The sequence below is a fragment of the Festucalex cinctus genome, chromosome 5, assembly GCF_051991245.1.
Source record: "Festucalex cinctus isolate MCC-2025b chromosome 5, RoL_Fcin_1.0, whole genome shotgun sequence".
In the NCBI taxonomy this organism is placed as follows: Eukaryota; Metazoa; Chordata; class Actinopteri; order Syngnathiformes; family Syngnathidae; genus Festucalex; species Festucalex cinctus.
Genome location: NC_135415.1, coordinates 2,335,386 through 2,407,474, shown reverse-complemented (window position 1 = coordinate 2,407,474; position 72,089 = coordinate 2,335,386). Strand labels below are relative to the sequence as shown.

The 72,089-nt window shown below is 42.1% G+C and overlaps 2 long non-coding RNA genes across 2 annotated transcripts; both read left to right on the top strand.

Annotated features, from left to right (window-relative positions):
* Positions 1–53,767: 53,767 nt before the first annotated feature.
* Positions 53,768–54,126, top strand: LOC144019539 (uncharacterized). The gene is made up of 2 exons (XR_013283700.1): positions 53,768–53,925; positions 54,001–54,126. It is a non-coding gene; the product is annotated as an uncharacterized LOC144019539 (long non-coding RNA).
* Positions 54,127–58,427: 4,301 nt separating this feature from the next.
* Positions 58,428–58,892, top strand: LOC144019743 (uncharacterized). The gene is made up of 2 exons (XR_013283760.1): positions 58,428–58,691; positions 58,767–58,892. It is a non-coding gene; the product is annotated as an uncharacterized LOC144019743 (long non-coding RNA).
* Positions 58,893–72,089: the final 13,197 nt, after the last annotated feature.

Below are 72,089 nucleotides of genomic sequence, written 5' to 3'. Positions count from 1 at the left end.
TTAAGACTTGACCTGGACCATGTCAAGACCTGAGCCAACGACAGGGGGAAAAATCTTGACCTTTCGAAATACTATATGATGAAGGCGGGGCATCAGAATTTGTGTTTCGCACTGAAAAAGGATATGCTTAATAACTCCCCGGTACATGCTCCAAAAAATCCCAAACTTGACATGTATGTTTATCGACAAGGCCTGAAGCTATCTCTATGACAACATTCAGTTATATATGCAGCGCCACCTAGCCCTTGAGGCATAAAAAAAAAATACCCCACATACGGTATTTTGTACAAAAAATGTAAACTCATTCTAAGTGTGATAACTAAGTCATTTATGAATATTCTTTTAGTTTCCACCACTCAAAATGTTCACTGGCATCAGACTTATCCAAACATATATATATTTTTATTTATTTTTGATAGCCTCTGTGGACATTAAAAGCAATATCGTGAATGAAGGATATGCTTAATAACTCCACGGTACATGCTCCAAAAAAAATCCCACACTTGACATGTATGCTTATAATCAAGGCCTGAAGGTATCTCGATGACAACATTCAGTTATAAATACAGCGCCACCTAGCCCTTGAGGCTTATATAAAAAAAAAACCCCACATACGGTATTTTGTACAAAAAAATGTAAACTCATTCTAAGTGTGATGACTAAGTCATTTCTGAATATTCTTTTAGTTTCCACCACTCAAATTGTTCACTGGCTTCACACCGATCCAAACGTATGTACGTTTCCATTTTGTTTTATTCATTTTTGATTGCCCCTTTGGACAATAAAAGTAACATTGTGCAATGAGTACAACGAGCGATGATGTATATATACACTTTTACAAAAAATACCAATCAGGGCAACTCATTGCCTAAAAATAAAAAAGGACGCTGATTTTTGCAGGTCTTAACAATCACCAAAACCCGTTGAGCTTGACACACACTGGCAAAAAAAATATTCTACATGTAAACGTTTATTATGCCATTTTCAAAGAAATTTTGCTTCCAATATGCCAGTACCCCAACGTGCCAGTACCCTACCGTGCAAGTACCCCAACGTGCAAGGACTCCAACGTGGCCCGGGCTGCGAGGGCCCTTTATAGCTGCTCGCAGCTCTAGTTAGGGCCCGAGCAGCGACCGCTGCGAGGTCCCTCTTGTTTTTGTAAGAATTATTAGGGCCCGAGCAGCGACCGCTGCGAGGTCCCTATTGTTTTTGTAAAAATTCTTCTTCTTCTTCTTCTTCTTCTTCTTCTTCTTCTTCTTCTTCTTCTTCTTCTTTATTCTCCGCAAACGATCGCGATTTTGGGTACCTAAACATTCACGAAAACTCACCAAACTTTGCACACTCCTCAGGCCCGGCGAAAAATTTGATATTATTAAGTCGTCATAACAATGCGACTCGATAGCGCCCCCTAACGTAGAAAAATAAAAACCAAGCCCGGCACGTTTGAGCTAGAGCAACAAAAATAGGCAGGCACGTGTAGCACCCCGAGACGCACAAAAAAGTCTATTAGGACCATGTAGCTAAAATGTACAGGAAGTGAGCTATGAATTTTTTAATGTCCAATTTTGGCCTATTTTGGCACATTCACTGTGGTCATGCTTTTTCCCCCTTTGCAAACATTTTTCATCCAATTGACTTCAAACTTGGCATTTATCATCTCAAGACCTGAGAGAACAACTGGGCAAAACATCTTGCCTTTTTGAAATACTATATGACGAGGGCGGGGCATCAAATATTGCCTTTAAAATTTCATTTGTCCAGAAAGAGCAAATGCTTAATAACTCCCATGTTCAAGCTCCAAAAAATCTCAAACTTCTCAGGCAACGTAATAGTCACGGCCTGAAAACATCTATATGATAAAATTCAGTTATACATATAGCGCCACCTAGTGGTTACAATAAATGTCATACTTTACGTTTTTAGCTACTGTGCTGAGCTTGTTGAAGGGATCCATTTGAAAATTGGTCAGAAAAGCCTTAAGATGTTGATCATGCCCCACACCGAATATTGTAACTTTTCGCCAAAGGGCGTGGCCGCTACGGTGACGCAAAGTCTGAAGATTTTTCGTGAAAATAAAAGCTGCATTAACTTGACCGAGATGATCCTATCTTCTCAAAATTTCACACATTTGATGAGAGTCCAGCCCTAAAGACATCTACTGACTTATATTTCATATAACTGATAGCGCCACCTAGTGGCAATTTTTTTTCTTACGAATTTTCTTCTACGTTTTTCTCCAAACACGTCAACTGGACCTACCTCATATTTGCTCAGATGAGGGTTTCGGCCTTCATGATGTCACAACACGAAGTTTGTGAGTTTTCGCGAATTGCTGTGGGCGTGGCTAAGCACTGTTCGCCAAGAAAACAACGCCAGTTTTGAGTGTCTAAACATGCGCAGAAACTCATGAAACTTGGCACACACATCTGGCCTGGTAAAATGAACAATATTTTATTGTTGATTGTGCTATTTTTACAAAAATGACTCAATAGCGCCCCCTAGGAATTTTTAATGAAGCAGCCCCGGTTGTACGTTTAAGCAAGATCTACGAAAATTTTTAGGTGTATGAGGGAGCCCAAGACCTACAAAAAAGTCTATTGGACCCATATGCTAAAATGAACAGGAAGTGAGCTACGAATTTTTGAATGTCCAATTTTTGACGATTTTTGCACATTCACAGGGGGCAGACTTTTGCCCACTTCTCCCCCACGTTTCATCTGACTGAGTTAAGACTTGAACTGGACCATGTCAAGACCTGAGCCAACGACAGGGGGAAAAATCTTGACTTTTCGAAATACTATATGATGAAGGCGGGGCATCAAATTTTGTGTTTCGCACTGAAAAAGGATATGCTTAATAACTCCCCGGTACATGCTCCAAAAAATCCCAAACTTGACATGTATGTTTATCGTCAAGGCCTGAAGCTATCTCTATGACAACATTCAGTTATATATGCAGCGTCACCTAGCCCTTGAGGCATAAAAAAAAAAATACCCCACATACGGTATTTTGTACAAAAAATGTAAACTCATTCTAAGTGTGATAACTAAGTCATTTATGAATATTCTTTTAGTTTCCACCACTCAAAATGTTCACTGGCATCAGACTTATCCAAACATATATATATTTTTATTTATTTTTGATAGCCTCTGTGGACATTAAAAGCAATATCGTGAATGAAGGATATGCTTAATAACTCCACGGTACATGCTCCAAAAAAAATCCCACACTTGACATGTATGCTTATAATCAAGGCCTGAAGGTATCTCGATGACAACATTCAGTTATAAATACAGCGCCACCTAGCCCTTGAGGCTTATATAAAAAAAAAAAAACACATACGGTATTTTGTACAAAAAATGTAAACTCATTCTAAGTGTGATAACTAAGTCATTTCTGAATATTCTTTTAGTTTCCACCACTCAAATTGTTAACTGGCTTCACAACGATCCAAACGTATGTACGTTTCCATTTTGTTTTATTCATTTTTGATTGCCCCTTTGGACAATAAAAGTAACATTGTGCAATGAGTACAACGAGCGATGATGTATATATACACTTTTACAAAAAATACCAATCAGGGCAACTTGTTGCCTAAAAATAAATAAGGACGCTGATTTTTGCAGGTCTTAACAATCACCAAAACCCGTTGAGCTTGACATACACTGGAAAAAAAAATATTCTACATGTAAACGTTTATTATGCCATTTTCAAAGGAATTTTGCTTCCAATATGCCAGTACCCCAACGTGCCAGTACCCTAACGTGCAAGTACCCCAACGTGCAAGGACCCCAACGTGGCCCGGGCTGCGAGGGCCCTTTATAGCTGCTCGCAGCTCTAGTTATTATTCTTCTTCTTCTTTATTCTCCGCAAACAATCGCGATTTTGGGTACCTAAATATTCACGAAAACTCACCGAACTTTGCACACTCCTCAGGTCCGGCGAAAAATTTGATATTATGAAGTCGTTATAACAACGCGACTCTATAGCGCCCCCTAGCGTAGAAAAATAAAAACCAAGCCCGGCACGTTTGAGCTAGAGCAACGAAAATTGGCAGGCACGTGTAGCACCCCGAGACGCACAAAAAAGTCTATTGGGACCATGTAGCTAAAATGTACAGGAAGTGAGCTATGAATTTTTTAATGTCCAATTTTGGCCTATTTTGGCATATTCACTGTGGTCATGCTTTTTCCCCCTATGCAAACATTTTTCATCCCATTGACTTTAAACTTGGCATTTATCATCTCAAGACCTCAGAGAACAACTAGGCAAAAAATCTTGCCTTTTCTAAATACTATATGACGGGGGCGGGGCATCAAATATTGCCTTTAAAATTTCATTTGTCCAGAAAGAGCAAATGCTGAATAACTCCCATGTACAAGCTCCAAAAAATCTCAAACTTCTCAGGCAATGTAATAGTCACGGCCTGAAAACATCTATATGATAAAATTCAGTTATACATATAGCGCCACCTAGTGGTGACAATAAATGTCATACTTTACGTTTTTAGCTACTGTGCTGAGCTCGTTGAAGGGATCCAGTTGAAAATTGGTCAGAAAAGCCTTAAGATATTGATGATGCCCCACACCCAATATTGTAACTTTTCGCCAAAGGGCGTGGCCGCTACGGTGACGCAAAGTCTGAAGATTTTTCGTGACAATAAAAGCTGCATTAACTTGACCGAGATGATCCTATCTTCTCAAAATTTCACACATTTGATGAGAGTCCAGCTCTAAAGACATGTACTAACTTACATTTCATCTAACTGATAGCGCCACCTAGTGGCAATTTTTTTTCTTACGAATTTTCTTCTACGTTTTTCTCCAAACACGTTAACTGGACCTACCTCATATTTGCTCAGATGAGGGTTTCGGCCTTCATGATGTCACAACACGAAGTTTGTGAGTTTTCGCAAATTGCTGTGGGCGTGGCTAAGCGCTGTTCGCCAAGAAAACAACGCCCGTTTTGAGGGTCTAAACATGCACAGAAACTCATGAAACTTGGCACACACATCTGGCCAGGTAAAATGAGCAATATTTTATTATTGATTGTGCTATTTTTACAAAAATGACTCAATAGCGCCCCCTAGACATTTTTAACGAAGCAGCCCCGGTTGTACGTTTAAGCAAGAACGACGAATATTTTTAGGTGTATGAGGGAGCCCAAGACCTACAAAAAAGTCTCTTGGACCCATATGCTAAAATGAACAGGAAGTGAGCTACGAATTTTTGAATGTCCGATTTTTGAAGATTTTTGCACATTCACAGGGGGCAGACTTTTGCCCACTTCTCCTACACGTTTCATCCGACTGAGTTAAGACTTGGCCTGGACCATGTCAAGACCTGAGCCAACGACAGGGGGAAAAATTTTGACTTTTCGAAATACTATATGATGAGGGTGGGGCATCAAAATTTGTGTTTCGCAATGAAAAAGGATATGCTTGATAACTCCCCGGTACATACTCCAAAAAATCCCAAACTTGACATGTATGTTTATCGTCAAGGCCTGAAGTTATCTCTATGACAACATTCAGTTATATATGCAGCGCCACCTAGTCCTTGAGGCATAAAAAAAAAATACCCCACATACGGTATTTTGTACAAAAAATGTAAACTCATTCTAAGTGTGATAACTAAGTCATTTATGAATATTCTTTTAGTTTCCACCACTCAAAATGTTCACTGGCATCAGACTTATCCAAACATATATATATTTTTATTTATTTTTGATAGCCTCTAAGGACATTAAAAGCAATATCGTGAATGAAGGATATGCTTAATAACTCCACGGTACATGCTCCAAAAAAAATCCCACACTTGACATGTATGCTTATAATCAAGGCCTGAAGGTATCTCTATGACAACATTCAGTTATAAATACAGCGCCACCTAGCCCTTGAGGCATATTATATATATAAAAAAAAATACCCCACATACGGTATTTTGTACAAAAAATGTACACTCATTCTAAGTGTGATAACTAAGTCATTTATGAATATTCTTTTAGTTTCCACCACTCAAATTGCTCACTGGCTTCACACCGATCCAACGTATGTACGTTTCCATTTTGTTTTATTCATTTTTGATTGCCCCTTTGGACAATAAAAGTAACATTGTGCAATGAGTACAACGAGCGATGATGTGTATGTACACTTTTACAAAAAATACCAATCAGGGCAACTCATTGCCTAAAAATAAAAAAGGACGCTGATTTTTGCAGGTCTTAACAATCCCCAAAACCCGTTGAGCTTGACACACACTGGCAAAAAAAATATTCTACATGTAAACGTTTATTATGCCATTTTCAAAGAAATTTTGCTTCCAATATGCCAGTACCCCAACGTGCCAGTACCCTATCGTGCAAGTACCCCAACGTGCAAGGACTCCAACGTGGCCCGGGCTGCGAGGGCCCTTTATAGCTGCTCGCAGCTCTAGTTATTAGGGCCCGAGCAGCGACCGCTGCGAGGTCCCTATTGTTTTTCGTTCGAATTATTATTAGGGCCCGAGCAGCGACCGCTGCGAGGTCCCTATTGTTTTTGTAAAAATTATTATTATTATTATTATTATTATTATTATTATTATTATTATTATTATTATTAGGGCCCGAGCAGCGACCGCTGCGAGGTCCCTATTGTTTTTGTAAAAATTCTTCTTCTTCTTCTTCTTCTTCTTCTTCTTCTTTATTCTCCGCAAACGATCGCGATTTTGGGTACCTAAACATTCACGAAAACTCACCGAACTTTGCACACTCCTCAGGCCCGGCGAAAAATTTGATATTATTAAGTCGTCATAACAATGCGACTCGATAGCGCCCCCTAGCGTAGAAAAATAAAAACCAAGCCCGGCACGTTTGAGCTAGAGCAACAAAAATTGGCAGGCACGTGTAGCACCCCGAGACGCACAAAAAAGTCTATTGGCACCATGTAGCTAAAATGTACAGGAAGTGAGCTATGAATTTTTTAATGTCCAATTTTGGCCTATTTTGGCACATTCACTGTGGTCATGCTTTTTCCCCCTTTGCAAACATTTTTCATCCAATTGACTTCAAACTTGGCATTTATCATCTCAAGACCTGAGAGAACAACTGGGCAAAACATCTTGCCTTTTTGAAATACTATATGACGGGGGCGGGGCATCAAATATTGCCTTTAAAATTTCATTTGTCCAGAAAGAGCAAATGCTTAATAACTCCCATGTTCAAGCTCCAAAAAATCTCAAACTTCTCAGGCAACGTAATAGTCACGGCCTGAAAACATCTATATGATAAAATTCAGTTATACATATAGCGCCACCTAGTGGTGACAATAAATGTCATACTTTACGTTTTTAGCTACTGTGCTGAGCTCGTTGAAGGGATCCAGTTGAAAATTGGTCAGAAAAGCCTTAAGATATTGATGATGCCCCACACCCAATATTGTAACTTTTCGCCAAAGGGCGTGGCCGCTACGGTGACGCAAAGTCTGAAGATTTTTCGTGACAATAAAAGCTGCATTAACTTGACCGAGATGATCCTATCTTCTCAAAATTTCACACATTTGATGAGAGTCCAGCTCTAAAGACATGTACTAACTTACATTTCATCTAACTGATAGCGCCACCTAGTGGCAATTTTTTTTCTTACGAATTTTCTTCTACGTTTTTCTCCAAACACGTTAACTGGACCTACCTCATATTTGCTCAGATGAGGGTTTCGGCCTTCATGATGTCACAACACGAAGTTTGTGAGTTTTCGCAAATTGCTGTGGGCGTGGCTAAGCGCTGTTCGCCAAGAAAACAACGCCCGTTTTGAGGGTCTAAACATGCACAGAAACTCATGAAACTTGGCACACACATCTGGCCAGGTAAAATGAGCAATATTTTATTATTGATTGTGCTATTTTTACAAAAATGACTCAATAGCGCCCCCTAGACATTTTTAACGAAGCAGCCCCGGTTGTACGTTTAAGCAAGAACGACGAATATTTTTAGGTGTATGAGGGAGCCCAAGACCTACAAAAAAGTCTCTTGGACCCATATGCTAAAATGAACAGGAAGTGAGCTACGAATTTTTGAATGTCCGATTTTTGACGATTTTTGCACATTCACAGGGGGCAGACTTTTGCCCACTTCTCCTACACGTTTCATCCGACTGAGTTAAGACTTGGCCTGGACCATGTCAAGACCTGAGCCAACGACAGGGGGAAAAATTTTGACTTTTCGAAATACTATATGATGAGGGTGGGGCATCAAAATTTGTGTTTCGCAATGAAAAAGGATATGCTTGATAACTCCCCGGTACATACTCCAAAAAATCCCAAACTTGACATGTATGTTTATCGTCAAGGCCTGAAGTTATCTCTATGACAACATTCAGTTATATATGCAGCGCCACCTAGTCCTTGAGGCATAAAAAAAAAATACCCCACATACGGTATTTTGTACAAAAAATGTAAACTCATTCTAAGTGTGATAACTAAGTCATTTATGAATATTCTTTTAGTTTCCACCACTCAAAATGTTCACTGGCATCAGACTTATCCAAACATATATATATTTTTATTTATTTTTGATAGCCTCTAAGGACATTAAAAGCAATATCGTGAATGAAGGATATGCTTAATAACTCCACGGTACATGCTCCAAAAAAAATCCCACACTTGACATGTATGCTTATAATCAAGGCCTGAAGGTATCTCTATGACAACATTCAGTTATAAATACAGCGCCACCTAGCCCTTGAGGCATATTATATATATAAAAAAAAATACCCCACATACGGTATTTTGTACAAAAAATGTACACTCATTCTAAGTGTGATAACTAAGTCATTTATGAATATTCTTTTAGTTTCCACCACTCAAATTGTTCACTGGCTTCACACCGATCCAACGTATGTACGTTTCCATTTTGTTTTATTCATTTTTGATTGCCCCTTTGGACAATAAAAGTAACATTGTGCAATGAGTACAACGAGCGATGATGTGTATGTACACTTTTACAAAAAATACCAATCAGGGCAACTCATTGCCTAAAAATAAAAAAGGACGCTGATTTTTGCAGGTCTTAACAATCCCCAAAACCCGTTGAGCTTGACACACACTGGCAAAAAAAACTATTCTACATGTAAACGTTTATTATGCCATTTTCAAAGAAATTTTGCTTCCAATATGCCAGTACCCCAACGTGCCAGTACCCTATCGTGCAAGTACCCCAACGTGCAAGGACTCCAACGTGGCCCGGGCTGCGAGGGCCCTTTATAGCTGCTCGCAGCTCTAGTTATTAGGGCCCGAGCAGCGACCGCTGCGAGGTCCCTATTGTTTTTCGTTCGAATTATTATTAGGGCCCGAGCAGCGACCGCTGCGAGGTCCCTATTGTTTTTGTAAAAATTATTATTATTATTATTATTATTATTATTATTATTATTATTAGGGCCCGAGCAGCGACCGCTGCGAGGTCCCTATTGTTTTTGTAAAAATTATTATTCTTCTTCTTCTTCTTCTTCTTCTTCTTCTTCTTCTTTATTCTCCGCAAACGATCGCGATTTTGGGTACCTAAACATTCACGAAAACTCACCGAACTTTGCACACTCCTCAGGCCCGGCGAAAAATTTGATATTATTAAGTCGTCATAACAATGCGACTCGATAGCGCCCCCTCGCGTAGAAAAATAAAAACCAAGCCCGGCACGTTTGAGCTAGAGCAACAAAAATTGGCAGGCACGTGTAGCACCCCGAGACGCACAAAAAAGTCTATTGGGACCATGTAGCTAAAATGTACAGGAAGTGAGCTATGAATTTTTTAATGTCCAATTTTGGCCTATTTTGGCACATTCACTGTGGTCATGCTTTTTCCCCCTTTGCAAACATTTTTCATCCAATTGACTTCAAACTTGGCATTTATCATCTCAAGACCTGAGAGAACAACTGGGCAAAACATCTTGCCTTTTTGAAATACTATATGACGGGGGCGGGGCATCAAATATTGCCTTTAAAATTTCATTTGTCCAGAAAGAGCAAATGCTTAATAACTCCCATGTTCAAGCTCCAAAAAATCTCAAACTTCTCAGGCAACGTAATAGTCACGGCCTGAAAACATCTATATGATAAAATTCAGTTATACATATAGCGCCACCTAGTGGTTACAATAAATGTCATACTTTACGTTTTTAGCTACTGTTCTGAGCTTGTTGAAGGGATCCATTTGAAAATTGGTCAGAAAAGCCTTAAGATGTTGATCATGCCCCACACCGAATATTGTAACTTTTCGCCAAAGGGCGTGGCCGCTACGGTGACGCAAAGTCTGAAGATTTTTCGTGAAAATAAAAGCTGCATTAACTTGACCGAGATGATCCTATCTTCTCAAAATTTCACACATTTGATGAGAGTCCAGCCCTAAAGACATCTACTGACTTATATTTCATCTAACTGATAGCGCCACCTAGTGGCAATTTTTTTTCTTACGAATTTTCTTCTACGTTTTTCTCCAAACACGTTAACTGGACCTACCTCATAATTGCTCAGATGAGGGTTTCGGCCTTCATGATGTCACAACACGAAGTTTGTGAGTTTTCGCGAATTGCTGTAGGCGTGGCTAAGCGCTGTTCGCCAAGAAAACAACGCCAGTTTTGAGGGTCTAAACATGCACAGAAACTCCTGAAACTTGGCACACACATCTGGCCTGGTAAAATGAGCAATATTTTATTGTTGATTGTGCTATTTTTACAAAAATGACTCAATAGCGCCCCCTCGAAATTTTTAACGAAGCAGCCCCGGTTGTACGTTTAAGCAAGAATGACGAATAGTTTTAGGTGTATGAGGGAGCCCAAGACCTACAAAAAAGTCTCTTGTACCCATATGCTAAAATGAACAGGAAGTGAGCTACGAATTTTTGAATGTCCCATTTTTGACGATTTTTGCATATTCACAGGGGGCAGACTTTTGCCCACTTCTCCTACACGTTTCATCCGACTGAGTTAAGACTTGGCCTGGACCATGTCAAGACCTGAGCCAACGACAGGGGGAAAAAATCTTGACTTTTCGAAATACTATATGATGAGGGCGGGGCATCAAAATTTGTGTTTCGCAATGTAAAAGGATATGCTTGATAACTCCCCGGGACATGCTCCAAAAAATCCCAAACTTGACATGTATGTTTATCGTCAAGGCCTGAAGTTATCTCTATGACAACATTCAGTTATATATGCAGCGCCACCTAGCCCTTGAGGCATGAAAAAAAAATACCCCACATACGGTATTTTGTACAAAAAATGTACACTCATTCTAAGTGTGATAACTAAGTCATTTATGAATATTCTTTTAGTTTCCACCACTCAAATTGTTCACTGGCTTCACACCGATCCAAACGTATGTACGTTTCCATTTTGTTTTATTCATTTTTGTTTGCCCCTTTAGACAATAAAAGTAACATTGTGCAATGAGTACAACGAGCGATGATGTGTATATACACTTTTACAAAAAAATACCAATCAGGGCAACTCATTGCCTAAAAATAAAAAAGGACGCTGATTTTTGCAGGTCTTAACAATCACCAAAACCCGTTGAGCTTGACACACACACTGGCAAAAAAATATTCTACATGTAAACGTTTATTATGCCATTTTCAAAGAAATTTTGCTTCCAATATGCCAGTACCCCAATGTGCCAGTACCCCAACGTGCAAGTACCCCAACGTGCAAGGACCCCAACGTGGCCCGGGCTGCGAGGGCCCTTTATAGCTGCTCGCAGCTCTAGTTAGGGCCCGAGCAGCTACCGCTGCGAGGTCCCTATTGTTTTTCGATCGGATTATTATTATTATTATTATTATTATTCTTCTTTTTCTCCGTAAACGATCACGATTTTGGGTACCTAAACATTTACGAAAACTCACCAAACTTTGCACACTCCTCAGGCCCGGCGAAAAATTTGATATTATGAAGTCGTCATAACAACGCGACTCTATAGCGCCCCCTAGCATAGAAAAATAAAAACCAAGCCCGGCATGTTTGAGCTAGAGCAATGAAAATTGGCAGGCACGTGTAGCACCCCGAGACGCACAAAAAAGTCTATTGGGACCATGTAGCTAAAATGTACAGGAAGTGAGCTATGAATTTTTTTATGTCCAATTTTGGCCTATTTTGGCACATTCACTGTGGTCATGCTTTTTCCCCCTTTGCAAACATTTTTCATCCAATTGACTTCAAACTTGGCATTTATCATCTCAAGACCTGAGAGAACAACTGGGGAAAAAATCTTGCCTTTTCGAAATACTATATGACGGGGGCGGGGCATCAAATATTGCCTTTAAAATTTCATTTGTCCAGAAAGAGCAAATGCTTAATAACTCCCATGTTCAAGCTCCAAAAAATCTCAAACTTATCAGGCAACTTAATAGTCACGGCCTGAAAACATCTATATGATAAAATTCAGTTATCCATGTAGCGCCACCTAGTGGTAACAATAATTGTCAGACGTTACGTTTTTAGCTACTGTGCTGAGCTCGTTGAAGGGATCCAGTTGAAAATTGGTCAGAAAAGCCTTAAGATGTTGATCATGCCCCACACCGAATATTGTAACTTTTCGCCAAAGGGCGTGGCCGCTACGGTGACGCAAAGTCTGAAGATTTTTCGTGACAATAAAAGCTGCATGAACTTGACCGAGATGATCCTATCTTCTCAAAATTTCACACATTTGATGAGAGTCCAGCCCTAAAGACATCTACGAACTTATATTTCATCTAACTGATAGCGCCACCTAGTGGCAATTTTTTTTCTTACGAATTTTCTTGTACATTTTTCTCCAAACACGTTAACTGGACCAACCTCATATTTGCTCAGATGGGGGTTTCGGCCTTCATGATGTCACAACACGAAGTTTGTGAGTTTTCGCGAATCGCTGTGGGCGTGGCTAAGCACTGTTCGCCAAGAAAACAACGCTAGTTTTGATGGTCTAAACATGCGCAGAAACTCATGAAACTTGGCACACACATCTGGCCTGGCAAAATGAGCAATATTTTATCATGTATTGTCCTATTTTTACAAAAATGACTCAATAGCGCCCCCTAGAAATTTTTAACGAAGCAGCCCCGATTGTACGTTTAAGCAAGATCTACGAAAATTTTTAGGTGTATGAGGGAGTCCAAGACCTACAAAAAAGTCTCTTGGACCCATGTGCTAAAATGAACAGGAAGTGAGCTATGAATTTTTGAATGTCCCATTTTTGACGATTTTTGCACATTTTCAGGGGGCATACTTTTGCCCACTTCTCCTACACATTTCATCCGACTGACTTTAGACTAGACCTGGACCATGTCAAGACCTGAGCCAACTACAGGCAGAAAAATCTTGACTTTTGGAAATACTATATGATGAGGGCGGGGCATCAAATTTTGTGTTTCGCACTGAAAAAGGATATGCTTAATAACTCCCCGGTACATGCTCCAAAAAATCCCAAACTTGACATGTATGTTTATAGTCAAAGCCTGAAGGTATCTCTATGACAAAATTCAGTTATATATGCAGCGCCACCTAGCCCTTCAGGCGTGAAAAAAAAATACCCCACATACGGTATTTTGTACAAAAAATGTCAACTCATTCTAAGTGTGATAACTCCCATGTTCAAGCTCCAAAAAATCTCAAACTTCTCAGGCAACGTAATAGTCACGGCCTGAAAGCATCTATATGATAAAATTCAGTTATACATATAGCGCCACCTAGTGGTAACAATAAATGTCATACTTTACGTTTTTAGCTACTGTGCCAAGCTCGTTGAAGGGATCCAGTTGAAAATTGGTCAGAAAAGCCTTAAGATGTTGATCATGCCCCACACCGAATATTGTAACTTTTCGCCAAAGGGCGTGGCCGCTACGGTGACGCAAAGTCTGAAAATTTTTCGTGACAATAAAAGCTGCATGAACTTGACCGAGATGATCCTATCTTCTCAAAATTTCACACATTTGATGAGAGTCCAGCCCTTAAGACATCTACGAACTTATATTTCATCTTACTGATAGCGCCACCTAGTGGCAATTTTTTTTCTTACGAATTTTCTTGTACATTTTTCTCCAAACACGTTAACTGGACCAACCTCATATTTGCTCAGATGAGGGTTTCGGCCTTCATGATGTCACAACACGAAGTTTGTGAGTTTTCGCGAATCGCTGTGGGCGTGGCTAAGCACTGTTCGCCAAGAAAACAACGCCAGTTTTGAGGGTCTAAACATGCGCAGAAACTCATGAAACTTGGCACACACATCTGGCCTGGTAAAATGAACAATATTTTATTGTTGATTGTACTATTTTTACAAAAATGACTCAATAGCGCCCCCTAGAAATTTTTAACGAAGCAGCCCCGATTCTACGTTTAAGCAAGATCTACGAAAATTTTTACGTGTATGAGGGAGCCAAAGACCTACAAAAAAGTCTCTTGGACCCATATGCTAAAATGAACAGGAAGTGAGGTACGAATTTTTGAATGTCCCATTTTTGACGATTTTTGCACATTTTCAGGGGGCATACTTTTGCCCACTTCTCCTACATGTTTTATCCGACTGACTTATGACTTGACCTGGACCATGCCAAGACCTGAGCCAACAACAGACGGAAAAATCTTGACTTTTGGAAATACTATATGATGAGCGCGGGGCATCAAAATTTGTGTTTCGCACTGAAAAAGGATATGCTTAATAACTCCCCGATACATGCTCCAAAAAATCCCAAACTTGACATGTATGTTTATCGTCAAGGCCTGAAGGTATCTCTATGACAACATTCAGTTATATATGCAGCGCCACCTCGCCCTTGAGGCAAAACAAAAAAATACCCCACATACGGTATTTTGTACAAAAAATGTAAACTCATTCTAAGTGTGATAACTAAGTCATTTATGAATATTCTTTTACTTTCCACCACTCAAAATGTTCACTGGCATTAGACTTATCCAAACATGTACTTTTTTTTTATTTATTTTTGATAGCCTCTAATGGACATTAAAAGCAATATCGTGAATGAAGGATATGCTTAATAACTCCACGGTACATGCTCCAAAAAAATCCCACACTTGACATGTATGTTTAGAGTCAAGGCTTGAAGGTATCCCTATGACAACATTCCATTATATATACAGCGCCACCTAGCCCTAGAGGCATAAAAAAAAATACACCAACTTAACGGTATTTTTACAAAAAAAAAAAAAAAATCCACATGTCAAGGTTTATCATGCCATTTTCAAAGAAATTCTGCTTCCAATGTGCCGTACCTAAACTTGCCAGTACCCCAACGTGCAAGTACCCCAACGTGGCCCGGGCTGCGAGGGCCCTTTATAGCTGCTCGCAGCTCTAGTTATTAGGGCCCGAGCAGCGACCGCTGCGAGGTCCCTATTGTTTTTGTAAAAATTATTATTATTATTATTATTATTATTATTATTATTAGGGCCCGAGCAGCTACCGCTGCGAGGTCCCTATTGTTTTTCGATCGGATTATTATTATTATTATTATTATTATTATTCTTTTTCTCCGTAAACGATCACGATTTTGGGTACCTAAACATTTACGAAAACTCACCAAACTTTGCACACTCCTCAGGCCCGGCGAAAAATTTGATATTATGAAGTCGTCATAACAACGCGACTCTATAGCGCCCCCTAGCATAGAAAAATAAAAACCAAGCCCGGCATGTTTGAGCTAGAGCAACGAAAATTGGCAGGCACGTGTAGCACCCCGAGACGCACAAAAAAGTCTATTGGGACCATGTAGCTAAAATGTACAGGAAGTGAGCTATGAATTTTTTAATGTCCAATTTTGGCCTATTTTGGCACATTCACTGTGGTCATGCTTTTTCCCCCTTTGCAAACATTTTTCATCCAATTGACTTCAAACTTGGCATTTATCATCTCAAGACCTGAGAGAACAACTGGGGAAAAAATCTTGCCTTTTCAAAATACTATATGACGGGGGCGGGGCATCAAATATTGCCTTTAAAATTTCATTTGTCCAGAAAGAGCAAATGCTTAATAACTCCCATGTTCAAGCTCCAAAAAATCTCAAACTTATCAGGCAACTTAATAGTCACGGCCTGAAAACATCTATATGATAAAATTCAGTTATCCATGTAGCGCCACCTAGTGGTAACAATAATTGTCAGACTTTACGTTTTTAGCTACTGTGCTGAGCTCGTTGAAAGGATCCAGTTGAAAATTGGTCAGAAAAGCCTTAAGATGTTGATCATGCCCCACACCGAATATTGTAACTTTTCGCCAAAGAGCGTGGCCGCTACGGTGCCGCAAAGTCTGAAGATTTCTCGTGACAACAAAAGCTGCATTAACTTGACCGAGATGATGCTATCTTCTCAAAATTGTACACAATTGATGAGAGTCCAGCTCTAAAGACATCTACTAACTTACATTTCATCTAACTGATAGCGCCACCTAGTGGCAATTTTTTTTCTTACGAATTTTCTTCTACGTTTTTCTCCAAACACGTTAACTGGACCTACCTCATATTTGCTCAGATGAGGGTTTCGGCCTTCATGATGTCACAACACGAAGTTTGTGAGTTTTCGCGAGTCGCTGTGGGCGTGGCTAAGCGCTGTTCGCCAAGAAAACAACGCCAATTTTGAGGGCCTAAACTGGCACAGAAACACACGAAACTTGGCACACACAGCTGGCCTGGCAAAATGAGCAATTTTTTATCGCCGATTGTGCTATTTTTACAAAAATGACTCAATAGCGCCCCCTAGAAATCTTTAACGAAACAGCCCCAGTTGTACGTTTAAGCAAGAACGACGAATATTTTTAGGTGTATGAGGGAGCCCAAGACCTACAAAAAAGTCTCTTGTACCCATATGCTAAAATGAACAGGAAGTGAGCTACGAATTTTTGAATGTCCCATTTTTGACGATTTTTGCACATTCACAGGGGGCAGACTTTTGCCCACTTCTCCTACACGTTTCATCCGACTGAGTTAAGACTTGGCCTGGACCATGTCAAGACCTGAGCCAACGACAGGGGGAAAAATTTTGACTTTTCAAAATACTATATGATGAGGGCGGGGCATCAAAATTTGTGTTTCGCAATGAAAAAGGATATGCTTGATAACTCCCCGGTACATGCTCCAAAAAATCCCAAACTTGACATGTATGTTTATCGTCAAGGCCTGAAGTTATCTCTATGACAACATTCAGTTATATATGCAGCGCCACCTAGCCCTTGAGGCATAAAAAAAAAATACCCCACATACGGTATTTTGTACAAAAAATGTAAACTCATTCTAAGTGTGATAACTAAGTCATTTATGAATATTCTTTTAGTTTCCACCACTCAAAATGTTCACTGGCATCAGACTTATCCAAACATATATATATTTTTATTTATTTTTGATAGCCTTTATGGACATTAAAAGCAACATCGTGAATGAAGGATATGCTTAATAACTCCACGGTACATGCTCCAAAAAAAATCCCACACTTGACATGTATGCTTATAATCAAGGCCTGAATGTATCTCGATGACAACATTCAGTTATAAATACAGCGCCACCTATCCGTTGAGGCTTATATAAAAAAAATAAAAAAAATACCCCACATACGGTATTTTGTACAAAAAATGTACACTCATTCTAATTGTGATAACTAAGTCATTTATGAATATTCTTTTAGTTTCCACCACTCAAATTGTTCACTGGCTTCACACCGATCCAAACGTATGTACGTTTCCATTTTGTTTTATTCATTTTTGATTGCCCCTTTGGACAATAAAAGTAAACATTGTGCAATGAGTACAACGAGCGATGATGAGTATATACACTTTAAAAAAAAAATACCAATCAGGGCAACTCATTGCCTAAAAATAAATAAGGACGCTGATTTTTGCAGGTCTTAACAATCACCAAAATCCGTTGAGCTTGATACACACACTGGCAAAAAAATATTCTACATGTAAACGTTTATTATGCCATTTTCAAAGAAATTTTGCTTCCAATATGCCAGTACCCCAACGTGCCAGTACCCCAACGTGCAAGTACCCCAACGTGCAAGGACCCCAACGTGGCCCGGGCTGCGAGGGCCCTTTATAGCTGCTCGCAGCTCTAGTTATTATTAGGGCCCGAGCAGCGACCGCTGCGAGGTCCCTATTGTTTTTGTAAAAATTATTATTATTATTATTATTATTATTATTATTATTATTATTATTATTATTATTATTATTATTATTATTATTATTCTTTATTCTCCGCAAACGATCGCGATTTTGGGTACCTAAACATTCACGAAAACTCACCGAACTTTGCGCACTCTTCGGGCCCGGCGAAAAATTTGATATTATGAAGGCGTCATAACAACGCGACTCTATAGCGCCCCCTAGCGTAGAAAAATAATAACCAAGCCCGGCACGTTTGAGCTAGAGCAACGAAAATTGGCAGGCACGTGTAGCACCCCGAGACGCACAAAAAAGTCTATTGGGACCATGTAGCTAAAATGTACAGGAAATGAGCTATGAATTTTTTAATGTCCAATTTTGGCCTATTTTGGCACATTCACTGTGGTCATGCTTTTTCCCCCTTTGCAAACATTTTTCATCCAGTTGACTTCAAAATTGGCATTTATCATCTCAAGACCTGAGACAACAACTGGGCAAAAAACCTTGACTTTTTGAAATACTATATGACGGGGGCGGGGCATCAAATATTGCCTTGAAAATTTCATTTGTCCAGAAAGAGCAAATGCTTAATAACTCCCATGTTCAAGCTCCGAAAAATCTCAAACTTCTCAGAAAACGTAATAGTCATGGCCTGAAAACATCTATATGATAAAATTCAGTTATACATATAGCGCCACCTAGTGGTAACAATAAATGTCATACTTTACGTTTTTAGCTACTGTGCTGAGCTTGTTGAAGGGATCCAGTTGAAAATTGGTCAGAAAAGCCTTAAGATGTTGATCATGCCCCACACCGAATATTGTAACTTTTCGCCAAAGGGCGTGGCCGCTACGGTGACGCAAAGTCTGAAGATTTTTCGTGAAAATAAAAGCTGCATTAACTTGACCGAGATGATCCTATCTTCTCAAAATTTCACACATTTGATGAGAGTCCAGCCCTAAAGACATCTACTGACTTATATTTCATCTAACTGATAGCGCCACCTAGTGGCAATTTTTTTTCTTACGAATTTTCTTCTACGTTTTTCTCCAAACACGTTAACTGGACCTACCTCATATTTGCTCAGATGAGGGTTTCGGCCTTCATGATGTCACAACACGAAGTTTGTGAGTTTTCGCGAATTGCTGTGGGTGTGGCTAAGCGCTGTTCGCCAAGAAAACAACGCAAGTTTTGAGGGTCTAAACATGCACAGAAACTCATGAAACTTGGCACACACATCTGGCCTGGTAAAATGAGCAATATTTTATTGTTGATTGCGCTATTTTTACAAAAATGACTCAATAGCGCCCCCGAGAAGTTTTTAACGAAGCAGCCCCGGTTGTACGTTTAAGCAAGAACGACGAATATTTTTAGGTGTATGAGGGAGCCCAAGACCTACAAAAAAGTCTCTTGGACCCATATGCTAAAATGAACAGGAAGTTAGCTACGAATTTTTGAATGTCCCATTTTTGACTATTTTTGCACATTCACAGGGGGCAGACTTTTGCCCACTTCTCCTACACGTTTCATCTGACTGAGTTAAGACTTGACCTGGACCATGTCAAGACCTGAGCCAACGACAGGGGGAAAAATCTTGACCTTTCGAAATACTATATGATGAAGGCGGGGCATCAAAATTTGTGTTTCGCACTGAAAAAGGATATGCTTAATAACTCCCCGGTACATGCTCCAAAAAATCCCAAACTTGACATGTATGTTTATCGTCAAGGCCTGAAGCTATCTCTATGACAACATTCAGTTATATATGCAGCGCCACCTAGCCCTTGAGGCATAAAAAAAAAATACCCCACATACGGTATTTTGTACAAAAAATGTAAACTCATTCTAAGTGTGATAACTAAGTCATTTATGAATATTCTTTTAGTTTCCACCACTCAAAATGTTCACTGGCATCAGACTTATCCAAACATATATATATTTTTATTTATTTTTGATAGCCTCTGTGGACATTAAAAGCAATATCGTGAATGAAGGATATGCTTAATAACTCCACGGTACATGCTCCAAAAAAAATCCCACACTTGACATGTATGCTTATAATCAAGGCCTGAAGGTATCTCGATGACAACATTCAGTTATAAATACAGCGCCACCTAGCCCTTGAGGCTTATATAAAAAAAAAAAAACACATACGGTATTTTGTACAAAAAATGTAAACTCATTCTAAGTGTGATGACTAAGTCATTTATGAATATTCTTTTAGTTTCCACCACTCAAATTGTTCACTGGCTTCACACCGATCCAAACGTATGTACGTTTCCATTTTGTTTTATTCATTTTTGATTGCCCCTTTGGACAATAAAAGTAACATTGTGCAATGAGTACAACGAGCGATGATGTATATATACACTTTTACAAAAAATACCAATCAGGGCAACTCATTGCCTAAAAATAAAAAAGGACGCAGATTTTTGCAGGTCTTAACAATCCCCAAAACCCGTTGAGCTTGATACACACTGGCAAAAAAAATATTCTACATGTAAACGTTTATTATGCCATTTTCAAAGAAATTTTGCTTCCAATATGCCAGTACCCCAACGTGCCAGTACCCTAACGTGCAAGTACCCCAACGTGCAAGGACTCCAACCTGGCCCGGGCTGCGAGGGCCCTTTATAGCTGCTCGCAGCTCTAGTTAGGGCCCGAGCAGCGACCGCTGCGAGGTCCCTATTGTTTTTGTAAAAATTATTATTATTATTATTATTATTATTATTATTATTATTATTATTATTCCTCTTCTTCTTCTTTATTCTCCGCAAACGATCGCGATTTTGGGTACCTAAACATTCACGAAAACTCACCGAACTTTGCGCACTCTTCGGGCCCGGCGAAAAATTTGATATTATGAAGGCGTCATAACAACGCGACTCTATAGCGCCCCCTAGCGTAGAAAAATAATAACCAAGCCCGGCACGTTTGAGCTAGAGCAACGAAAATTGGCAGGCACGTGTAGCACCCCGAGACGCACAAAAAAGTCTATTGGGACCATGTAGCTAAAATGTACAGGAAATGAGCTATGAATTTTTTAATGTCCAATTTTGGCCTATTTTGGCACATTCACTGTGGTCATGCTTTTTCCCCCTTTGCAAACATTTTTCATCCAGTTGACTTCAAAATTGGCATTTATCATCTCAAGACCTGAGACAACAACTGGGCAAAAAACCTTGACTTTTTGAAATACTATATGACGGGGGCGGGGCATCAAATATTGCCTTGAAAATTTCATTTGTCCAGAAAGAGCAAATGCTTAATAACTCCCATGTTCAAGCTCCGAAAAATCTCAAACTTCTCAGAAAACGTAATAGTCACGGCCTGAAAACATCTATATGATAAAATTCAGTTATACATATAGCGCCACCTAGTGGTAACAATAAATGTCATACTTTACTTTTTTAGCTACAGTGCTGAGCTCGTTGAAGGGATCCAGTGGAAAATTGGTCAGAAAAGCCTTAAGATGTTGATCATGCCCCACACCGAATATTGTAACTTTTCGCCAAAGGGCGTGGCCGCTACGGTGACGAAAAGTCTGAAGATTTTTCGTGACAATAAAAGCTGCATTAACTTGACCGAGATGATCCTATCTTCTCAAAATTTCACACATTTGATGAGAGTCCAGCCCTAAAGACATCTACGAACTTATATTTCATCTTACTGATAGCGCCACCTAGTGGCATTTTTTTTTCTTACGAATTTTCTTCTACGTTTTTGTCCAAACACGTTAACTGGACCTACCTCAGATTTGCTCAGATGAGGGTTTCGGCCTTCATGATGTCACAACACGAAGTTTGTGAGTTTTCGTGAATTGCTGTGGGCGTGGCTAAGCGCTGTTCGCCAAGAAAACAACGCCGGTTTTGAGGGTGTAAACATGCACAGAAACTCATGAAACTTGGCACACACATCTGGCCTGGTAAAATGAGCAATATTTTAATGTTGATTGTGCTATTTTTACAAAAATGACTCAATAGCGACCCCTAGAAAATTTTAACGAAGCAGCCCCGGTTGTACGTTTAAGCAAGATCTACGAAAAATTTTAGGTGTATGAGGGAGCCCAAGACCTACATAAAAGTCTCTTGGACCCATATGCTAAAATGAACAGGAAGTGAGCTACGCATTTTTGAATGTCCCATTTTTGATGATTTTTGCACATTTACAGGGGGCATACTTTTGCCCACTTCTTCTCCACGTTTCATCCGACTGAGTTAAGACTTGACCTGGACAATGTCAAGACCTGAGCCAACGACAGGGGGGAAAATCTTGACTTTTCGAAATACTATATGATGAGGGCGTGGCATCAAAATTTGTGTTTCGCAATGAAAAAGGATATGCTTGATAACTCCCCGGTACATGCTCCAAAAAATCCCAAACTTGACATGTATGTTTATCGTCAAGGCCTGAAGTTATCTCTATGACAACATTCAGTTATATATGCAGCGCCACCTAGCCCTTGAGGCATGAAAAAAAAATACCCCACATACGGTATTTTGTACAAAAAATGTAAACTCATTCTAAGTGTGATAACTCAGTCATTTATGAATATTCTTTTAGTTTCCACCACTCAAAATGTTCACTGGCATCAGACTTATCCAAACATATATATATTTTTATTTATTTTTGATAGCCTCTATGGACATTAAAAGCAATATCGTGAATGAAGGATATGCTTAATAACGCCACGGTACATGCTCCAAAAAAAATCCCACACTTGACATGTATGCTTATAATCAAGGCCTGAAGGTATCTCTATGACAACATTCAGTTATAAATACAGCGCCACTTAGCCCTTGAGGCTTATATAAAAAAAAAACCCCACATACGGTATTTTGTACAAAAAAATGTAAACTCATTCTAAGTGTGATGACTAAGTCATTTCTGAATATTCTTTTAGTTTCCACCACTCAAATTGTTCACTGGCTTCACACCGATCCAAACGTATGTACGTTTCCATTTTGTTTTATTCATTTTTGATTGCCCCTTTGGACAATAAAAGTAACATTGTGCAATGAGTACAACGAGCGATGATGTATATATACACTTTTACAAAAAATACCAATCAGGGCAACTCATTGCCTAAAAATAAAAAAGGACGCTGATTTTTAGGTCTTAACAATCACCAAAACCCGTTGAGCTTGACACACACTGGCAAAAAAAATATTCTACATGTAAACGTTTATTATGCCATTTTCAAAGAAATTTTGCTTCCAATATGCCAGTACCCCAACGTGCCAGTACCCTAACCTGCAAGTACCCCAACGTGCAAGGACTCCAACGTGGCCCGGGCTGCGAGGGCCCTTTATAGCTGCTCGCAGCTCTAGTTAGGGCCCGAGCAGCGACCGCTGCGAGGTTCCTATTGTTTTTGTAAAAATTATTATTATTAGGGCCCGAGCAGCGGCGGCGGCGGTGCCGCTGCGAGGCCCTATTGTTTTTGTAGGAATTCTTCTTATTATTATTCTTCTTATTATTCTTCTCCGCAAACAATCGCATTTTTGAGACACTAAACGTGACCGAAAACTCACCAAACTTTACACGCACATCAGGCCTGGCGAAAAATTTGATATTTTAAAGTCGCCATACATGATAACAGAAAAATGGCTCCTTAGCGCCCCCTACATAGGTTAAACGGATCCCTGTCCCGCTACGATTGTCCGACGGCTATGAAAATTGTGTGGCACCTGTAGCACATACCAATGAACAAAAACCTCTTTGAAGTGTGTACCCTAAAATAGACAGAAAGTGAGGTATGAGTATTTAAATGTCCAATTTTTGCCAATTTTTGCACATTTACAGGGGTCATACTTTTGCCCGCTTCTCCTACACGGTTAACCCGATTGACTTCAAACTTGGGATGTACCATCTCAACACCTGGGACAACATCATTGTGAAAAATGAAAAGTTTTTGATATACTATATGACGGCGGCGGCGCATCAAATTTAGAGTTTAAAAATTCTTACTTCACGAAGCATTGCCGGTTGTACGTTTAATCTAGAGCTACGAAAATTGGTACACTTATGTAACAGACTATGACCTACAAAAAACTCTTTTTGAACCATATGCTAAACCTAACAGGAAGTCCACCATTTTGATTTATTTTGGAACGTGTTGCCATTTTTTTGGCCATTTCATTGGGGCCTTATTTTAACGAACTCCTCCTACAGTGTTTATCCGATCATCTTCAAACTTGGTGTGATTCATCTTAAGATATTGAAGATGAAAAGTTATTGAAAGCTTTGTATTTCGTCGCACGCTGTTGTCATGGCATGCACTGTTTGCAAAGGAAAAAAAGTATCCTTAAAGAAGCATTGCCAGTTGTACGAAGCAGCTAGAGCTACGAAAATTTGTAGACATATGTAACAGCCCAAGATGTACAAAAAAGTCTCTTGGTGCCCTGTGCTAAACCCAACAGGAAGTCCCCCAGGGGCCGGGCATCACATTTTGAGCTAAAAAAAACTCCTCTTTAACAAAGCATACCCGGCTGTACGTTTCACCTAGAGTTACCAAAATTTGTAGAGGTATATAACAGCCCTCGAGGTACAAAAAACTCTTTTTGAACCATATGCTAAACCTAACAGGACGTCCGCCATTTTGATTTACTTTGGAATGTGTTGCCATTTTTTTTTGGCCATTTCATAGGAGTCATATTTTAACAAACTGCTCCTACAGAGTTTATCCGATCATCTTCAAACTTGGTGTGATTCATCTTAAGATGTTGAAAATGAAAAGTTATTGAAAGTTTTTTATTTCGTCACACGCTGTTATCGTGGCATGCACTTTTTGCAAAGGAAAAAAATCCTTCTTAATGAAGCATTCCCAGTTGTACGAAGCAGCTAGAGCGACGAAAAATTGTAGACATATGTAACAGCCCAGGATGTACAAAAATGTCTCTTGGTGCCATGTGCTAAACGCAACAGGAAGTCCCCCAGGGGCCGGGCATCACATTTTGAGCTAAAAAATTCCTCTTTAACGAAGCATTCCCGGTTGTACGTTTCACCTAGCGCTATGATAATTTGCAGGCATACATAAGAGCCCACGATGTACAAAAAAGTCTCTTGGAACCATGTGCTAAACCAAACAGGAAGTCCGCCATTTTGATTTATGATGGGATTTGTTGCCATTTTTTGTGGCCTTTTTCAGGGGTCATATTTTAACGAACCCCTCCTACAAAATTTATCCGACTGTCTTCAAACTTGGTATGTTTCATCTTAAGATGTTTAAGATGCAAAGTAATCGAAAGTTTTTTATTTTGTCACACGCTGTTGCCATAGCAATGCATGGGAATTGCACACCATATTTTGCGTTTTGATTAAACAGACAAAGCATTCCTGGTTGTACGTTTCACCTAAAGCTATGATAATTTGCAGGCAAACATAAGAGCTCAGGATGTACAAAAAAGTCTCTTGGAGCCATATGCTAAACCAATCAGGAAGTCCACCATTTTGATTTACGTTGGGATTTGTAGCCATTTTTTGTGGCCTTTTTTAGGGGTCATATTTTAACGAACTCCTCCTACAAAATTTATCCGACTGTCTTTAAACTTGGTGTGCTTCATCTTAAGATGTTTAAGATGCAAAGTTATCGAAAGTTATTGATTTTGTCGCACGCCGTTGTCATGGCGATGCATTGTTTGCCAAGTAAAATGCTGCTTTTTTTTTTTGGGTCTAAACGTGCAAAAACTCATGAAACTTTACACACACATCAGGCTTGTCATCAGCATGAATATTTTAGAGATTTCTTATTCAATTTGCAATAAATGGTTCAATAGCGCCCTCTAGACATTCTTATGAAGCTTTTGCAAATGTTTTGTGTTTTATGATTCAGCTAGATTTGTAAAAATTGGGATACCTATCAGCCTAAGACTTACAAAAAGGTTCCTAAAGCCATATGCTGAATCAAAAAGGAAGTCTGCAATTTTGATTTACTTTGGTATTTGTAGCCATTTTTTGGGGCCTTTTATAGGGGTCATATTTTCAACAGAACTTATCAGATCGTCTTCATTCTTTGGCGTGTTTCATCTTAAGATATTTAAGATGAAAAGTTATTGAATTTTTTTATTTTGTCACACGCCTTTGCTGTAGCCATGCATTGTTTGTGAAGAAAAATGCTTTTTTGAGAGTCTAAATATGGGTGAAAACTCACAAAACTTTGCACACACACCAGACCTGTCTGGAACATGAATATTTTATTTAGAGATTTGTTGTGCAATTTGTAATAAATGGCTCAATAGCGCCCTCTAGACATTTTTATGAAGTCTTTCCGATTATATGATTCAGCTAGATGTGTGAATTTTGGCAGGCATGCCGAATATATTCAAAAAGTATTCTATATAGCCATGTGCCAATCCATTTTGATTTTATTTTGTTAATTGTGCATCGTTTTTGGCCTTTCCATGAAACTTTAAAAACACAAAGCATGGCAAAAACGTTTACAATTTAGATGGTTTCCTATTTGACAGTACCCCAACATGCCAGTACCCCGACGTGCAAATACCCCAACGTGGCCCGGGTTGCGAGGGATCTTTATAGCTGCTCGCAGCTCTAGTTATTATTATTATTCTTATTATTATTCTTCTCCGCAAACGATCACATTTTTGAGACACTAAACGTGACCGAAAACTCACCAAACTTTACACGCACATCAGGCCTGGCGAAAAATTTTATATTTTAAAGTCGCCATACATGATAACAGAAAAATGGCTCCTTAGCGCCCCCTACATAGGTTAAACGGATCCCTGTCCCGCTACGATTGTCCGACGGCTATGAAAATTGTGTGGCACCTGTAGCACATCCCAATGAACAAAAACCTCTTTGAAGTGTGTACCCTAAAATAGACAGAAAGTGAGGTATGAGTATTTAAATGTCCAATTTTTGCCAATTTTTGCACATTTACAGGGGTCATACTTTTGCCCGCTTCTCCTACACGGTTAACCCGATTGACTTCAAACTTGGGATGTACCATCTCAACACCTGGGACAACATCATTGTGAAAAATGAAAACTATTTGATATACTATATGACGGCGGCGGCGCATCAAATTTAGAGTTTAAAAATTCTTACTTCACGAGGCATTGCCGGTTGTACGTTTAATCTAGAGCTATGAAAATTGGTACACATATGTAACAGACTATGACCTACAAAAAACTCTTTTTGAACCATATGCTAAACCTAACAGGAAGTCCACCATTTTGATTTATTTTGGAACGTGTTGCCATTTTTTTGGCCATTTCATTGGGGCCTTATTTTAACGAACTCCTCCTACAGTGTTTATCCGATCATCTTCAAACTTGGTGTGATTCATCTTAAGATGTTGAAGATGAAAAGTTATTGAAAGCTTTGTATTTCGTCGCACGCTGTTGTCATGGCATGCACTGTTTGCAAAGGAAAAAAAAATATCCTTAAAGAAGCATTGCCAGTTGTACGAAGCAGCTAGAGCTACGAAAATTTGTAGACATATGTAACAGCCCAAGATGTACAAAAAAGTCTCTTGGTGCCCTGTGCTAAACCCAACAGGAAGTCCCCCAGGGGCCGGGCATCACATTTTGAGCTAAAAAAAACTCCTCTTTAACAAAGCATACCCGGCTGTACGTTTCACCTAGAGTTACCAAAATTTGTAGAGGTATATAACAGCCCTCGAGGTACAAAAAACTCTTTTTGAACCATATGCTAAACCTAACAGGACGTCCGCCATTTTGATTTACTTTGGAATGTGTTGCCATTTTTTTTGGCCATTTCATAGGGGTCATATTTTAACAAACTCCTCCTACAGAGTTTATCAGATCATCTTCAAACTTGGTGTGATTCATCTTAAGATGTTGAAAATGAAAAGTTATTGAAAGTTTTTTATTTCGTCACACGCTGTTATCGTGGCATGCACTTTTTGCAAAGGAAAAAAATCCTTCTTAATGAAGCATTCCCAGTTGTACGAAGCAGCTAGAGCGACGAAAAATTGTAGACATATGTAACAGCCCAGGATGTACAAAAATGTCTCTTGGTGCCATGTGCTAAACGCAACAGGAAGTCCCCCAGGGGCCGGGCAACACATTTTGAGCTAAAAAACTCCTCTTTAACGAAGCATTCCCGGTTGTACATTTCATCTAGCGCTATGATAATTTGCAGGCATACATAAGAGCCCACGATGTACAAAAAAGTCTCTTGGAACCATGTGCTAAACCAAACAGGAAGTCCGCCATTTTGATTTATGATGGAATTTGTTGCCATTTTTTGTGGCCTTTTTCAGGGGTCATATTTTAACGAACCCCTCCTACAGAATTTATCCGACTGTCTTCAAACTTGGTATGTTTCATCTTAAGATGTTTGAGATGCAAAGTAATCGAAAGTTTTTTATTTTGTCACACGCTGTTGCCATAGCAATGCATTGGAATTGCACACCATATTTTGCGTTTTGATTAAACAGACAAAGCATTCCCGGTTGTACGTTTCACCTAAAGCTATGATAATTTGCAGGCAAACATAAGAGCTCAGGATGTACAAAAAAAGTCTCTTGGAGCCATATGCTAAACCAATCAGGAAGTCCACCATTTTGATTTACGTTGGGATTTGTAGCCATTTTTTGTGGCCTTTTTTAGGGGTCATATTTTAACGGACTCCTCCTTCAAAATTTATCCGACTGTTTTTAAACTTGGTGTGCTTCATCTTAAGATGTTTAAGATGCAAAGTTATCGAAAGTTATTTATTTTGTCGCACGCCGTTGTCATGGCGATGCATTGTTTGCCAAGTAAAATGCTGCTTTTTTTTTTTGGTCTAAACATGTGCAAAAACTCATGAAACTTTACACACACATCAGGCTTGTCATCAGCATGAATATTTTAGAGATTTCTTATTCAATTTGCAATAAATGGTTCAATAGCGCCCTCTAGACATTTTTATGAAGCTTTTGCAAATGTTTTGTGTTTTATGATTCAGCTAGATTTGTAAAAATTGGGATACCTATCAGCCTAAGACTTACAAAAAGGTTTCTAAAGCCATATGCTGAATCAAAAAGGAAGTCTGCCATTTTGATTTACTTTGGTATTTGTAGCCATTTTTTGGGGCCTTTTATAGGGGTCATATTTTCAACAGAACTTATCAGATCGTCTTATCGTTTTATTTTGTCACACGCCTTTGCTGTAGCCATGCATTGTTTGTGAAGAAAAATGCTTTTTTGAGAGTCTAAATATGGGTGAAAACTCACAAAACTTTGCACACACACACCAGACCTGTCTGGAACATGAATATTTTATTTAGAGATTTGTTGTGCAATTTGTAATAAATGGCTCAATAGCGCCCTCTAGACATTTTTATGAAGTCTTTCCGATTATATGATTCAGCTAGATGTGTGAATATTGGCAGGCATGCCTAATATATTCAAAAAGCATTCTATATAGACATATGCCAATCCATTTTGATTTTATTTTGTTAATTGTGCATCGTTTTTGGCCTTTCCATGAAACTTTAAAAACACAAAGCATGGCAAAAACGTTTACAATTTAGATCGTTTCCTATTTGACAGTACCCCAACATGCCAGTACCCCGACGTGCAAATACCCCAACGTGGCCCGGGTTGCGAGGGCCCTTTATAGCTGCTCGCAGCTCTAGTTATTATTATTATTCTTCTTCTTCTTCTTCTTCTTTATTCTCCGCAAACTATCGCGATTTTGGGTACCTAAACATTCACGAAAACTCACCGAACTTTGCGCACTCTTCGGGCCCGGCGAAAAATTTGATATTATGAAGGCGTCATAACAACGCGACTCTATAGCGCCCCCTAGCGTAGAAAAACAATAACCAAGCCCGGCACGTTTGAGCTAGAGCAACGAAAATTGGCAGGCACGTGTAGCACCCCGTGACGCACAAAAAAGTCTATTGGGACCATGTAGCTAAAATGTACAGGAAATGAGCTATGAATTTTTTAATGTCCAATTTTGGCCTATTTTGGCACATTCACTGTGGTCATGCTTTTTCCCCCTTTGCAAACATTTTTCATCCAGTTGACTTCAAAATTTGCATTTATCATCTCAAGACCTGAGACAACAACTGGGCAAAAAACCTTGACTTTTTGAAATACTATATGACGGGGGCGGGGCATCAAATATTGCCTTGAAAATTTCATTTGTCCAGAAAGAGCAAATGCTTAATAACTCCCATGTTCAAGCTCCGAAAAATCTCAAACTTCTCAGAAAACGTAATAGTCACGGCCTGAAAACATCTATATGATAAAATTCAGTTATACATATAGCGCCACCTAGTGGTAACAATAAATGTCATACTATACGTTTTTAGCTACTGTGCTGAGCTCGTTGAAGGGATCCAGTTGAAAATTGGTCAGAAAAGCCTTAAGATGTTGATCATGCCCCACACCGAATATTGTAACTTTTCGCCAAAGGGCGTGGCCGCTACGGTGACGCAAAGTCTGAAGATTTTTCGTGACAATAAAAGCTGCATTAACTTGACCGAGATGATCCTATCTTCTCAAAATTTCACACATTTGATGAGAGTCCAGCCCTAAAGACATCTACGAACTTATATTTCATCTTACTGATAGCGCCACCTAGTGGCATTTTTTTTTTCTTACAAATTTTCTTCTACGTTTTTGTCCAAACACGTTAACTGGACCTACCTCAGATTTGCTCAGATGAGGGTTTCGGCCTTCCTGATGTCACAACACGAAGTTTGTGAGTTTTCGTGAATTGCTGTGGGCGTGGCTAAGCGCTGTTCGCCAAGAAAACAACGCCGGTTTTGAGGGTCTAAACATGCACAGAAACTCATGAAACTTGGCACACACATCTGGCCTGGTAAAATGAGCAATATTTTAATGTTGATTGTGCTATTTTTACAAAAATGACTCAATAGCGCCCCCTAGAAAATTTTAACGAAGCAGCCCCGGTTGTACGTTTAACCAAGATCTACGAAAAATTTTAGGTGTATGAGGGAGCCCAAGACCTACATAAAAGTCTCTTGGACCCATATGCTAAAATGAACAGGAAGTGAGCTACGAATTTTTGAATGTCCCATTTTTGATGATTTTTGCACATTTACAGGGGGCATACTTTTGCCCACTTCTTCTCCACGTTTCATCCGACTGAGTTAAGACTTGACCTGGACAATGTCAAGACCTGAGCCAACGACAGGGGGGAAAATCTTGACTTTTCGAAATACTATATGATGAGGGCGTGGCATCAAGATTTGTGTTTCGCAATGAAAAAGGATATGCTTGATAACTCCCCGGTACATGCTCCAAAAAATCCCAAACTTGACATGTATGCTTATAATCAAGGCCTGAAAATTATCTCTATGACAACATTCAGTTATATTTGCAGCGCCACCTACCCCTTGAGGCATAAAAAAAAAAATACCCCACATACGGTATTTTGTACAAAAAATGTAAACTCATTCTAAGTGTGATAACTAAGTCATTTATGAATATTCTTTTAGTTTCCACCACTCAAAATGTTCACTGGCATCAGACTTATCCAAACATATATATATTTTTATTTATTTTTGATAGCCTCTGTGGACATTAAAAGCAATATCGTGAATGAAGGATATGCTTAATAACTCCACGATACATGCTCCAAAAAAAATCCCACACTTGACATGTATGCTTATAATCAAGGCCTGAAGGTATCTCTATGACAACATTCAGTTATAAATACAGCGCCATCTAGCCCTTGAGGCATATTATATAAATAAAATAAAAAAACACATACGGTATTTTGTACAAAAAATGTAAACTCATTCTAAGTGTGATAACTAAGTCATTTATGAATATTCTTTTAGTTTCCACCACTCAAATTGTTCACTGGCTTCACACCGATCCAAACGTATGTACGTTTCCATTTTGTTTTATTCATTTTTGATTGCCCCTTTGGACAATAAAAGTAACATTGTGCAATGAGTACAACGAGCGATGATGTCTATATACACTTTTACAAAAAATACCAATCAGGGCAACTCATTGCCTAAAAATAAAAAAGGACGCTGATTTTTGCAGGTCTTAACAATCACCAAAACCCGTTGAGCTTGACACAGACTGGCAAAAAAAAAAATCTACATGTAAACGTTTATTATGCCATTTTCAAAGAAATTTTGCTTCCAATATGCCAGTACCCCAACGTGCCAGTACCCTAACGTGCAAGTACCCCAACGTGCAAGGACCCCAACGTGGCCCGGGCTGCGAGGGCCCTTTATAGCTGCTCGCAGCTCTAGTTATTATTATTCTTCTTCTTCTTTATTCTCCGCAAACGATCGCGATTTTGGGTACCTAAGCATTCACGAAAACTCACCGAACTTTGCACACTCCTCAGGCCCGGCGAAAAATTTGATATTATTAAGTCGTCATAACAATGCGACTCGATAGCGCCCCCTAGCGTAGAAAAATAAAAACCAAGCCCGGCACGTTTGAGCTAGAGCAACAAAAATTGGCAGGCACGTGTAGTACCCCGAGACGCACAAAAAAGTCTCTTGGGACCATGTAGCTAAAATGTACAGGAAGTGAGCTATGAATTTTTTTATGTCCAATTTTGGCCTATTTTGGCACATTCACTGTGGTCATGCTTTTTCCCCCTTTGCAAACATTTTTCATCCAATTGACTTCAAACTTGGCATTTATCATCTCAAGACCTGAGAGAACAACTGGGCAAAACATCTTGCCTTTTTGAAATACTATATGACGGGGGCGGGGCATCAAATATTGCCTTTAAAATTTCATTTGTCGAGAAAGAGCAAATGCTTAATAACTCCCATGTTCAAGCTCCAAAAAATCTCAAACTTCTCAGGCAACGTAATAGTCACGGTCTGAAAACATCTATATGATAAAATTCAGTTATACATATAGCGCCACCTAGTGGTTACAATAAATGTCATACTTTACGTTTTTAGCTACTGTGCTGAGCTTGTTGAAGGGATCCATTTGAAAATTGGTCAGAAAAGCCTTAAGATGTTGATCATGCCCCACACCGAATATTGTAACTTTTCGCCAAAGGGCGTGGCCGCTACGGTGACGCAAAGTCTGAAGATTTTTCGTGAAAATAAAAGCTGCATTAACTTGACCGAGATGATCCTATCTTCTCAAAATTTCACACATTTGATGAGAGTCCAGCCCTAAAGACATCTATTAAGTTATATTTCATCCTACTGATAGCGCCACCTAGTGGCAATTTTTTTTCTTACGAATTTTCTTCTACGTTTTTCTCCAAACACGTTAACTGGACCTACCTCATATTTGCTCAGATGAGGGTTTCGGCCTTCATGATGTCACAACACGAAGTTTGTGAGTTTTCGCGAATTGCTGTGGGTGTGGCTAAGCGCTGTTCGCCAAGAAAACAACGCCAGTTTTGAGGGTCTAAACATGCACAGAAACTCATGAAACTTGGCACACACATCTGGCCTGGTAAAATGAGCCATATTTTATTGTTGATTGTGCTATTTTTTACAAAAATGACTCAATAGCGCCCCCTAGAAGTTTTTAACAAAGCAGCCCCGGTTGTACGTTTAAGCAAGAACGACGAATATTTTTAGGTGTATGAGGGAGCCCAAGTCCTACAAAAAAGTCTCTTGGACCCATATGCTAAAATGAACAGGAAGTGAGCTATGAATTTTTGAATGTCCCATTTTTTACGATTTTTGCACATTCACAGGGGGCAGACTTTTGCCCACTTCTCCTACACGTTTCATCCGACTGAGTTAAGACTTGGCCTGGACCATGTCAAGACCTGAGCCAACGACAGGGGGAAAAATTTTGACTTTTCGAAATACTATATGATGAGGGCGGGGCATCAAATTTTGTGTTTCGCAATGAAAAAGGATATGCTTGATAACTCCCCGGTACATGCTCCAAAAAATCCCAAACTTGACATGTATGTTTATCGTCAAGGCCTGAAGTTATCTCTGTGACAACATTCAGTTATATATGCAGCGCCACCTAGCCCTTGAGGAATAAAAAAAAAATACCCCACATACGGTATTTTGTACAAAAAATGTACACTCATTCTAAGTGTGATAACGAAGTCATTTCTGAATATTCTTTTAGTTTCCACCACTCAAAATGTTCACTGGCATCAGACTTATCCAAACATATATATATTTTTATTTATTTTTGATAGCCTCTATGGACATTAAAAGCAATATCGTGAATGAAGGATATGCTTAATAACTCCACGGTACATGCTCCAAAAAAAATCCCACACTTGACATGTATGCTTATAATCAAGGCCTGAAGGTATCTCTATGACAACATTCAGTTATAAATACAGCGCCACCTAGCCCTTGAGGCTTATATAAAAAAAAATAAAAATACCCCACATACGGTATTTTGTACAAAAAATGTACACTCATTCTAAGTGTGATAACTAAGTCATTTATGAATATTCTTTTAGTTTCCACCACTCAAATTGTTCACTGGCTTGACACCGATCCAAACGTATGTACGTTTCCATTTTGTTTTATTCATTTTTGATTGCCCCTTTGGACAATAAAAGTAACATTGTGCAATGAGTACAACGAGCGATGATGTGTATATACACTTTTACAAAAAAATACCAATCAGGGCAACTCATTGCCTAAAAATAAAAAAGGACGCTGATTTTTGCAGGTCTTAACAATCACCAAAACCCGTTGAGCTTGACACACACACTGGCAAAAAAATATTCTACATGTAAACGTTTATTATGCCATTTTCAAAGAAATTTTGCTTCCAATATGCCAGTACCCCAACGTGCCAGTACCCCAACGTGCAAGTACCCCAACGTGGCCCGGGCTGCGAGGGCCCTTTATAGCTGCTCGCAGCTCTAGTTAGGGCCCGAGCAGCGACCGCTGCGAGGTCCCTCTTGTTTTTGTAAGAATTATTAGGGCCCGAGCAGCGACCGCTGCGAGGTCCCTATTGTTTTTGTAAAAATTATTAGGGCCCGAGCAGCGACCGCTGCGAGGTCCCTATTGTTTTTGTAAAAATTATTATTATTATTATTATTATTATTATTATTATTATTATTCTTTATTCTCCGCAAACAATCGCGATTTTGGGTACCTAAATATTCACGAAAACTCACCAAACTTTGCACACTCCTCAGGTCCGGCGAAAAATTTGATATTATGAAGTCGTTATAACAACGCGGCTCTATAGCGCCCCCTAGCGTAGAAAAATAAAAACCAAGCCCGACACGTTTGAGCTAGAGCAACGAAAATTGGCAGGCACGTGTAGCACCCCAAGACGCACAAAAAAGTCTATTGGGACCATGTAGCTAAAATGTACAGGAAGTGAGCTATGAATTTTTTAATGTCCAATTTTGGCCTATTTTGGCACATTCACTGTGGTCATGCTTTTTCCCCCTTTGCAAACATTTTTCATCCAATTGACTTCAAACTTGGCATTTATCATCTCAAGACCTAAGAGAACAGCTGGGCAAAACATCTTGCCTTTTCAAAATACTATACGACGGGGGCGGAGCATCAAATATTGCCTTTAAAATTTCATTTGTCCAGAAAGAGCAAATGCTTAATAACTTCCATGTTGAAGCTCCAAAAAATCTCAAACTTCTCAGCCAACGTAATAGTCACAGCCTGAAAACATCTATATGACAAAATTCAGTTATACATATAGCGCCACCTAGTGGTTACAATAAATGTCATACTTTACGTTTTTAGCTACTGTGCTGAGCTTGTTGAAGGGATCCATTTGAAAATTGGTCAGAAAAGCCTTAAGATGTTGATCATGCCCCACACCGAATATTGTAACTTTTCATCAAAGGGCGTGGCCGCTACGGTGACGCAAAATCTGAAGATTTTTCGTGAAAATAAAAGCTGCATTAACTTGACCGAGATGATCCTATCTTCTCAAAATTTCACACATTTGATGAGAGTCCAGCTCTAAAGACATCTACTAACTTACATTTCATCTAACTGATAGCGCCACCTAGTGGCAATTTTTTTTCTTACGAATTTTCTTCTACGTTTTTCTCCAAACACGTTAACTGGGCCTACCTCATATTTGCTCAGAGGAGGGTTTCGGCCTTCATGATGTCACAACACGAAGTTTGTGAGTTTTCGCGAATTGCTGTAGGCGTGGCTAAGCGCTGTTCGCCAAGAAAACAACGCCAGTTTTGAGGGTCTAAACATGCACAGAAACTCCTGAAACTTGGCACACACATCTGGCCTGGTAAAATGAGCAATATTTTATTGTTGATTGTGCTATTTTTACAAAAATGACTCAATAGCGCCCCCTCGAAATTTTTAACGAAGCAGCCCCGGTTGTACGTTTAAGCAAAAACGCCGAATATTTTTAGGTGTATGAGGGAGCCCAAGACCTACAAAAACGTCTCTTGTACCCATATGCTAAAATGAACAGGAAGTGAGCTACGAATTTTTGAATGTCCCATTTTTGACGATTTTTGCACATTCACAGGGGGCAGACTTTTGCCCACTTCTCCTACACGTTTCATCCGACTGAGTTAAGACTTGGCCTGGACCATGTCAAGACCTGAGCCAACGACAGGGGGGAAAATTTTGACTTTTCGAAATACTATATGATGAGGGCGGGGCATCAAAATTTGTGTTTCACAATGAAAAAGGATATGCTTGATAACTCCCCGGTACATGCTCCAAAAAATCCCAAACTTGACATGTATGTTTATCGTCAAGGCCTGAAGTTATCTCTATGACAACATTCAGTTATATATGCAGCGCCACCTAGCCCTTGAGGCATGAAAAAAAAATACCCCACATACGGTATTTTGTACAAAAAATGTACACTCATTCTAAGTGTGATAACTAAGTCATTTATGAATATTTTTTTAGTTTCCACCACTCAAAATGTTCACTGGCATCAGACTTATCCAAACATATATATATTTTTATTTATTTTTGATAGCCTCTATGGACATTAAAAGCAATATCGTGAATGAAGGATATGCTTAATAACTCCACGGTACATGCTCCAAAAAAAAATCCCACACTTGACATGTATGCTTATAATCAAGGCCTGAAGGTATCTCTATGACAACATTCAGTTATAAATACAGCGCCACCTAGCTCTTGAGGCTTATATAAAAAAAAAAAATAAATACCCCACATACGGTATTTTGTACAAAAAATGTACACTCATTCTAAGTGTGATAACTAAGTCATTTATGAATATTCTTTTAGTTTCCACCACTCAAATTGTTCACTGGCTTCACACCGATCCAAACGTATGTACGTTTCCATTTTGTTTTATTCATTTTTGATTGCCCCTTTGGACAATAAAAGTAACATTGTGCAATGAGTACAACGAGCGATGATGTGTATATACACTTTTACAAAAAAATACCAATCAGGGCAACTAATTGCCTAAAAATAAAAAAGGACGCTGATTTTTGCAGGTCTTAACAATCACCAAAACCCGTTGAGCTTGACACACACACTGGCAAAAGAATATTCTACATGTAAACGTTTATTATGCCATTTTCAAAGAAATTTTGCTTCCAATATGCCAGTACCCCAACGTGCCAGTACCCCAACGTGCAAGTACCCCAACGTGGCCCGGGCTGCGAGGGCCCTTTATAGCTGCTCGCAGCTCTAGTTATTATTATTAGGGCCCGAGCAGCTACCGCTGCGAGGTCCCTATTGTTTTTCGATCGGATTATTATTATTATTATTATTATTATTATTATTATTCTTTTTCTCCGTAAACGATCACGATTTTGGGTACCTAAACATTTACGAAAACTCACCAAACTTTGCACACTCCTCAGGCCCGGCGAAAAATTTGATATTATGAAGTCATCATAACAACGCGACTCTATAGCGCCCCCTAGCATAGAAAAATAAAAACCAAGCCCGGCATGTTTGAGCTAGAGCAACGAAAATTGGCAGGCACGTGTAGCACCCCGAGACGCACAAAAAAGTCTATTGGGACCATGTAGCTAAAATGTACAGGAAGTGAGCTATGAATTTTTTAATGTCCAATTTTGGCCTATTTTGGCACATTCACTGTGGTCATGCTTTTTCCCCCTTTGCAAACATTTTTCATCCAATTGACTTCAAACTTGGCATTTATCATCTCAAGACCTGAGAGAACAACTGGGGAAAAAATCTTGCCTTTTCGAAATACTATATGACGGGGGCGGGGCATCAAATATTGCCTTTAAAATTTCATTTGTCCAGAAAGAGCAAATGCTTAATAACTCCCATGTTCAAGCTCCAAAAAATCTCAAACTTATCAGGCAACTTAATAGTCACGGCCTGAAAACATCTATATGATAAAATTCAGTTATCCATGTAGCGCCACCTAGTGGTAACAATAATTGTCATACTTTACGTTTTTAGCTACTGTGCTGAGCTCGTTGAAGGGATCCAGTTGAAAATTGGTCAGAAAAGCCTTAAGATGTTGATCATGCCCCACACCGAATATTGTAACTTTTCGCGAAAGGGCGTGGCCGCTACGGTGCCGCAAAGTCTGAAGATTTCTCGTGACAACAAAAGCTGCATTAACTTGACCGAGATGATGCTATCTTCTCAAAATTGTACACAATTGATGAGAGTCCAGCCCTAAAGACATCTACAAACTTATATTTCATCTTACTGATAGCGCCACCTACTGGCAATTTTTTTTCTTACGATTTTTCTTCAATGTTTTTCTCCAACCATGTTAACTGGACCTACCTCATATTTGCTCAGATGAGGGTGTCGGCCTTCATGCTGTCACAACACGAAGTTTGTGAGTTTTCGCGAGTCGCTGTGGGCGTGGCCAAGCGCTGTTCGCCAAGAAAACAACGCCAATTTTGAGGGCCTAAACTGGCACAGAAACACACGAAACTTGGCACACACAGCTGGCCTGGCAAAATGAGCAATTTTTTATCGGCGATTGTGCTATTTTTACAAAAATGACTCAATAGCGCCCCCTAGAAATCTTTAACGAAACAGCCCCGGTTGTACGTTTAAGCAAGAACGACGAATATTTTTAGGTGTATGAGGGAGCCCAAGACCTACAAAAAAGTCTCTTGGACCCATATGCTAAAAATTTGATATTATGAAGTCGTCATAACAACGCGACTCCATAGCGCCCCCTAGCGTAGAAAAATAAAAACCAAGCCCGGCACGTTTGAGCTAGAGCAACGAAAATTGGCAGGCACGTGTAGCACCCCGAGATGCACAAAAAAGTCTATTGGGACCATGTAGCTAAAATGTACAGGAAATGAGCTATGAATTTTTTAATGTCCAATTTTGGCCTATTTTGGCACATTCACTGTTGTCATGCTTTTTCCCCCTCTGCAAACATTTTTCATCCAATTAACTTCAAACTTGGCATTTATCATCTCAAGACGTGAGAGAACAACTGGGCAAAAAGTCTTGCCTTTTCGAAATACTATATGATGGGGGCGGGGCATCAAATATTGCCTTTAAAATTTCATTTGTCCAGAAAGAGCAAATGCTTAATAACTCCCATGTTCAAGCTCCAAAAAATCTCAAACTTCTCAGGCAATGTAATAGTCACGGCCTGAAAACATCTATATGATAAAATTCAGTTATACATATAGCGCCACCCAGTGGTAACAATAAATGTCATACTTTACGTTTTTAGCTACTGCGCTGAGCTCGTTGAAGGGATCCAGTTGAAAATTGGTCAGAAAAGCCTTAAGATGTTGATCATGCCCAACACCGAATATTGTAACTTTTCGCCAAAGGGCGTGGCCGCTACGGTGACGCAAAGTCTGAAGATTTTTCGTGAAAATAAAAGCTGCATTAACTTGACCGAGATGATCCTATCTTCTCAAAATTTCACACATTTGATGAGAGTCCAGCCCTAAAGACATCTACAGACTTATATTTCATCTAACTGATAGCGCCACCTAGTGGCAATTTTTTTTCTTACGAATTTTCTTCTACGTTTTTCTCCAAACACGTTAACTGGACCTACCTCATATTTGCTCAGATGAGGGTTTCGGCCTTCATGATGTCACAACACGAAGTTTGTGAGTTTTCGTGAATTGCTGTGGGTGTGGCTAAGCGCTGTTCGCCAAGAAAACAAAGCCAGTTTTGAGGGTCTAAACATGCACAGAAACTCATGAAACTTGGCACACACATCTGGCCTGGTAAAATGAGCAATATTTTATTGTTGATTGTGCTATTTTTACAAAAATGACTCAATAGCGCCCCCTAGAAATTTTTAACGAAGCAGCCCCGATTGTACGTTTAAGCAAGATCTACGAAAATTTTTACGTGTATGAGGGAGCCAAAGACCTACAAAAAAGTCTCTTGGACCCATATGCTAAAATGAACAGGAAGTGAGCTACGAATTTTTGAATGTCCCATTTTTTACGATTTTTGCACATTTTCAGAGGGCATACTTTTGCCCACTTCTCCTACACGTTTTATCCGACTGACTTATGACTTGACCTGGACCATGCCAAGACCTGAGCCAACAACAGACGGAAAAATCTTGACTTTTGGAAATACTATATGATGAGGGCGGGGCATCAAAATTTGTGTTTCGCACTGAAAAAGGATATGCTTAATAACTCCCCGATACATGCTCCAAAAAATCCCAAACTTGACATTTATGCTTATAATCAAGGCCTGAAGGTATCTCTATGACAACATTCAGTTATAAATACAGCGCCACCTAGCCCTTGAGGCTTATATAAAAAAAATAAAAAATACCCCACATACGGTATTTTGTACAAAAAATGTACACTCATTCTAAGTGTGATAACTAAGTCATTTATGAATATTCTTTTAGTTTCCACCACTCAAATTGTTCACTGGCTTCACACCGATCCAAACGTATGTACGTTTCCATTTTGTTTTATTCATTTTTGATTGCCCCTTTGGACAATAAAAGTAACATTGTGCAATGAGTACAACGAGCGATGATGTGTATATACACTTTTACAAAAAAATACCAATCAGGGCAACTCATTGCCTAAAAATAAAAAAGGACGCTGATTTTTGCAGGTCTTAACAATCACCAAAACCCGTTGAGCTTGACACACACACTGGCAAAAAAATATTCTACATGTAAACGTTTATTATGCCATTTTCAAAGAAATTTTACTTCCAATATGCCAGTACCCCAATGTGCCAGTACCCCAACGTGCAAGTACCCCAACGTGCAAGGACCCCAACGTGGCCCGGGCTGCGAGGGCCCTTTATAGCTGCTCGCAGCTCTAGTTATTCTTCTTCTTCTTCTTCTTCTTCTTCTTCTTTATTCTCCGCAAACAATCGCGATTTTGGGTACCTAAATATTCACGAAAACTCACCGAACTTTGCAACTCCTCAGGTCCGGCGAAAAATTTGATATTATGAAGTCGTTATAACAACGCGACTCTATAGCGCCCCCTAGCATAGAAAAATAAAAACCAAGCCCGGCACGTTTGAGCTAGAGCAGCGAAAATTGGCAGGCACGTGTAGCACCCCGAGACGCACAAAAAAGTCTATTGGGACCATGTAGCTAAAATGTACAGGAAGTGAGCTATGAATTTTTTAATGTCCAATTTTGGCCTATTTTGGCACATTCACTGTGGTCATGCTTTTTCCCCCTATGCAAACATTTTTCATCCCATTGACTTCAAACTTGGCATTTATCATCTCAAGAGCTAAGAGAACAGCTGGGCAAAAAGTCTTGCCTTTTCGAAATACTATATGACGGGGGCGGGGCATCAAATATTGCCTTTAAAATTTCATTTGTCCAGAAAGAGCAAATGCTGAATAACTCCCATGTACAAGCTCCAAAAAATCTCAAACTTCTCAGGCAACGTAATAGTCACGGCCTGAAAACATCTATATGACAAAATTCAGTTCTACATATAGCGCCACCTAGTGGTTACAATAAATGTCATACTTTACGTTTTTAGCTACTGTGCTGAGCTCGTTGAAGGGATCCAGTTGAAAATTGGTCAGAAAAGCCTTAAGATGTTGATGATGCCCCACACCGAATATTGTAACTTTTTGCCAAAGGGCGTGGCCGCTACGGTGACGCAAAGTCTGAAGATTTTTCGTGACAATAAAAGCTGCATTAACCTGACCGAGATGATCCTATCTTCTCAAAATTTCACACATTTGATGAGAGTCCAGCTCTAAAGACATCTACTAACTTACATTTCATCTAACTGATAGCGCCACCTCGTGGCAATTTTTTTTCTTACGAATTTTCTTCTACGTTTTTCTCCAAACACGTTAACTGGACCTACCTCATATTTGCTCAGATGAGGGTTTCGGCCTTCATGATGTCACAACACGAAGTTTGTGAGTTTTCGTGAATTGCTGTGGGTGTGGCTAAGCGCTGTTCGCCAAGAAAACAACGCCAGTTTTGAGGGTCTAAACATGCACAGAAACTCCTGAAACTTGGCACACACATCTGGCCTGGTAAAATGAGCAATATTTTATTGTTGATTGTGCTATTTTTAAAAAAATGACTCAATAGCGCCCCCTCGAAATTTTTAACGAAGCAGCCCCGGTTGTACGTTTAAGCAAGAACGCCGAATATTTTTAGGTGTATGAGGGAGCTCAAGACCTACAAAAAAGTCTCTTGTACCCATATGCTAAAATGAACAGGAAGTGAGCTACGAATTTTTGAATGTCCCATTTTTGACGATTTTTGCACATTCACAGGGGGCAGACTTTTGCCCACTTCTCCTACACGTTTCATCTGACTGAGTTAAGACTTGGCCTGGACCATGTCAAGACCTGAGCCAACGACAGGGGGAAAAATTTTGACTTTTCGAAATACTATATGATGAGGGCGGGGCATCAAAATGTGTGTTTCGCAATGAAAAAGGATATGCTTGATAACTCCCCGGTACATGCTCCAAAAAATCCCAAACTTGACATGTATGTTTATCGTCAAGGCCTGAAGTTATCTCTATGACAACATTCAGTTATATATGCAGCGCCACCTAGCCCTTGAGGCATGAAAAAAAAATACCCCACATACGGTATTTTGTACAAAAAATGTAAACTCATTCTAAGTGTGATAACTAAGTCATTTATGAATATTCTTTTAGTTTCCACCACTCAAAATGTTCACTGGCATCAGACTTATCCAAACATATATATATTTTTATTTATTTTTGATAGCCTCTATGGACATTAAAAGCAATATTGTGAATGAAGGATATGCTTAATAACTCCACGGTACATGCTCAAAAAAAAATCCCACACTTGACATGTATGCTTATAATCAAGGCCTGAAGGTATCTCTATGACAACATTCAGTTATAAATACAGCGCCACCTAGCCCTTGAGGCTTATATATAAAAAAAAAAAAATACCCCACATGCGGTATTTTGTACAAAAAATGTACACTCATTCTAAGTGTGATAACTAAGTCATTTATGAATATTCTTTTAGTTTCCACCACTCAAATTGTTCACTGGCTTCACACCGATCCAAACGTATGTACGTTTCCATTTTGTTTTATTCATTTCTGATTGCCCCTTTGGACAATAAAAGTAACATTGTGCAATGAGTACAACGAGCGATGATGTGTATATACACTTTTACAAAAAAAAACCAATCAGGGCAACTCATTGCCTAAAAATAAAAAAGGACGCTGATTTTTGCAGGTCTTAACAATCACCAAAACCCGTTGAGCTTGACACACACACTGGCAAAAAAATATTCTACATGTAAACGTTTATTATGCCATTTTCAAATAAATTTTGCTTCCAATATGCCAGTACCCCAACGTGCCAGTACCCCAACGTGCAAGTACCCCAACGTGCAAGGACCCCAACGTGGCCCGGGCTGCGAGGGCCCTTTATAGCTGCTCGCAGCTCTAGTTATTATTATTATTCTTTATTCTCCGCAAACGATCGCGATTTTGGGTACCTAAACATTCACGAAAACTCACCGAACTTTGCACACTCCTCAGGCCCGGCGAAAAATTTTATATTATTAAGTCGTCATAACAATGCGACTCGATAGCGCCCCCTAGCGTAGAAAAATAAAAACCAAGTCCGGCACGTTTGAGCTAGAGCAACAAAAATTGGCAGGCACGTGTAGCACCCCGAGACGCACAAAAAAGTCTATTGGGACCATGTAGCTAAAATGTACAGGAAGTGAGCTATGAATTTTTTTATGTCCAATTTTGGCCTATTTTGGCACATTCACTGTGGTCATGCTTTTTCCCCCTTTGCAAACATTTTTCATCCAATTGACTTCAAACTTGGCATTTATCATCTCAAGACCTGAGAGAACAGCTGGGCAAAACATCTTGCCTTTTCGAAATACTATATGACGGGGGCGGAGCATCAAATATTGCCTTTAAAATTTCATTTGTCCAGAAAGAGCAAATGCTTAATAACTCCCATGTTCAAGCTCCAAAAAATCTCAAACTTCTCAGGCAACGTAATAGTCACGGCCTGAAAACATCTATATGATAAAATTCAGTTATACATATAGCGCCACCTAGTGGTGGTAGATTGTTAGGCAGGTCATCGCGAGGGCAGGTCATCGCGAGATGCTGTGACTATCGCGAGACCGGTAGCGAGACTGGGAAAATCTAACATGGCGGCGTCCTGCTGCTAAAATAGAATTAGCTTTATATTTCTAATTAAACCCGAATTTAACGATTAGATAAATTCAATTTTTTTCTTTTCTAAGAAAGATCGGAAATATTGTCCAGTGTGGACGACCTCGAACGCTTTATTGACGATTATTTTTATAGCTGCGCGATGGATGATCTGGCGGCTAGTCGTGATAATCCTTCGAAAAAAAGGAAAAATGACTCGTCAACAGACACGGACGATTTAGTAACCGCCGACGTATCGGTGAGTATGCTGGATTCCATAAATAAAAAACTTGACGTCCTCTGTCTTACCCGCGAGGACGTCAAAGAATTAAAGGCAAGTTTGGAATTCGTTAGCCAACAGGTAAGCGATCTCCAACGAGATAATTCCGAGCTACGCTCCTCTCTCGTCGCTGTCACAGCCGAGTTGGAGACGATTAAAAAGGAAAATAAAATGCTAAAGGAAACGGTCTTAGATGTTCAATCCCGTAGTATGCGGGAAAATCTAATATTTTCAGGTATATCCGAAAATACCCCAGATAATCCAGAGAGCGAGATAAACAAATTTATGACATTATCGCTAAAGATCCCTCAGGAGACGGTAAATAATATCTCTTTTCACCGTGTACACCGGCTCGGAGCTCGTAAGGGCAATAAGCCCCGTCCTATTATTGCTAAGTTCGAACATTTTAAACATAAAGAATTGGTAAAAAGTAAAGGACGGGAGCTCAAAGGGACATCTTTCGGGATGAATGATCAATTCCCAAGAGAGATAAACGAGCGGCGAAAAGTACTGTTTCCTATAATGAAACAAAATAGACAGGAGGGTAAACGGACTTCGATGGTCGTTGATAAATTATATATCGACGGCCAGCTATTCCGAAACCCAACCTCGACCCCTTGGCTGTTCTAACTGATAATTGGTAGAGCCGAGTATTGTGTGATTATTTGACGTATGTATATGTATGTGTATGTATATGTGTATATATGTATATATATGTATATGTATATATATGTATATATATGTGTATGTATATGTATGGATAATGGGTTACGAAACTGAGAATATGAATTCATATCATGTATAGGCTATATAATAATAATAATAATAATAATAATAATAATAATAATAATAATAATAATAATAATAATAATATACAAATATATTCTTTAAAAATAATAATAATAATAAAAATAATAATCTCGCTTAGGTCACTATTTACTGGTGTATTGTTATGTTGAATCCCCCACAGATTTCCTTCACACTCACCTCCCCCCTCGTTTCTTCACTATTACACTTATCTACTTGTTATCTCTCTCTTTATATAAATTATATAAATTGCCTAATTACTCTTTTGCTATCCTACAATATGTTAATATTAATAAGCAGCTTATATAGATGTATACATAAGACTGAGTCTATATTGCTTGTATGCAGAAATTAGTTCTGGTCTCCTGGAATGTGTGTGGCGCTCGCTCCCAGGCAAAAAGAATAAAAATTTTAGACCATCTCTCAAAATTTAAGGCAGATATTTGTCTCCTACAAGAAACCCACTTACAAAAATCAGAAGAAAAATTATTTATAGATAAAAATTTTAGTCAAGTTTACTCTGCCTCCTATAATAGTAGACAAAGAGGTGTCTCTATACTTATACATAAGAATTTATTCTTTACTCTAAATAATATAGTAACAGATTTAGAGGGCCGATATATTATTATCCAGGTAACTATATTTAATAAAGTATATACAATTGGTAATTTATATGCCCCAAATAATGATGACCCGGATTTTTTCCATGAATTTTTCTCTCGATTACTCGATTTAGCAACAAATTCTACTATTATTATTGGAGGGGATTTTAACACGGTCTTAAACCCGTTAATAGATCGTTCTAATAATACGATATATACAAGGCGATTACGATCCGCTAAAGTAATAGATGAATATATGGAGGATTTTGGCCTCAGCGATGGCTGGAGACTTCAAAACCCAACTAAGAAGGAATTTACTTTCTTCTCTGCGGTGCACCGATCATTCTCAAGAATTGATTTTTTCCTTACAAATAATTCTATTGTTGATAAAACTGCTATAAAAATACATTCTATAATTATAAGTGATCATGCACCAGTCTCCCTCACTCTACAAATTGACTCTACCTTTAAACTTCCCCCGATATGGCGTTTTAACATCTCATTACTGAAAGACGTAGAGTTTGATAAAATTATTCGAAGGGAGTGGGCAGATTTTTTGGAAATAAATGACTCTCCAAATATATCTCCATCTCTTCTCTGGGAAGCAGGGAAAGCGGTAATTAGAGGGAAAATTATATCATATTCAACTTATAAAAAGAAATAGGATCAAAAATTAGAAAAATACCTGGAAGATAAAATTAAACAACTAACGGATGAATATGCATTAAACCCAAATAATCAAATATGGATAGAACTACAGAATATAAAAATACAGTTAGATAACATGTTATCTAAAAAGACAGAGTTTATAATACAACAGTTGAGATATAATAATTTTGAACATAATAATAAATCAGGTCTCCGGTTCGAGTCCAGGCTCGGACCTTCCTGGGTGGAGTTTGCATGTTCTCCCCGTGCCCGCGTGGGTCTTCTCCGGGTACTCCGGTCTCCTCCCACATTCCAAAGACATGCATGGCAGGTTAATTGGGCGCTCCGAATTGTCCCTAGGTGTGCGTGTGCGTGTGAGTGTGGATGGTTGTTCGTCTCTGTGTGCCCTGCGATTGGTTGGCAACCAGTCCAGGGTGTCCCCCGCCTACTGCCCAGAGCCAGCTGAGATAGGCGCCAGCAGCCCCCGCGACCCTTGTGAGGAATAAGCGGTCAAGAAAATGGATGGATGGGATAATAAATCAGGTAAATTCCTGGCAAATCAACTTCAACGGAATCGGGAAAAATCTTTTATAACGGCTATTAAAGATATAAATGGTGAATGCACACAATCACCAGAAGAAATTAACCATATTTTTTATAAGTATTATCGAAATCTATACTCAGAAATTAATAGACCTAACCCTGAACATATTGAGGTATTCCTAAATAGCTTAAATATACCTCAGTTATCTACTGAACATAAAGATATTCTAGATGCCCTGCTTACTATAGATGAGTTGTATCGTGCTTTAGACAGTATGCCTAATGGCAGAGCACCTGGTCCAGATGGCTATCCGGCTATATTTTTTAAACATTTCTGGTTAATGTTTGCTCCATTATTTCTAAGAGTAGTAACTGAAATTAAAAGTAAGGGTGATATACGTCAAAATATGAATATAGCAGCAATTAAACTTTTATTAAAGCCAGAAAAAGACCCCACCCTCCCGTCAAGTTACCGACCGATATCACTAATTAATACCGATATTAAAATTATCGCTAAGGCCTTGGCATCTCGACTAGAAACAGTAATCTCGACAATTATTCATAGCGATCAAACAGGTTTTATTAAAGGTCGTCATTCTACTAATAATATTAGGAGGCTTTTTAACTTGATTAGTATGTCACAGCGGTATGATAAAAAGGCAGTTGTTATTTCGCTGGATGCAGAAAAAGCCTTCGATAAAGTTAACTGGTCCTTCCTCTTTGCTGTCTTAAATAAATTTGGCTTCGGGGAGTCATTCATTCAATGGGTCTCAATATTATATGATTCTCCTAAAGCTACTGTTACTACTAATGGGATTACATCACAGAGTTTTACTCTACAAAGGGGAACAAGACAACGGTGCCCAATGTCTCCTTTATTATTTGCTATATTTATTGAGCCGCTTGCATTAGCTATACGTCAGGATAGACGGATCCAAGGAATCCACTCCGGGACAATAGAACATAAAATTAATCTATATGCCGATGATATACTACTCTATTTAGAAGAACCTGCTATCTCGCTAGGGGAAGCATTTAACTTAATAACTAAATTCTCTCACTTATCAGATTACTCTATTAACTGGACAAAATCAACATTATTACCTATTACAGAAAATTCATGGAATCCTACAAGTCAGGATCCACACTACTCCTTTCCTACAGGTAATTTAAAATACTTAGGTGTTAAAATTTCACCAAAGTTAACTGAATTAACTTCTTTAAATTTTTTACCATTATTGGATAGTATCCGTTGTGATCTGGAGCGCTGGAATAATCTTCCGATCTCTTTAATAGGACGGATAGCTACTATAAAAATGAAAGTTTTACCAAAGATTAATTATTTATTTTCAATGATTCCATTTAAACCTACGTCTAACTGGTTCCAATCGCTGGACTCTGCTATCATAAAATTCTATTGGAATAAAAAAAGAGCTAAAATTAGTCTATCTACTCTTCAGGAAAGTAAATCTAAAGGAGGTTTAGAGGCACCAAACTTTATGTACTATTATATAGCTAATCAACTACAATATCTTGTGCTATGGACACAACCCAACAGAGATACTAACTGTTGGTTGGAATTGGAGCAGAAGGATTGTAATAATCTTAGACTGTTAGATTTCCTCTTTATTACAAAATCAATAAAACGACATAATTGTTTTAAAAACCCAATGATAGCCGCCACCCTGACTGCCTGGTGGAAGGCATTAGAAATTACATATTCCCAATTGGCGCCCTGTGGGCTCTCTCCCATTTGGCATAACCCCGACTTTCAACTTAATAATCAGTCGTTCCATTTAAGCTTATGGGAGCAGAAAGGAATTACACACCTTCATCATCTTTTCTCAGATAATAAGTTTATATCGTATACAAACTTGGTCCAGAAATATGAAATAAAAAATGGAAATTTCTTACATTATCTGCAAGTTAAAAGTATGGTTAAGAAACAAATCCCAACACTTCAGGATACGCTCCAACTGCCTGTCTTAGCTAAAGATATTATAAAGCTTTCTCCACCAACAATAAAGAAAATATCAAAAATATATGTTATTTTTATACACAAATAAAACGTATTTACCGACTTTAAAATGGGAAAAAGACTTGTCTATAGTTCCGGAACCAGACTTTTGGACCCAAATCTGTGAAAATGTATTTAAAATGACCAAACAGACAAATTTGCAACTTATCCAATATAAGATACTTCATAGAACATATATTACACAATATATGATGAAAAAAATGGGACTCTCTGACTCCGACATTTGTCTCCAGTGCTCACAAAACACTGCCGATACTTATGTAGTCGCCATAGTATATGTCACCTGGTGTGTGTGTGGTTGCTATGGTGATGTGTGGGTGTGTTGGTCACATGACAGGTGGTGATTGCCGGGAGCTTCAAATAGACGTGTTTCCCGTCAGTTAGTGTGAGTCGAGCTGGGTAGCCGTATTTTTTGTTGAGCGCAAGACGCAAGACGCAAGACGCAAGACGCAAGACGCAAGACGCAAGACGCAAGAGCGCAAGACGCAACGCAAAACGCAAGACACAACGCAAGCACGTTAACCTGTATGGCGATTCTGCACCATTGCCCATAAAAAGTTGATTAAATCCACCAAAGAGCATTCGAGACTCGTGCCTCTTCTTCTTTCTCACAAGCCGGACATCGCAACACAGCGCGTCATCAAGTACAGGACCCACCGTCTCACTCTCGGAAGCGACAAGACTGCTTGGAGTCGCTACATTTTTGTCAACAAAAAACTGGCATCTAACGAAAGACATCACTCGCAATACAAGCCACGAAGGAGTCCGGACATCGCAAAGTAAGTGCGACCTTGCCACACCACTTACGTCGTTCACGCGGAGCACCGTGCCACACCCAAACGCCACCTTAAGAACAGGTAAGCCACCTGTTTCTTGTTTGCTTGTGGTTAAGGAATCCGACTTGTGCATATTTAATGTTGGAGTGTCTTGCTGCTGGGAAGTAGCTGGATGAATAAATGCTCATCGGATAAAGTGGCCCGTGCGTGCGCTTGTTATATGCGCGCTGGAATGAAGTCCGTTGTTGTGAATTAAATAATGCGATGCGATTGGAGTTTCAAAGGAAGATGATGATGACGCCGTTTTGTTGAAATTAAAAGCCCTAACGTCACACACTGTGGATTTATTTGATGCATTTTTGGAAAGCTGATTAATAAGGAGGTCAAAATGAGTCAAACAAATAGTGGAGCCTCGTGTTCTGAAATGGAAACAAGGAAAAGGAGAGAAAGTAAACTCACTGAAAAGGCGTTGGTTTACAAGTTGGAAACATTGCAAAATAAACGAAAAGGATTTGTGAATAAAATAAAAGGATTGATACCAGATATGAAAGAGCTCATGAGGAAAAAGGAAAATGCTTTTCAAATAAAGGAATTATTGGGGACATTGAATAGACTTTGTGAATGTGCTTACAGTGTTCATAATGAATTGTTACCACTTCTGCCACAAGATGAAATGGACAAACAAGTGGAATGGCTGTCGAGTGTAATGAAATATGCTCAAACATTTCAAAATGAAACAAAACGTTGGATACAAGAAATTGAACAGGAAACCGCTGAAATGAATGAGACCAAGTTCATTGTGGAACAAACAATTGTGTAACAAACAGAAACAAACCAACCTGTGTCAAATGTTTGTGATGCACATGAAGACGACATAAAACCAAAAACCAAGTGACAGTATCTCCAATGTTGGATCCCATGAAACCTCTTGTAGCATGCGCTCTACAACCTCATCTGCATGTTTAAGAGCTGAAGCTGAGCTGGCTGCTTTAGCCACAAGACAAAGACTATTGGATGAGAAACATGCCTTGGAAGAAGAGGAACAGCAACTGCGTAAAAGGAAGGAACAATTACAACTAAATACAGAAATTGCGGAGAAAATGGCACAGTTAAGCATACTCAAAACTCAAAGCACCACAAGTAGGAAAACCTCAAAGGCTTCGGATGGAATGAATTCATATTTGAAAAAAGACAAGTCTCAACAGCAACTTAATGCAAATGCAGATGAATTCCATCCAGCAACTGGTGCAAAGCAGAAAACGAACAACGATGGGAAACAAAAAATGGTTCATCCTACTGTAATTGATAAAACATCCTCATATAACCAAGTTCAACAATCTGCGTTTAAAACAGAACCAACCAATACGCAGTATGTTTCTCAACAACCCATCTCAAATGAAAACACACCTAATGTGGGAAATGAAGTTCTTGGTATTATGAGAAAGCAAAATGAAATAACAACTCTGCTTATACAGCAGCAATGCCTCGCAGCTCTACCAAAGCGAGAGATCCCTGTATTTGATGGTGAACCATTACAATATCATGCATTCATTAAAGCATTTGAAAATGGAGTGGAAAGAAATACCACAAATAATTCAGATCGTCTGTACTATTTGGAACAGCATACTAAAGGACATGCAAAACAACTTGTGAGGAGCTGTCAATACATACATCCAGATTATGGATATTCAAAAGCCAAAACATTACTGAAAGTGCAGTTCGGTAATGAACAAAAGATTGCCTTTGGCTACATGAATAAAGCACTGTCATGGCCTGCAATAAAACCAGAAGATGTGAAGTCACTGCAAGATTACAGTTTATTTCTCAGAGGATGCTGTAATGTTATGGAGGATGTACAGTATCTACATGATTTGGACATGCCTTCGAATATGCTAAACATCATAAAAAAGTTGCCATACAAGCTCAGAGACAAATGGAGAAGCCAAGCTTGTGAGCTTCAAGAACAACAGCAACGAAGAGCAAGATTCAGCGACATTACGGATTTCATTGAAAGACAAGTCAGAATTCTATCAGACCCTGTTTTCGGCAATATACAAGATTCTCCTATAATGACAAATAAAGGAATGTACAAACAAAGCTTACCACCTCATTTCAAAAGAACAAGTTGTGCTTCCACCGTTGGACCTGTTGATAAAAAACCTCAGCCTGTGGAGGCAGTTAAAAAAATCAAAACGCCAGAAATTAATACATGCATTTTCTGTGGTGCAGGACACACACTAGTCACGTGTGTACTGTTGGGTAGAATGGCACATGAGAAGAAAATTGAATTCTTAAAGGAAAATGGCATTTGCTTTGGCTGTTTGTGTGTAGGACACATTAGTAAGCATTGTCACAAAAGGATTTCCTGTCTAAAGTGTAGCCTGAAACACCCGACTTTACTCCACAGAGAAAAGGATTCAGAGCATGCTAAGGGAGAGGCGGAGGTTGGTGTCGATAGGCTGGTGTCAAGTGGTCTTACAGGGGCTGGAGAGCAAGACTGTAAGCTGCCGATTGTGCCTGTCCAGGTGAAATCAAAAAAGGGATGCAAAATAGTCAACACCTATGCTTTTCTGGATCAAGGGAGCACAGCGGTGTTTTGTACAGAAAGTCTAATGGAAAAATTGCAACTGACAGGAAGAAAAGGACGCATTCTTTTACGCACTATGGGCCAGCAAAAGATTGTGAGCAGCAACACATTGTTGGGATTGGAGGTGGCTGCGCTACATGGGGACGAGTTTATTGAGTTGCCCAAGGTTTACACACAAGAATCCATGCCAGTATATGAAGGAAATATTCCCACAAAAAGGGATATTAAAAAATGGCCTCATCTAAAACACATTCACCTACCACAAATCGATGCAGGAATCGAGCTCCTGATTGGAACTAATGTCCCAAGAGCCCTGGAGCCATTGGAAGTGGTGTCTAGTGTAGATGGAGGACCGTTTGCCACAAGGACTATGCTGGGATGGACAGTGAATGGACCTCTAGGAAGCAGCAGTGAAAACCACAGTAAACAACCACAGGTTTCTGTCAACAGGATCGCTGTTGTGACTTTAGAGGAGCTTTGGCAACAACAGTTCAAGAATGACTTCCCAGAGTGCACTTTAGATGAACAACCTTCCATGTCAAGAGAAGATCAGCGTTTTCTGGATTCAGTGAACAACAATGTAAAACATGTGAATGGCCACTACCAGCTTAGCCTTCCATTGAAACGAGACACCATCTGCATGCCTGATAATAGAAAAGTGGTGGAGCAGCGTCTACAGTATCTGAAACGGAGGTTTCAGAAGAACGCAACATTCTACGACGACTATGTCACCTTTATAAACACTCTTTTTGCAAAAGGCTATGCTGAGAAGGTGCCTGAGGAGGACCTGGACCGTGCTGATGGAAAGGTGTGGCATGTTCCACACCACGGAGTCTACCATCCCACCAAAGCAAAACTCAGGGTTGTGTTTGACTGCGGATGTCAGGTCTCCTGACTCTGCCCCTTGAGCGTGTTAGTGTGGGTGTGTCCCTCAGCAGGATTGGAGCGGCGAGTGGAGCTGGGACCAGGTGCAAGCAATCATCTCCATCAAGTGCTGTGTATTTAAGCTGGTCCCCAACTCCACCTCGTCGCCAGATCAACACACTCCGTCAGAGTTCGTGCGTCTAGCTATCTAGTCATTTGTTGCATGCCTATTGCATTTGACTTACCTGATCTTTGCTCTCCCCAGTTGTGTACCCTGCCGCTTGCCTGCCTAGACTCCCTCCGCTTCTGGCCTTGCTCGTCAATCAACAACTCGTTCCTTGGACTGCTACCTTCTACAGCGCTTTCTGTTTAATAAACCCTCATCACTCCATCCACCTGTTGTCTCTCTCTGCATTTGGGCCCTCCCCCAACCGGACCCTGACAGCTTGATCTGGCCACATGGACCCAGCAGAGACCGATCCTGTCCACCGGAGGCTAGCTGGGCAAGGAGCCCTCCTGGACCAGCACGACCAGGCAATTACCTTATTAATGAGCCAGGTACGGGAGTTCTCACAAGCCTTTTCTGCCCTACAGAAACAACTGGCCTCCTTGCAGATCCGAGAACAGAACCAGCCCACGCCGCCACCACCCACACTCCCGACGCAAACGCTAAAGGAACCTTTCGTACCTGCACCGGCCCCGTATGATGGCGACCTGGGCGCCTGCCGTGATTTTCTGGTGCAATGCTCGTTAGTTTTTGGCCAGCAACCACTGTCTTATTCTACAGATCAAGCAAAAATATCTTACCTCATTGGCTGCCTTCGGGGTCCCGCGTTATCGTGGGCCACCGCAGAGTGGGAGCGACAGTCCCCAGTTTGCGCGTCATATTCCTCCTTTACACAGGAGATGAGGAAGGTGTTCGATCACCCAGTCCGGGGAAGGGAGGCTGCTCGGCGGCTTATGTCAGTGCGGCAAGGATCTCGCAGCGTGGCCGAATTTTCAGTTACCTTTAGAACGCTTGCAGCCGAAAGCCACTTCAATGACGAGGCGCTCCAAGAGGTCTTCAGGGGTGCGCTAAACGAAACACTAAAAGACGAACTGGCCTCTAGAGATGAGCCCACGAGCCTCGATCAACTTATTAGCCTTGCCATCAGACTGGATTGCCGGCTTCGTGAACGCCAGAGGGAACGTTCGCGATATCGGTCCTCGCCTGCTGAACTTCCCCTCCCACGTCAACGCACGTCCTCCGCTTCCTCGTTTGACACACCGGTTCCAGCCCCCATATCGCCCCCGGCGGTTGACGGCGAGCCGATGCAGTTGGGGCGTGCTCGACTCACTGAAGAGGAGCGAATGCGTAGACGCGCTGCCAATTTATGCCTCTACTGTGGAGGAGACGGGCACTTTGTCGCAAAATGCAGCGCGCTACCCGCGAGACGGTCTGGTCCATCCACCAACAAGGAACGGAGGGTGAGTCTGACGTCTTCTGACTCCCCGTCCCCAGGTCGTTTCCAGCTCTCTGCTGCCCTCTGTTGGAAAAATCTCTCAATGCCTCTCTCTGCTCTTAATGATTCCGGTGCAGATGACAACCTAATAGACCGCAGTCTAGTGCAGCAGATGGGCATCGACCTCCTGCCACTATCGGCCCCCATCAAAGCCCGGGCCCTCAACGGACAGCTACTCTTTAACATAAACCAAGAGACAGTTCCAGTCTCCCTCACAGTCAGGTAACCACCTCGAGGTCACCAGTTTTTACGTATTTGATAATTTACAAGTTCCCTTAGTGCTTGGTATGCCTTGGCTAAAGCTCCACAACCCCGACATTGATTGGCCAAGAGGCAAGATCACTTCCTGGAGTGACTTCTGCCACCAGAACTGTTTGGGGTCAGCTGCTGGAACCTCCAGTAGCCCAAATCAACAAGTGCAATCAGACCTAACTCGCGTTCCTACTTGTTATCATGACCTAGCGCCTGTGTTCAGTAAACATCGTGCCACTGCTTTGCCCCCACACAGACCATATGATTGCACCATTAACCTCAAGCCCGGTGCACCACTCCCCAGTGGTCGACTGTTCAATATCTCTCGGCAGGAACGACAAGTTATGGAGGACTACATATCCGAATCATTGGCTGCAGGAATCATCCGACCATCTTCTTCGCCTGTTGGCGCAGGCTTCTTTTTTGTAGACAAGAAGGACAAGACACTGCGTCCCTGTGTGGACTACAGAGGACTTAACAGTATTACAATAAAGAACCGATATCCGTTACCCCTTATTGACTCTGCTTTTACTCCACTCCATGGTGCTACTTTCTTCACTAAGCTGGACCTTCGCCAAGCCTACCACCTGGTCCGCATCAAGGAGGGGGACGAGTGGAAGACCGCCTTCAACACCCATCGCGGCCACTATGAGTATCTAGTCATGCCGTTTGGTCTCACAAATGCCCCTGCAGTCTTCCAGGCATTTGTTAATGATGTCCTGAGGGACATGATAGGTGTGTTTGTGTTCGTGTATCTAGATGACATTCTTGTATTTTCCAGTTCCCGGGCTGAACATGAGCAACATGTGCGACGAGTTCTTCAGAGGCTTCTTGAGAACAAACTATATGTCAAACCTGAGAAGTGTGAGTTCCACGTCCCCAAGACAACCTTTCTGGGGTACGTCATAGCCAAGGGGGAGCTTCAAATGGACCCAGCCAAGGTGACCGCAGTAGCCAATTGGCCCACACCCTGCTCCCGTAAGCAGTTGCAGCGTTTTCTTGGCTTTGCAAACTTTTATCGTAGATTCATGAGGAACTACAGCCGTGTGGCCGCCCCTCTCACGGCCCTCACATCCTCCCTAAAGTCCTTCCGGTGGTCCAGCGATGCTGACATGGCCTTCAAAGAACTGAAGAAGCGTTTTGTTTCGGCTCCCATCCTGGTCCACCCCGATCCCACCCGGCAATTCATTGTTGAGGTGGACGCCTCAGACGTGGGTGTGGGCGCTGTGTTATCGCAGCGAGCGGAATTGGACAGTAAGCTGCATCCCTGCGCGTTCTTTTCTCGGAGGCTATCCCCGGCCGAACGCAATTACAGCATTGGAGACAAGGAACTCTTGGCGGTCAAGCTTGCCCTTGGGGAATGGCGACACCTTCTGGAGGGGGCGGACCAGCCATTCATTGTTTGGACGGACCATCGAAACCTTGAATACATCCGATCAGCTAAACGCCGGAACTCAAGGCAGGCAAGGTGGGCATTATTCTTCGACCGATTTACATTTACATTGTCCTATCGCCCAGGTTCCCAAAATGTCAAGCCTGATGCACTGTCCCGCCAATTCACACCGGATAGCGGGGAGTCTGAGTCAGAACCCATCTTGTCTCCTACTTGCTTTGTGGCGTCACTCACCTGGGAGATTGAGTCGGTGGTGAAGAAGGCCCAACAGGGACAACCTGACCAAGATGGGGGGCCCAGTGACCGCATGTTTGTTCCTGCCTCTGTCCGTGCCCAGGTCCTTGAGTGGGGACATTCATCACGCCTAACCTGTCACCCTGGAATCCGCCGGACATTGGCATTCCTCCGACAGCGCTTCTGGTGGCCCTCAATGGATGAAGACACAAGAGCTTTTGTCTCGGCCTGTACGGTGTGTGCTCGGAGTAAGACTTCCTCGAAACCGACTTCCGGTTTACTCCATCCACTCCCCATCCCCAGCCGCCCTTGGTCGCACATCGCGGTAGACTTTGTCACCGGCCTCCCTCCCTCAGAAGGTAATACCGTTATCCTTACCATTGTGGACCGATTTTCCAAAGCTGCTCACTTCCTTGCCCTGCCAAAGCTTCCGTCAGCAAAAGAGACTGCTGTGCTTCTGATAAACAACGTATTTCGTTTGCATGGAATCCCCTCTGATATTGTGTCCGACAGGGGCCCCCAATTTACCTCTCAAGTCTGGAGAGCATTCTGCACAGGTCTGGGCATCGGTGTGAGCTTATCCTCTGGGTACCATCCACAGACGAATGGGCAAGCAGAACGGGCCAACCAGCAATTGGGGTCTGCCCTTCGTTGTATGACCCAGGCGAACCCGACTACTTGGAGCGCTCAGCTTGCATGGGTCGAGTATGCGCACAACACTCTGCCTAATTCCTCCCTGGGCATGTCTCCATTTCAGTGCTCCTTGGGCTATCAACCCCCATTGTTTCCCTCTCAGGAGGCGGATTGCGCCGTCCCGTCCATCACGAGCCATCTGCGCAGGTGCGCAAGGTCCTGGAGGTTGGCTCGTGCTGCGCTGCTCCGTGCTACAGCAAGGTCGCAGGTCCAGGCCAATCGCCGTCGCACTCCTGCGCCGGTCTACAGTGTTGGCCAGAAGGTTTGGCTCAGCTCTCGTACCCTTCCACTCAAGGTGGAGTCTAAGAAACTGGCGCCCCGCTTCATTGGCCCCTTTGAGATCGTTGCCTTGGTGAACCCTTGTTCGGTCCGTCTCAACCTACCTGCCTCTCTTCGGGTTCACCCTACCTTCCATGTGTCCCAGGTCAAGCCCGTGTCTTCTTGTCCCCTGTCCCGCCCTATGCCGCCCCCTCCTCCACCCCTGGTGATCGACGGGCATCCCGCTTACTCTGTTCGGAGGCTTCTGGACGTGCGACGTCGGGGACGTGGCCTCCAGTACCTCGTGGACTGGGAGGGCTATGGGCCGGAGGAGTGGAGCTGGGTCCCCGCCCGGCAGGTGTTGTGCAAGTCGCTCATCCGCGACTTTCATCGTCGGCATCCTGGTCGCCTGGGTCGGGCGCCAGGGGGCGCCCGTCGGGGGGGGAATGCTGTCAGGTCTCCTGACTCTGCCCCTTGAGCGTGTTAGTGTGGGTGTGTCCCTCAGCAGGATTGGAGCGGCGAGTGGAGCTGGGACCAGGTGCAAGCAATCATCTCCATCAAGTGCTGTGTATTTAAGCTGGTCCCCAACTCCACCTCGTCGCCAGATCAACACACTCCGTCAGAGTTCGTGCTTCTAGCTATCTAGTCATTTGTTGCGTGCCTATTGCATTTGACTTACCTGATCTTTGCTCTCCCCAGTTGTGTACCCTGCCGCTTGCCTGCCTAGACTCCCTCCGCTTCTGGCCTTGCTCGTCAATCAACAACTCGTTCCTTGGACTGCTACCTTCTACAGCGCTTTCTGTTTAATAAACCCTCATCACTCCATCCACCTGTTGTCTCTCTCTGCATTTGGGCCCTCCCCCAACCGGACCCTGACAGCGGAGCAAGTTACCAAGGAACATCACTGAATGCACAACTTCTCCAAGGCCCTGATTTGACAAGTTCCTTGATTGGTGTGGTGACACGCTTCAGGAAGGAACCTGTGGTGATGATGGCAGACATTGAGTCAATGTTTCACCAAGTAAGAGTAACCCCTGATGACACAGATTTGCTCAGATTCCTCTGGTGGCAAGATGGAAATTTGGAAACGCAACCTGTTGAGTACCGAATGAAAGTGCACATATTCGGGGCCACATCATCTCCTAGTTGCGCCAACTTTGCCCTTCGAAAGTGTGCAGAAGACTACGGACATCACTATGATCAGAAAACGGTACACAAGATCCTTCACTGTTTTTACGTTGATGACTGTCTTGTTTCCGTATCCACAGAGGAAGAGGCTGCGTCATTACATCAGGAACTGGTCTCTTTATGCTCCAAGGGAGGATTTACTCTCACAAAATGGATGAGCAATAAAGCAAGTGTGTTGGAAACCATCCCTGTGACACTGAGAGCAAAAGGGATTGAGCAGCTGGACATGGAATTAGATGACCTGCCTATGGAAAGAGTGCTTGGACTTGAATGGTCTATTCAATCCGACTCATTTCGGTTCAGGGTTAAGCTTAAAGACAGGCCACTCACCAGAAGAGGAATGCTATCCACCATAGCCTCCATTTATGATCCTCTTGGTATGCTCAGCCCTGTGATTTTGACAGCAAAAAAAATCCTGAGAGACTTGTGCAGGAGAGAGATAGGCTGGGACAAACCCGTACCGGAATCAGTTGCCAGGGCATGGTTGAAGCTAACCCAGGAACTCCATATGCTGGACAAGTTGGAGGTTAGCAGGTGTATGAAGCCAAGTCAGTTTGGAGAAACCTGTGCAGCCCAGCTGCACCACTTTTGTGACGCAAGCGAGCATGGGTATGGAACAGTTACCTATCTGGTTTCAAAGAACAAGAACGCTGACGCACATTGTGCGTTTGTGATGGGAAAATCTCGAGTTGCTCCTTTAAAACCTGTGACTATTCCTAGGATGGAACTGATAGCGGCAACTATGGCCAGTCGCATGGATGTACTTTGGAGAAGGGAGCTACAGATGGACCTTGTGGATTCTGTATTTTGGACAGACAGTGAATCCGTACTCAAGTACATCACGAATGAGACCTCACGCTATAAAGTATTTGTGGCTAATCGGGTCTCACAAATCCTCAAGGCTTCCTGTACCACACAGTGGAGGTATGTCAACACTGCAAACAACCCAGCAGACATCGCCTCCAGAGGGGTGAAAGTTGAGGCCTTCATCAAACATACTATATGGTTTTCCGGACCACACTTCTTGTTGAAGCCTGAGAATGAGTGGCCTGTCAGCTCACAAAGCAGTCACCTTTCCCACGAAGATCCTGAGGTTAAGAAAACGGCCATAATCAGTCTAATTCAGGCCAATGAGGAGCCTGTTTTGTACCTGCTACAATGTTTTTCTTCCTGGACACGCCTCAAGAGAGCCGTGGCTTGGATCCTGAGAATAAAAGACTGGCTTTTGTCCTGTGTGAAGAAGAGGGGACGATTACTTCTGACCCTGGCACAGTCAGATCTCCTCAGGAAGCAACTGGATGAGGAGATGATCATGTTTAAAAGGAGCACTCCAGTCAAGAGTCTCACTGTGGAAGAGATGGACCAGGCTGAGCTGGCTATTGTCAAATACTGCCAGTGGAAACGGTTCCCTGAGGAGATATCAAGTTTGGAAAAAGGTCAGTCAATTAAGATATCCAGTCATCTTTGCAAGCTCTGCCCACAACTTCAAGATGGAGTCCTCAGAGTTGGTGGTCGACTCAGCAGATCATCTATGCCAATGGAGGTGAAGCATCCTGTGATTTTGTCAAAGGATCTTCATGTTTCAGAGCTTCTCCTTCGACATATACATCAACAAGTAGGACATGGTGGTCGTAACTACATGTTGTCAAAACTGAGAGAAAGATACTGGATAATTGGTGTAACGACAGCTATACGGAAGGTGATATCTAAATGTACTACTTGTCGCCGCCTGAATGCTGTGCCCGTTCACCAGCAGATGGCTGACTTACCACTTGAAAGAATCGTGCCTGATGAACCACCATTCAGTCGTGTTGGTGTAGACTACTTCGGGCCTTTTGAAGTAAAGAGCAGAAGAAGCGTGGTTAAGAGGTATGGAGTGATTTTTACCTGCCTGGCCATCAGAGCAATCCATCTTGAAATCGCACCATCACTGGATACTGACTCTTTTCTATTAATGCACTCAGACGTTTTATTGCCAGAAGAGGCCAAGTTCGGGAACTCCGCTCCGATAATGGCACCAACTTCATTGGAGCAGAACGTGAACTGAGGACTGCTATTGAGCAGTGGAACAGAAAGCAGATTATGGATGTCATGCTGCAAAAAGGAATAACATGGAACTTTAATCCCCCTGCTGGCTCACACCATGGAGGACCATGGGAACGTCTTATAAGATCTGTCCGCAAGGTACTGAATTCCACTTTAAGGGCACAAAACCTGGATGAAGATGGCTTGCATACAGTGCTTTGCGAGGCTGAGGCTATTATTAATGGCCGGCCTATCACTAAGGCCTCTATGGATGTGAATGACCTGGAAGCATTGACTCCTAATCACCTGCTGTTGTTGAAAACCTCACCATCCTTACAACCAGGAGTGTTCCACCCGGCAGACACGTATACACCCAGAAGATGGAAACAAGTCCAATACATGTCCAATCTGTTTTGGAAAAGATGGGTAAAAGAATACTTACCCCAGCTGCAGGCGAGGCAGAGATGGACAGGAGTGAGGAGGAACATCGATGTCGGAGATCTTGTGCTCATCGTGGATAGCACAGCGCCTAGAAACTCATGGCCAATGGGAAGAGTTGTTGAAACCTATCCAGACAGGAGAGGACTTGTACGCAGAGTACGCATTAAAACCCGGACCAGCTGCCTGGATCGGCCTATTACGAAAGTCTGTATGCTGCAGGAGGCTGAGGCTGACTGAACATGAACTATTCTTAGTCTTTGGATCTTATGGACACTTCAAGAACTCGATTGTGGATTACTTTTGATTTTTCATTTTTTATTTTTTTTCTTCTTTTGCTGACTTTTGGTGACAATGGACTTGTATTTAGTTTGATACTTTTTTTTTGTGACTTTGCCCGAGGACATCTTGACTATGAAGAAAGAAGATCCAATAGACTATTATTATTTATGATCATTGAATTGTAGGCTTATATGTTATCTGAATTATTCTTGGTGTATTGTAGGGACATTGCTATTTGTAATTATTAAGTAATAATTAAGGGGCTGGTGTGTAGTCGCCATAGTATATGTCACCTGGTGTGTGTGTGGTTGCTATGGTGATGTGTGGGTGTGTTGGTCACTTGACAGGTGGTGATTGCCGGGAGCTTCAAATAGACGTGTTTCCCGTCAGTTAGTGTGAGTCGAGCTGGGTAGCCGTATTTTTTGTTGAGCGCAAGACGCAAGACGCAAGAGCGCAAGACGCAACGCAAAACGCAAGACACAACGCAAGCACGTTAACCTGTATGGCGATTCTGCACCATTGCCCATAAAAAGTTGATTAAATCCACCAAAGAGCATTCGAGACTCGTGCCTCTTCTTCTTTCTCACAAGCCGGACATCGCAACACAGCGCGTCATCAAGTACAGGACCCACCGTCTCACTCTCGGAAGCGACAAGACTGCTTGGAGTCGCTACAACTTATCTTCATGCTTTATGGTCATGTACTCCAGTGATGCATTTCTGGACTAAAATCTTGGAAAAGCTCGCTGATATATTAAACTGTAGGCTTCCTTTATCTCCAAGATTGTGTTTACTAGGTGACTTAACAATAACTGAGCTACCATGTAAACAATCCCAATCTATATTTATAGCCCTTACTATTGCTAAAAAAATAATCCTTGTCAATTGGAAAAATAAACAATCTCTGAATATCGACCACTGGTTAAACTTACTAATAAATTATATCTCAATGGAAAAAATCTCTGCCTTAAATAAAAATCAAGTATCAAGATTTAAACAAATATGGTCTATGTACATAGAATATTTTAATCTTAATTTGGCAACTTAATCCTGCCAAGATTCTGCCTGTTAACGAGAGCCACCACATCGTTACAACTTCTGTTTTCGCTGCTTCTGTATTTGGTATTTTGTATCTGATTGTTTTTATTTTTATATAGTCAGGAACCTAGTTGCTGCTAGTGGGCTCAAGCATACCACACTATACGACACTTTACTCACTAACTCCTTAAGATTTATTTCTAGTGGGCACTAAGCATCAACACTTGGTGTTACTGCATGCTAATTAGTCAATTTTCTTGACGCCGTCCCCCGTGGTCGGGCGGGGGTGGTTCTGCCCCCCCCCGTTGTCTGCTCGGTAGCGGTTGCGTCTTGGCCGCTCCCTGGGCCCCCTGTGGGGTGCGGTGTTGGGGTGCTTTCCCTGGTGCCCGGGGCGGTGCGGTCCCGGCGCGGTCCGCTGCTACGTGCCCGGCGGCGCAGTTCGGGGCGGGTGGGCCTCTGGTGTGCCCCGTGGCTCCCTCTCCCCTCCCCCTTCCTCCCCCCCGTCGCCTCTCCCTCCTCCCGCCCATCCTCCTCTGCCTCCCGGTCCCTTTTCCCTTGTCGCCCTCCCTCCTCCCCCCCTCCCCCCTTCCTGCCCTGCAGCCGCCCTTTCGCCTTCTTGTCGTCTTCCCCCCGCTCCCCCCCCCCCCCCCCCTTCCCTGTCTGCCCCCCGCCCCCACCCCCTCCCTCTCCCTGGGCCTGGGGCTCCCTCCCCGGGCGTCGGGCTCCGGGGGCCGGGCGGGGGTTTGAGGCCTGCCCCACCCCGGTAGGACTCCTGGCGCCCCGGGCGGGCTCCGGTGGCCGGTGGGCTGTCCAGTAGCCCTGCTGCGCTGGCGGCCCGCCTATTGTGGTGCCAGATGGGTGGGGTGGGGGCGGGTGGGGGTGGGGGGGTTTGCTGGGGGGCGGGCGTGCCACCTACACCCGCCGGGTTGGGTGAGGCCCCGCTGGTCGCTCCTCTTACTCACTTCACTAGTTTTGCACTATACACTTTGTAAATATACACATAGGGCACACAACACATTTCTTGGTGGAGTGGGGAAGGGTGGAAACACCGTCTTCACCCTTCAACACCCCTCCAATTTTAATGCACTTCATGTCCAAGGGGAGGGGTGAGTTGGGGCGGGGAGCCATCAGAGGGGATGGACTGCAGTGCCTGGCAGCGCTGTGGTCCCCCCCATCTGTGTCCCTGCCTGTCGGGGTGTGTTCGGGGGTTTGGGGGCCGGGGGTGGTGGGGCCTGGGTCGTGGCGGGTGGCGGGTTTGGGTGGGGTGCGGGGGGGTCGTGGGGGGATGGGGGCTGGGGACTGGTGGGGCGCTGTGGGGGCCCGCTGGGCCTCGTTCTACGGCCTTGGGCTCGGGGATGTGGGCCGGGGCTGGAGCGGGGGTGTTCCGGGCGTCTGGGTCGGCTCGCCGACCGGTGTCCGCTCGGGTGGCTTGGGGGTGGCCTTGGTGCTGCCGCGGCCTGGGGATTTCGGGGGGGGGCGGTGCTCACTTTGCTGGACCGCGGTTGACGGCATCTTTCTTTGGTGGTGGTCCTTATGCATGCCAGATCCGTCGCACCAGCATCTACTGAAACTCAACAGAAGTAGCCTCTCCCTCCCACAGCCCCTTGAATCAGTGGGTGCTGGGTCTGTGGATCTCACTTTGCTTTATCTATCCTTCCCTCCTTCCTCTCTTTAGTTTTTCCTCTGGTCACTTGAGATCTCAATTTATTGGAAGTTTGAGGTTTCTGGGGTTGGCATAAGACTCTGGTTTTGTAACCACGCAGGAGGGGTTTTGTTGGTGCTGGATTTCACTTTGATGGATTGGATGTACTGGCTTCTATGGATCTCACTCTGCCTTATCGATCCTTCCCTCCTTCCTCTCTTTAGTTTTTCCTCTGGTCTCTTGAGATCTCGCTAAATTGCTGGAATTTAGAGGCTTCCGGGGTTGGCGTAAGACTTTGATTTTGTAATCATAGGGAAGGCAGGAAGTGTTTGGTCGGTGCTGGATTTCACTTTGATTTATCTTTCTTTTCTCTTTATTTTTTTCTGACCTTTTCTCTGGTCTCCTGACCATTTAAACTTCACGACTCTGGCAAGATTCTGAGGTACCTGGTTAAGGCGAAGGGTAATGGGATATTTATAAGGCTTTAGGTGAATTAATGAGTATAAATTTATACGTATTTGCACGCACACGCGCGCACGCACGCACGCAAACGCACACACGCAAACGCACGCACACACACACACACACACAAAAAAAAAGAGCAATGATGATATGACGTTGAATCGGTAAGACTACCGAATGAACAATTCTGAGCTCTTTAAAAAAAATAAAAAATAAAATAAAATAAAAAACAATAAAAAATAAAATAAAGGCCTGAAGTTTTCTCGATGACAACATTCAGTTATATATATACAGCGCCACCTAGCCCTTGAGGCATAAAAAAAATACCCCACATACGGTATTTTGTACAAAAAATGTAAACTCATTCTAAGTGTGATAACTAAGTCATTTATGAATATTCTTTTAGTTTCCACCACTCAAAATGTTCACTGGCATCAGACTTATCCAAACATATATATATATTTTTATTCATTTTTTAATAGGCTCTGTGGACATTAAAAGCAATATCGTGAATGAAGGATATGCTTAATAACTCCACGGTACATGCTCCAAAAAAAATCCCACACTTGACATGTATGCTTATAATCAAGGCCTGAAGGTATCTATGACAACATTCAGTTATAAATACAGCGCCACCTAGCCCTTGAGGCTTATATATAAAAAAAAAAATACCCCACATACGGTATTTTGTACAAAAAATGTAAACTCATTCTAAGTGTGATAACTAAGTCATTTATGAATATTCTTTTAGTTTCCACCGCTCAAATTGTTCACTGGCTTCACACCGATCCAAACGTATGTACGTTTCCATTTTGTTTTATTCATTTTTGATTGCCCCTTTGGACAATAAAAGTAACATTGTGCAATGAGTACATCGACCGATGATGTGTATATACACTTTTACAAAAAATACCAATCAGGGCAACTCATTGCCTAAAAATAAAAAAGGACACTGATTTTTGCAGGTCTTAACAATCACCAAAACCCGTTGAGCTTGACACACACACTGGCAAAAAAATATACGACATGTAAACGTTTATGATGCCATTTTCAAAGAAATTTTGCATCCAATATGCCAGTACCCCAACGTGCCAGTACCCCAACGTGCAAGTACCCCAACGTGCAAGGACCCCAACGTGGCCCGGGCTGCGAGGGCCCTTTATATTGTTCGCAGCTCTAGTTCTTCTTCTTCTTCTTCTTCTTCTTCTTCTTCTTCTTCTTTATTCTCCGCAAACAATCGCGATTTTGGGTACCTAAATATTCACGAAAACTCACCGAACTTTGCACACTCCTCAGGTCCATCCATCCATCCATCCATCTTCTTCCGCTTATCCGGGGTCGGGTCGCGGGGGCAGCAGCTTCAGGAGGGAAACCCAGACTTCCCTCTCCCCAGCCACTTCAACCAGCTCCTCCGGCGGGATCCCGAGGCGTTCCCAGGCCAGCCGAGAGACATAGTCTCTCCAGCGTGTCCTGGGTCGTCCCCGGGGCCTCCCGCCAGTGGGACATGCCCGGAACACCTCCCCAGGGAGGCGTCCAGGAGGCATCCGAACCAGATGCCCGAGCCACCTCAGCTGGCTCCGCTCAACGCGGAGGAGCAGCGGCTCGACTCTGAGTCCCTCCCGGATGACCGAGCTTCTCACCCTATCTCTAAGGGAGAGCCCGGACACCCTGCGGAGGAAGCTCATTTCGGCCGCTTGTATCCGGGATCTCGTTCTTTCGGTCACGACCCACAGCTCGTGACCATAGGTGAGGGTTGGAACGTAGATCGACCGGTAAATCGAGAGCTTTGCCTTTTGGCTCAGCTCTTTCTTCACCACGAGGGACCGATACAGAGTCCGCATCACTGCAGACGCTGCACCGATCCGCCTGTCGATCTCCCGCTCCATCCCACCCTCACTCGTGAACAAGACCCCAAGATACTTGAACTCCTCCACTTGGGGCAGGATCTCATCCCCGACCTGAAGACGACACTCCACCCTTTTCCGACTGAGGACCATGGTCTCGGATTTGGAGGTGCTGATCCTCATCCCAGCCGCTTCACACTCGGCTGCGAACCGCTCCAGTGAGAGCTGAAGGCCCCGGCCTGATGAAGCCAACAGCACCACATCATCTGCAAAGAGCAGAGATGCAATGTTGAGGCCACCAAACCGGAACCCCTCCACGCCTCGGCTGCGCCTAGAAATTCTGTCCATAAAAGTTATGAACAGAATCGGTGACAAAGGGCAACCTTGGCGGAGTCCAACCCTCACCGGAAACGAATCCGACTTACTGCCGGCAATGCGGACCAAACTCTGGCAACGGTCGTACAGGGACCGAACAGCCCGTATCAAGGGGTCCGGCACCCCGTACTCCCGAAGCACCCCCCACAGAACTCCCCGAGGGACACGGTCGAACGCCTTCTCCAAATCCACAAAACACATGTGGACTGGTTGAGCGAACTCCCACGCACCCTCGAGGATCCTGCGGAGGGTGTAGAGCTGGTCCACTGTTCCACGGCCAGGACGAAAACCACACTGCTCCTCCTGAATCCGAGATTCGACCTCCCGACGGACCCTCCTCTCCAGCACCCCTGAATAGACCTTACCAGGGAGGCTGAGGAGTGTGATCCCTCTGTAGTTGGAACACACCCTCCGGTCCCCCTTCTTAAAAAGGGGGACCACCACCCCGGTCTGCCAATCCAGAGGCACTGTCCCCGATGTCCACGCGATGTTGTAGAGGCGTGTCAACCACGACAGCCCCACAACATCCAAAGTCTTTAGGAACTCCGGGCGGATCTCATCCACCCCCGGGGCCCTGCCACCGAGGAGCTTTCCAACCACCTCAGTGACTTCGACCCCAGAGATAGGAGAGCCCACCCCAGAGTCCCCAGACTCTGCTTCCTCAAAAGGAGACGTGTTGGTGGAATTGAGGAGGTCTTCGAAGTATTCCCCCCACCGCTTCACGACGTCCCGAGTCGAGGTCAGCAGCACCCCATCGCCACTATAAACAGTGTTAACGGTGCACTGCTTTCCCCTCCTGAGACGCCGGATGGTGGACCAGAATTTCCTCGAAGCCGTCCGGAAGTCGTTTTCCATGGCCTCACCGAATTCCTCCCATGCCCGAGTTTTTGCCTCAGCAACCGCCGAAGCCGCGTTCCGCTTGGCCATCCGGTACCTGTCAGCTGCCTCCGGAGTCCGACAGGCCAAAAAGGCCCGATAGGACTCCTTCTTCAGCTTGACGGCATCCCTTACCGCTGGTGTCCACCAGCGGGTTCGAGGATTTCCGCCACGACAGGCACCGACCACCTTACGGCCACAGCTCCGATCGGCCGCCTCAACAATGGAGACGCGGAACATGGCCCATTCGGACTCAATGTCCCCCGCCTCCTCCGAGACAAGGGAGAAGCTCTGCCGGAGGTGGGCATTGAAACTCCTTCTGACAGGGGATTCCGCCAGACGTTCCCAGCAAACCCTCACAATACGTTTGGGTCTGCCAGGTCGGACCGGCATCTTCCCCCACCATCGGAGCCAACACACCACCAGGTGGTGATCAGTTGACAGCTCCGCCCCTCTCTTCACCCGAGTGTCCAAAACATGCGGCCGCAAATCCGATGACACGACTACAAAGTCGATCATCGAACTGCGGCCTAGGGTGTCCTGGTGCCAAGTGCACATATGGACACCCTTATGCTTGAACATGGTGTTCGTTATGGACAAACCGTGACGAGCACAGAAGTCCAATAACAGAACACCGCTCGGGTTCCGATCAGGGGGGCCGTTCCTCCCAATCACGCCCCTCCAGGTCTCACTGTCATTCCCCACGTGAGCGTTGAAGTCCCCCAGCAGGACGAGGGAGTCCCCAGAGGGAGCGCTCTCCAGCACACCCTCCAAGGACTCCAAAAAGGGTGGGTACTCTGAACTGCTGTTTGGTGCATATGCACAAACAACAGTCAGGACCCGTCCCCCCACCCGAAGGCGGAGGGAAGCAACCCTCTCGTCCACCGGGGTAAACCCCAACGTACAGGCGCCGAGCCGGGGGGCAATAAGTATGCCCACACCTGCTCTGCGCCTCACACCATGGGCAACTCCAGAGTGGAAGAGAGTCCAACCCCTCTCAAGAGGACTGGTACCAGAGCCCAAGCTGTGTGTGGAGGCGAGTCCGACTATGTCTAGTCGGAACTTCTCTGCCTCACACACCAGCTCGGGCTCCTTCCCTGCCAGAGAGGTGACATTCCATGTCCCAAGAGCCAGTTTCTGTAGCCGGGGGTCGGTCCGCCAAGGTCTCCTCCCTTGGCCGCCACCCAGCCTACACTGCACCCGACCCCTTTGGCCCCTCCCACCGGTGGTGAGCCCGTGGGAAGACTCCTCAGGTCGTATGTGCTATTTTTACAAAAATGACTCAATAGCGCCCCCTAGAAATTTTTAACGAAGCAGCCCCGGTTGTACGTTTAAGCAAGAACGACGAATATTTTTAGGTGTATGAGGGAGCCCAAGACCTACAAAAAAGTCTCTTGGACCCATATGCTAAAATGAACAGGAAGTGAGCTACGAATTTTTGAATGTCCCATTTTTGACGATTTTTGCACATTTACAGGGGGCAGACTTTTGCCCACTTCTCCTACACGTTTCATCCGACTGAGTTAAGACTTGACCTGGACCATGTCAAGACCTGAGCCAACGACAGGGGGAAAAATCTTGACTTTTCGAAATACTATATGATGAAGGCGGGGCATCAAAATTTGTGTTTCGCACTGAAAAAGGATATGCTAAATAACTCCCCGGTACATGCTCCAAAAAATCCCAAACTTGACATGTATGTTTATAGTCAAGGCCTGAAGCTATCTATATGACAACATTCAGTTATATATGCAGCGCCACCTAGCCCTTGAGGCATGAAAAAAAAATACCCCACTTACGGTATTTTTACAAAAATTGTAAACTCATTCTCAGTGTGATAACTAAGTCATTTATGAATATTCTTTTACTTTCCACCACTCAAAATGTTCACTGGCATTAGACCTATCCAAACATACGTATTTTTTATTGAGTTTTATTTATTTTTGATAGCCTCTATGGACGTTAAAAGCAGTATCGTGAATGAAGGATATGCTTAATAACTCCCCGGTGCATGCTTCAAAAAATCCCAAACTTGACATGTATATTTATAGTCAAGGCGTGAAGGTATCTCTATGACAAAATTCAGTTATAAATACAGCGCCACCTAGTCCTTGAGGCATAAAAAAACACACAAAAAAAACACGGTATTTTGAACAAAATTTGTGAACTCATTATAAGTGTAATAACTAAGTCATTTATGAATATTCTTTTACTTTTTCCACTACTCAAGATGTTCACTGGTATCAGACCGATCCAAACATATGTACTTTTTTATTTTGTTTTATTTATTTTTGATAGCCTCTATGGACAATAAAAGCAACATCGTGCAATGAGTACGAGCGATGACGGGTATATATACTTTTGCAAAAAATACCAATCAGGTCACCTCATTCACTAAAAATAAAAAAGGACGCTGATTTTTGCAGATCTTAACAATCACCAAAACCCATTGAGCTTGACACACACATCACACCTGGCAAAAAAAATCCACATGTAAAGGTTTATCATGCCATGTTAAAAGAAATTTTGCTCCTAATGTGCCAGTACCCCAATGTGCGAGTACCCCAACGTGCAAGTACCCCAACGTGCAAATACCCCAATGTGGCCCGGGCTGCGAGGGCCCTTTATAGCTGCTCGCAGCTCTAGTCTTTGTTATTATTCTTTTCCGCAAACAACCACATTTTTTAGGCACTAAACATGAACGAAAACTCACCAAACTTTACACGCAGATCGGGCCTGGCGAAAAATTAGATATTTTAAAGTCGCCATACATGATAACAGAAAAATGGCTCTGTAGCGCCACCTACATAGGTTTAACGGATCCCTGTCCCGCTACGATTGTCCTATGGCTATGAAAATTGTGTGGCACCTGTAGCACATCCAGATGAACAAAAACCTCTTTGATATGTGTACCCTAAAATAGACAGGAAGTGAGGTATGATTATTTGAATGTCCAATTTTGGCCCATTTTTGCACATTTACAGGGGTCATACTTTTGCCCGCTTCTCCTACACGGTTAACCCGATTGACTTCAAACTTGGGCTGTACCATCTCAACACCTGGGACAACATCATGGTAAAAAATCTAAAGTTTTTGACATACTATATGACGGTGGCGGGGCATCAAATTTACAGTTTCAAAATTCTTACTTAACGAAGCATTGCCGGTGGTACGTTTAATCTAGAGCTACGAAAATTGGTACACATATGTAACAGACTATGATCTACAAAAAAGCCTGTTGGTGCCATATGCTAAACCTGACAGGAAGTCCGCCAGAGGCGAGGCATCAAATTTTGTGTTTCAAAATCCCAACTTAATGAAGCATTCCCGGCTGTACATTTCACCTAGAGTTACCAAAATTTGAAGACATATGTAACAGCCCTCAAGGTACAAAAAACTCTTTTTGAACCATATGCTAAACCGAACAGGAAGTCCGCCATTTTGATTTACTTTGGAACGTGTTGCCATTTTTTGGGCCATTTCATAGGGGTCTTATTTTAACGAACACCTCCTACAGAGTTTATCCGATCATCTCCAAACTTGGTGTGATTCATCTTAAGATGTTGAAGATGAAAAGTTATTGAAAGCTTTTTATTTCGTCGCACGCTGTTGCCGTGGCATGCACAGTTTGCAAAGGAAAAAATTCCTTCTTAATGAAGCATTCCCAGTTGTACGAAGCAGCTAGAGCTACGAAAATTTGGAGACAAATGTAACAGCCCACGATGTACAAAAAAGTCTCTTGGTGCCATGTGCTAAACCCAACAGGAAGTCCCATAGGGGCTGGGCATCACTTTTTGAGCTAAAAAACTCCTCTTTAACGAAGCATTCCCGGTTGTACGTTTCACCTAGCGCT